The sequence below is a fragment of the Heterodontus francisci genome, chromosome 34 (assembly GCF_036365525.1).
Source record: "Heterodontus francisci isolate sHetFra1 chromosome 34, sHetFra1.hap1, whole genome shotgun sequence".
NCBI lineage: Eukaryota > Metazoa > Chordata > Chondrichthyes > Heterodontiformes > Heterodontidae > Heterodontus > Heterodontus francisci.
The window spans coordinates 5,481,642-5,553,177 of record NC_090404.1 but is presented as its reverse complement, the minus strand read 5'-3'; the positions used below and the strand labels follow the sequence as shown (position 1 = coordinate 5,553,177).

General features: G+C 45.8%; 1 protein-coding gene and 4 gene segments (V, D, J or C); 4 read left to right on the top strand and 1 right to left on the bottom strand.

Annotated features, from left to right (window-relative positions):
• Positions 1 to 25,551: 25,551 nt before the first annotated feature.
• Positions 25,552 to 25,989, bottom strand: LOC137348543 (T cell receptor alpha variable 9-2-like). The segment is given in 1 exon segment: positions 25,552 to 25,989. A coding segment is annotated over 1 exon segment (438 nt).
• Positions 25,990 to 27,435: 1,446 nt separating this feature from the next.
• On the top strand, positions 27,436 to 28,011 carry LOC137348959 (T cell receptor alpha variable 1-1-like). The segment is given in 2 exon segments: positions 27,436 to 27,502; positions 27,682 to 28,011. Coding segments are annotated over 2 exon segments (354 nt in total).
• A 762-nt stretch (positions 28,012 to 28,773) lies between these two features.
• Positions 28,774 to 31,969, top strand: LOC137348542 (T cell receptor alpha variable 14/delta variable 4-like). The segment is given in 3 exon segments: positions 28,774 to 28,833; positions 31,525 to 31,537; positions 31,638 to 31,969. Coding segments are annotated over 3 exon segments (405 nt in total).
• A 17,980-nt stretch (positions 31,970 to 49,949) lies between these two features.
• On the top strand, positions 49,950 to 51,056 carry LOC137348541 (T cell receptor alpha variable 38-2/delta variable 8-like). The segment is given in 2 exon segments: positions 49,950 to 50,031; positions 50,716 to 51,056. Coding segments are annotated over 2 exon segments (387 nt in total).
• Positions 51,057 to 52,658: 1,602 nt separating this feature from the next.
• LOC137348540 (uncharacterized) lies at positions 52,659 to 60,438 on the top strand. Its single transcript, XM_068013845.1, has 6 exons — positions 52,659 to 52,685; positions 53,296 to 53,396; positions 53,796 to 53,939; positions 54,518 to 54,584; positions 54,744 to 54,789; positions 60,125 to 60,438. Exons 1-6 carry the CDS (start codon positions 52,659 to 52,661, stop codon positions 60,436 to 60,438), a joined length of 699 nt encoding a protein of 232 aa, XP_067869946.1.
• The last annotated feature ends 11,098 nt before the right edge of the window (positions 60,439 to 71,536 follow it).

Genomic DNA, 71,536 nt, shown 5'->3' with positions numbered 1-71,536 from the left:
GTGTTGGAGACTGGGTGAGTGGTTCAGATCTGGAATGTACTGTCTGAGAGTGTGTTGGAGACTGGGTGAGTGGTTCAGATCTAGAATGTACTGTCTGAGAGTGTGTTGGAGACTGGGTGAGTGGTTCAGATCTGGAATGCACTGCCTGAGAGTGTGTTGGAGACTGGGTGAGTGGTTCAGATCTGGAATGTACTGCCTGAGAGTGTGTTGGAGACTCTGTGAGTGGTTCAGATCTGGAATGTACTGCCTGAGAGTGTGTTGAAGACTGGGTGAGTGGTTCAGATCAAGAATGCACTGTCTGAGAGTGTGTTGGAGACTCTGTGAGTGGTTCAGATCTGGAATGTACTGCCTGAGAGTGTGTTGAAGACTGGGTGAGTGGTTCAGATCTGGAATGCACTGTCTGAGAGTGTGTTGGAGATTCTGTGAGTGGTTCAGATCTGGAATGTACTGCCTGAGAGTGTGTTGAAGACTGGGTGAGTGGTTCAGATCTGGAATGTACTGTCTGAGAGTGTGTTGGAGACTGGGTGAGTGGTTCAGATCTGGAATGTACTGTCTGAGAGTGTGTTGGAGACTGGGTGAGTGGTTCAGATCTGAAATGTACTGTCTGAGAGTGTGTTGGAGACTGGGTGAGTGGTTCAGATCTGGAATGTACTGTCTGAGAGTGTGTTGGAGACTGGGTGAGTGGTTCAGATCTGGAATGTACTGTCTGAGAGTGTGTTGGAGACTGGGTGAGTGGTTCAGATCTGGAATGTACTGTCTGAGAGTGTGTTGGAGACTGGGTGAGTGGTTCAGATCTGGAATGTACTGTCTGAGAGTGTGTTGGAGACTGGGTGAGTGGTTCAGATCTGGAATGTACTGTCTGAGAGTGTGTTGGAGACTGGGTGAGTGGTTCAGATCTGGAATGTACTGTCTGAGAGTGTGTTGGAGACTGGGTGAGTGGTTCAGATCTGGAATGTACTGTCTGAGAGTGTGTTGGAGACTGGGTGAGTGGTTCAGATCTGGAATGTACTGTCTGAGAGTGTGTTGGAGACTGGGTGGGTGGTTCAGATCTGGAATGTACTGTCTGAGAGTGTGTTGGAGACTGGGTGAGTGGTTCAGATCTGGAATGTACTGTCTGAGAGTGTGTTGGAGACTGGGTGAGTGGTTCAGATCTGGAATGTACTGTCTGAGAGTGTGTTGGAGACTGGGTGAGTGGTTCAGATCTGGAATGTACTGTCTGAGAGTGTGTTGGAGACTGGGTGAGTGGTTCAGATCTGGAATGTACTGTCTGAGATTGTATTGGAGACTGGGTGAGTGGTTCAGATCTGGAATGTACTGCCTGAGAGTGTGTTGGAGACTGGGTGAGTGGTTCAGATTTGGAATATACTGCCTGACAGTGTGTTGAAGACTGGGTGAGTGGTTCAGATTTGGAATATACTGCCTGAGAGTGTGTTGAAGACTGGGTGAATGGTTCAGATCTGGAATGTACTGCCTGAGAGTGTGTTGAAGACTGGGTAAGTGGTTCAGATCTGGAATATACTGCCTGAGAGTGTGTTGAAGACTGGGTGAGTGGTTCAGATTTGGAATATACTGCCTGAGAGTGTGTTGAAGACTGGGTGAGTGGTTCAGATTTGGAATATACTGCCTGAGAGTGTGTTGAAGACTGGGTGAATGGTTCAGATCTGGAATGTACTGTCTGAGAGTGTGTTGAAGACTGGGTAAGTGGTTCAGATCTGGAATATACTGCCTGAGAGTGTGTTGAAGACTGGGTGAGTGGTTCAGATTTGGAATATACTGCCTGAGAGTGTGTTGAAGACTGGGTGAATGGTTCAGATCTGGAATGTACTGTCTGAGAGTGTGTTGAAGACTGGGTAAGTGGTTCAGATCTGGAATGCCCTGCCTGAGAGTGTGTTGAAGACTGGGTGAGTGGTTCCGATTTGGAATATACTGCCTGAGAGTGTGTTGAAGACTGGGTGAGTGGTTCAGATTTGGAATATACTGCCTGAGAGTGTGTTGAAGACTGGGTGAGCGGTTCAGATTTGGAATATACTGCCTGAGAGTGTGTTGAAGACTGGGTAAGTGGTTCAGATCTGGAATGCCCTGCCTGAGAGTGTGTTGAAGACTGGGTGAGTGGTTCAGATTTGGAATATACTGCCTGAGAGTGTGTTGAAGACTGGGTGAGTGGTTCAGATTTGGAATATACTGCCTGAGAGTGTGTTGAAGACTGGGTAAGTGGTTCAGATCTGGAATATACTGCCTGAGAGTGTGTTGAAGACTGGGTGAGTGGTTCAGATTTGGAATATACTGCCTGAGAGTGTGTTGAAGACTGGGTAAGTGGTTCAGATCTGGAATGCCCTGCCTGAGAGTGTGTTGAAGACTGGGTGAGTGGTTCAGATTTGGAATATACTGCCTGAGAGTGTGTTGAAGACTGGGTAAGTGGTTCAGATCTGGAATATACTGCCTGAGAGTGTGTTGAAGACTGGGTGAGTGGTTCAGATTTGGAATATACTGCCTGAGAGTGTGTTGAAGACTGGGTAAGTGGTTCAGATCTGGAATGACCTGCCTGAGAGTATGTTGGAGACTGGGTGAGTGGTTCAGATCTGGAATGCACTGCCTGAGAGTGTGTTGGAGACTGGGCGAGTGGTTCAGATCTGGAATGCACTGCCTGAGAGTGTGTTGAAGACTGGGTGAGTGGTTCAGATTTGGAATATACTGTCTGAGAGTGTGTTGAAGACTGGGTGAGTGGTTCAGATCTGGAATGTACTGCCTGAGAGTATGTTGGAGACTGGGTGAGTGGTTCAGATCTGGAATGCACTGCCTGAGAGTGTGTTGGAGACTGGGCGAGTGGTTCAGATCTGGAATGTACTGTCTGAGAGTGTGTTGAAGACTGGGTGAGTGGTTCAGATCTGGAATGTACTGCCTGAGAGTATGTTGGAGACTGGGTGAGTGGTTCAGATCTGGAATGCACTGCCTGAGAGTGTGTTGAAGACTGGGTGAGTGGTTCAGATTTGGAATATACTGTCTGAGAGTGTGTTGAAGACTGGGTGAGTGGTTCAGATCTGGAATATACTGCCTGAGAGTGTGTTGGAGACTGGGCGAGTGGTTCAGATCTGGAATATACTGCCTGAGAGTGTGTTGAAGACTGGGTGAGTGGTTCAGATCTGGAATATACTGCCTGAGAGTGTGTTGAAGACTGGGTGAGTGGTTCAGATCTGGAATATACTGCCTGAGAGTGTGTTGAAGACTGGGTGAGTGGTTCAGATCTGGAATGCACTGCCTGAGAGTGTGTTGAAGACTGGGTGAGTGGTTCAGATCTGGAATGTACTGTCTGAGAGTGTGTTGAAGACTGGGTGTGTGGTTCAGATCTGGAATATACTGCCTGAGAGTGTGTTGGAGAGTGGGTGAGTGGTTCAGATCTGGAATGTACTGCCGGGAGTGTGTTGAAGACTGGGTGAGTGGTTCAGATCTGGAATGTACTGTCTGAGAGTGTGTTGGAGACTGGGTGAATGGTTCGGATCTGGAATGCACTGCCTGAGAGTGTGTTGGAGACTGGGTGAGTGGTTCAGATCTGGAATGTACTGTCTGAGAGTGTGTTGGAGACTGGGTGAGTGGTTCAGATCTGGACTGTACTATCTGAGAGTGTGTTGGAGACTGGGTGAATGGTTCAGATCTGGAATGCACTGCCGCAGAGTGTGTTGGAGACTGGGTGAGTGGTTCAGATCTGGAATGTACTGTCTGAGAGTGTATTGGAGACTGGGTGAGTGGTTCAGATCTGGAATGTACTGTCTGAGAGTGTGTTGGAGACTGGGTGAGTGGTTCAGATCTGGAATGCACTGTCTGAGAATGTGTTGGAGACTGGCTGAGTGGTTCAGATCTGGAATGTACTGTCTGAGAGTGTGTTGGAGACTGGGTGAGTGGTTCAGATCTGGAATGCACTGTCTGAGAATGTGTTGGAGACTGGCTGAGTGGTTCAGATCTGGAATGTACTGTCTGAGAATGTGTTGGAGACTGGCTGAGTGGTTCAGATCTGGAATGTACTGGCTGAGAGTGTGTTGGAGACTGGGTGAGTGGTTCAGATCTGGAATGTACTGCCTGAGAGTGTGTTGGAGACTGGGTGAGTGGTTCAGATCTGGAATGCACTGTCTGAGAATGTGTTGGAGACTGGGTGAGTGGTTCAGATCTGGAATGTACTGTCTGAGAGTGTGTTGGAGACTGGGTGAGTGGTTCAGATCTGGAATGTACTGTCTGAGATTGTATTGGAGACTGGGTGAGTGGTTCAGATCTGGAATGTACTGCCTGAGAGTGTGTTGGAGACTGGGTGAGTGGTTCAGATTTGGAATATACTGCCTGACAGTGTGTTGAAGACTGGGTGAGTGGTTCAGATTTGGAATATACTGCCTGAGAGTGTGTTGAAGACTGGGTGAATGGTTCAGATCTGGAATGTACTGCCTGAGAGTGTGTTGAAGACTGGGTAAGTGGTTCAGATCTGGAATATACTGCCTGAGAGTGTGTTGAAGACTGGGTGAGTGGTTCAGATTTGGAATATACTGCCTGAGAGTGTGTTGAAGACTGGGTGAGTGGTTCAGATTTGGAATATACTGCCTGAGAGTGTGTTGAAGACTGGGTGAATGGTTCAGATCTGGAATGTACTGTCTGAGAGTGTGTTGAAGACTGGGTAAGTGGTTCAGATCTGGAATATACTGCCTGAGAGTGTGTTGAAGACTGGGTGAGTGGTTCAGATTTGGAATATACTGCCTGAGAGTGTGTTGAAGACTGGGTGAATGGTTCAGATCTGGAATGTACTGTCTGAGAGTGTGTTGAAGACTGGGTAAGTGGTTCAGATCTGGAATGCCCTGCCTGAGAGTGTGTTGAAGACTGGGTGAGTGGTTCCGATTTGGAATATACTGCCTGAGAGTGTGTTGAAGACTGGGTGAGTGGTTCAGATTTGGAATATACTGCCTGAGAGTGTGTTGAAGACTGGGTGAGTGGTTCAGATTTGGAATATACTGCCTGAGAGTGTGTTGAAGACTGGGTAAGTGGTTCAGATCTGGAATATACTGCCTGAGAGTGTGTTGAAGACTGGGTGAGTGGTTCAGATTTGGAATATACTGCCTGAGAGTGTGTTGAAGACTGGGTAAGTGGTTCAGATCTGGAATGCCCTGCCTGAGAGTGTGTTGAAGACTGGGTGAGTGGTTCAGATTTGGAATATACTGCCTGAGAGTGTGTTGAAGACTGGGTAAGTGGTTCAGATCTGGAATATACTGCCTGAGAGTGTGTTGAAGACTGGGTGAGTGGTTCAGATTTGGAATATACTGCCTGAGAGTGTGTTGAAGACTGGGTAAATGGTTCAGATCTGGAATGACCTGCCTGAGAGTATGTTGGAGACTGGGTGAGTGGTTCAGATCTGGAATGCACTGCCTGAGAGTGTGTTGGAGACTGGGCGAGTGGTTCAGATCTGGAATGCACTGCCTGAGAGTGTGTTGAAGACTGGGTGAGTGGTTCAGATTTGGAATATACTGTCTGAGAGTGTGTTGAAGACTGGGTGAGTGGTTCAGATCTGGAATGTACTGCCTGAGAGTATGTTGGAGACTGGGTGAGTGGTTCAGATCTGGAATGCACTGCCTGAGAGTGTGTTGGAGACTGGGCGAGTGGTTCAGATCTGGAATGTACTGTCTGAGAGTGTGTTGAAGACTGGGTGAGTGGTTCAGATCTGGAATGTACTGCCTGAGAGTATGTTGGAGACTGGGTGAGTGGTTCAGATCTGGAATGCACTGCCTGAGAGTGTGTTGAAGACTGGGTGAGTGGTTCAGATTTGGAATATACTGTCTGAGAGTGTGTTGAAGACTGGGTGAGTGGTTCAGATCTGGAATATACTGCCTGAGAGTGTGTTGGAGACTGGGCGAGTGGTTCAGATCTGGAATATACTGCCTGAGAGTGTGTTGAAGACTGGGTGAGTGGTTCAGATCTGGAATATACTGCCTGAGAGTGTGTTGAAGACTGGGTGAGTGGTTCAGATCTGGAATATACTGCCTGAGAGTGTGTTGAAGACTGGGTGAGTGGTTCAGATCTGGAATGCACTGCCTGAGAGTGTGTTGAAGACTGGGTGAGTGGTTCAGATCTGGAATGTACTGTCTGAGAGTGTGTTGAAGACTGGGTGTGTGGTTCAGATCTGGAATATACTGCCTGAGAGTGTGTTGGAGAGTGGGTGAATGGTTCAGATCTGGAATGTACTGCCTGGAGTGTGTTGAAGACTGGGTGAGTGGTTCAGATCTGGAATGTACTGTCTGAGAGTGTGTTGGAGACTGGGTGAATGGTTCGGATCTGGAATGCACTGCCTGAGAGTGTGTTGGAGACTGGGTGAGTGGTTCAGATCTGGAATGTACTGTCTGAGAGTGTGTTGGAGACTGGGTGAGTGGTTCAGATCTGGACTGTACTATCTGAGAGTGTGTTGGAGACTGGGTGAATGGTTCAGATCTGGAATGCACTGCCGCAGAGTGTGTTGGAGACTGGGTGAGTGGTTCAGATCTGGAATGTACTGTCTGAGAGTGTATTGGAGACTGGGTGAGTGGTTCAGATCTGGAATGTACTGTCTGAGAGTGTGTTGGAGACTGGGTGAGTGGTTCAGATCTGGAATGCACTGTCTGAGAATGTGTTGGAGACTGGCTGAGTGGTTCAGATCTGGAATGTACTGTCTGAGAGTGTGTTGGAGACTGGGTGAGTGGTTCAGATCTGGAATGCACTGTCTGAGAATGTGTTGGAGACTGGCTGAGTGGTTCAGATCTGGAATGTACTGTCTGAGAATGTGTTGGAGACTGGCTGAGTGGTTCAGATCTGGAATGTACTGTCTGAGAGTGTGTTGGAGACTGGGTGAGTGGTTCAGATCTGGAATGTACTGCCTGAGAGTGTGTTGGAGACTGGGTGAGTGGTTCAGATCTGGAATGCACTGTCTGAGAATGTGTTGGAGACTGGGTGAGTGGTTCAGATCTGGAATGTACTGCCTGAGAGTGTGTTGGAGACTGGGTGAATGGTTCAGATCGGGAATGCACTGACTGAGTGTGTGTTGGAGACTGGGTGAGTGGTTCAAATCTGGAATGTACTGCCGGAGAGTGTGTTGAAGACTGGGTGAGTGGTTCAGATCTGGAATATACTGCCTGAGAGTGTGTTGAAGACTGGGTGAGTGGTTCAGATCTGGAATGCACTGCCTGAGAGTGTGTTGAAGACTGGGTGAGTGGTTCAGATCTGGAATGTACTGTCTGAGAGTGTATTGAAGACTGGGTGTGTGGTTCAGATCTGGAATATACTGCCTGAGAGTGTGTTGGAGAGTGGGTGAGTGGTTCAGATCTGGAATGTACTGCCGGGAGTGTGTTGAAGACTGGGTGAGTGGTTCAGATCTGGAATGTACTGTCTGAGAGTGTGTTGGAGACTGGGTGAATGGTTCGGATCTGGAATGCACTGCCTGAGAGTGTGTTGGAGACTGGGTGAGTGGTTCAGATCTGGAATGTACTGTCTGAGAGTGTGTTGGAGACTGGGTGAGTGGTTCAGATCTGGACTGTACTATCTGAGAGTGTGTTGGAGACTGGGTGAATGGTTCAGATCTGGAATGCACTGCCGCAGAGTGTGTTGGAGACTGGGTGAGTGGTTCAGATCTGGAATGTACTGTCTGAGAGTGTATTGGAGACTGGGTGAGTGGTTCAGATCTGGAATGTACTGTCTGAGAGTGTGTTGGAGACTGGGTGAGTGGTTCAGATCTGGAATGCACTGTCTGAGAATGTGTTGGAGACTGGCTGAGTGGTTCAGATCTGGAATGTACTGTCTGAGAGTGTGTTGGAGACTGGGTGAGTGGTTCAGATCTGGAATGCACTGTCTGAGAATGTGTTGGAGACTGGCTGAGTGGTTCAGATCTGGAATGTACTGTCTGAGAATGTGTTGGAGACTGGCTGAGTGGTTCAGATCTGGAATGTACTGGCTGAGAGTGTGTTGGAGACTGGGTGAGTGGTTCAGATCTGGAATGTACTGCCTGAGAGTGTGTTGGAGACTGGGTGAGTGGTTCAGATCTGGAATGCACTGTCTGAGAATGTGTTGGAGACTGGGTGAGTGGTTCAGATCTGGAATGTACTGTCTGAGAGTGTGTTGGAGACTGGGTGAGTGGTTCAGATCTGGAATGTACTGTCTGAGATTGTATTGGAGACTGGGTGAGTGGTTCAGATCTGGAATGTACTGCCTGAGAGTGTGTTGGAGACTGGGTGAGTGGTTCAGATTTGGAATATACTGCCTGACAGTGTGTTGAAGACTGGGTGAGTGGTTCAGATTTGGAATATACTGCCTGAGAGTGTGTTGAAGACTGGGTGAATGGTTCAGATCTGGAATGTACTGCCTGAGAGTGTGTTGAAGACTGGGTAAGTGGTTCAGATCTGGAATATACTGCCTGAGAGTGTGTTGAAGACTGGGTGAGTGGTTCAGATTTGGAATATACTGCCTGAGAGTGTGTTGAAGACTGGGTGAGTGGTTCAGATTTGGAATATACTGCCTGAGAGTGTGTTGAAGACTGGGTGAATGGTTCAGATCTGGAATGTACTGTCTGAGAGTGTGTTGAAGACTGGGTAAGTGGTTCAGATCTGGAATATACTGCCTGAGAGTGTGTTGAAGACTGGGTGAGTGGTTCAGATTTGGAATATACTGCCTGAGAGTGTGTTGAAGACTGGGTGAATGGTTCAGATCTGGAATGTACTGTCTGAGAGTGTGTTGAAGACTGGGTAAGTGGTTCAGATCTGGAATGCCCTGCCTGAGAGTGTGTTGAAGACTGGGTGAGTGGTTCCGATTTGGAATATACTGCCTGAGAGTGTGTTGAAGACTGGGTGAGTGGTTCAGATTTGGAATATACTGCCTGAGAGTGTGTTGAAGACTGGGTGAGTGGTTCAGATTTGGAATATACTGCCTGAGAGTGTGTTGAAGACTGGGTAAGTGGTTCAGATCTGGAATATACTGCCTGAGAGTGTGTTGAAGACTGGGTGAGTGGTTCAGATTTGGAATATACTGCCTGAGAGTGTGTTGAAGACTGGGTAAGTGGTTCAGATCTGGAATGCCCTGCCTGAGAGTGTGTTGAAGACTGGGTGAGTGGTTCAGATTTGGAATATACTGCCTGAGAGTGTGTTGAAGACTGGGTAAGTGGTTCAGATCTGGAATATACTGCCTGAGAGTGTGTTGAAGACTGGGTGAGTGGTTCAGATTTGGAATATACTGCCTGAGAGTGTGTTGAAGACTGGGTAAATGGTTCAGATCTGGAATGACCTGCCTGAGAGTATGTTGGAGACTGGGTGAGTGGTTCAGATCTGGAATGCACTGCCTGAGAGTGTGTTGGAGACTGGGCGAGTGGTTCAGATCTGGAATGCACTGCCTGAGAGTGTGTTGAAGACTGGGTGAGTGGTTCAGATTTGGAATATACTGTCTGAGAGTGTGTTGAAGACTGGGTGAGTGGTTCAGATCTGGAATGTACTGCCTGAGAGTATGTTGGAGACTGGGTGAGTGGTTCAGATCTGGAATGCACTGCCTGAGAGTGTGTTGGAGACTGGGCGAGTGGTTCAGATCTGGAATGTACTGTCTGAGAGTGTGTTGAAGACTGGGTGAGTGGTTCAGATCTGGAATGTACTGCCTGAGAGTATGTTGGAGACTGGGTGAGTGGTTCAGATCTGGAATGCACTGCCTGAGAGTGTGTTGAAGACTGGGTGAGTGGTTCAGATTTGGAATATACTGTCTGAGAGTGTGTTGAAGACTGGGTGAGTGGTTCAGATCTGGAATATACTGCCTGAGAGTGTGTTGGAGACTGGGCGAGTGGTTCAGATCTGGAATATACTGCCTGAGAGTGTGTTGAAGACTGGGTGAGTGGTTCAGATCTGGAATATACTGCCTGAGAGTGTGTTGAAGACTGGGTGAGTGGTTCAGATCTGGAATATACTGCCTGAGAGTGTGTTGAAGACTGGGTGAGTGGTTCAGATCTGGAATGCACTGCCTGAGAGTGTGTTGAAGACTGGGTGAGTGGTTCAGATCTGGAATGTACTGTCTGAGAGTGTGTTGAAGACTGGGTGTGTGGTTCAGATCTGGAATATACTGCCTGAGAGTGTGTTGGAGAGTGGGTGAATGGTTCAGATCTGGAATGTACTGCCTGGAGTGTGTTGAAGACTGGGTGAGTGGTTCAGATCTGGAATGTACTGTCTGAGAGTGTGTTGGAGACTGGGTGAATGGTTCGGATCTGGAATGCACTGCCTGAGAGTGTGTTGGAGACTGGGTGAGTGGTTCAGATCTGGAATGTACTGTCTGAGAGTGTGTTGGAGACTGGGTGAGTGGTTCAGATCTGGACTGTACTATCTGAGAGTGTGTTGGAGACTGGGTGAATGGTTCAGATCTGGAATGCACTGCCGCAGAGTGTGTTGGAGACTGGGTGAGTGGTTCAGATCTGGAATGTACTGTCTGAGAGTGTATTGGAGACTGGGTGAGTGGTTCAGATCTGGAATGTACTGTCTGAGAGTGTGTTGGAGACTGGGTGAGTGGTTCAGATCTGGAATGCACTGTCTGAGAATGTGTTGGAGACTGGCTGAGTGGTTCAGATCTGGAATGTACTGTCTGAGAGTGTGTTGGAGACTGGGTGAGTGGTTCAGATCTGGAATGCACTGTCTGAGAATGTGTTGGAGACTGGCTGAGTGGTTCAGATCTGGAATGTACTGTCTGAGAATGTGTTGGAGACTGGCTGAGTGGTTCAGATCTGGAATGTACTGTCTGAGAGTGTGTTGGAGACTGGGTGAGTGGTTCAGATCTGGAATGTACTGCCTGAGAGTGTGTTGGAGACTGGGTGAGTGGTTCAGATCTGGAATGCACTGTCTGAGAATGTGTTGGAGACTGGGTGAGTGGTTCAGATCTGGAATGTACTGCCTGAGAGTGTGTTGGAGACTGGGTGAATGGTTCAGATCGGGAATGCACTGACTGAGTGTGTGTTGGAGACTGGGTGAGTGGTTCAAATCTGGAATGTACTGCCGGAGAGTGTATTGGAGACTGGGTGAGTGGTTCAGATCTGGAATGTACTGTCTGAGAGTGTGTTGGAGACTGGGTGAGTGGTTCAGATCTGGAATGTACTGTCTGAGAGTGTGTTGGAGACTGAGTGAATGGTTCAGATCTGGAATGTACTGTCTGAGAGTGTGTTGGAGACTGGGTGAGTGGTTCAGATCTGGAATGTACTGTCTGAGAGTGTATTGGAGACTGAGTGAATGGTTCAGATCTGGAATGTACTGTCTGAGAGTGTGTTGGAGACTGGGTGAGTGGTTCAGATCTGGAATGTACTGTCTGAGAGTGTATTGGAGACTGGGTGAGTGGTTCAGATCTGGAATGCACTGTCTGAGAGTGTGTTGGAGACTGGGTGAGTGGTTCAGATCTGGAATGCACTGTCTGAGAGTGTGTTGAAGACTGGGTGAGTGGTTCAGATCTGGAATGTACTGTCTGAGAGTGTGTTGGAGACTGGGTGAGTGGTTCAGATCTGGAATGCACTGCCTGAGAGTGTATTGGAGACTGGGTGAGTGGTTCAGATCTGGAATGTACTGCCTGAGAGTGTGTTGGAGACTCTGTGAGTGGTTCAGATCTGGAATGTACTGTCTGAGAGTGTGTTGAAGACTGGGTGAGTGGTTCAGATTTGGAATATACTGCCTGAGAGTGTGTTGGAGACTGGGTGAGTGGTTCAGATTTGGAATGTACTGTCTGAGAGTGTGTTGGAGACTGGGTGAGTGGTTCAGATCTGGAATGCACTGCCTGAGAGTGTGTTGGAGACTGGGTGAGTGGTTCAGATCTGGAATGTACTGCCTGAGAGTGTGTTGGAGACTGGGTGAGTGGTTCAGATTTGGAATGTACTGCCTGAGAGTGTGTTGAAGACTGGGTAAGTGGTTCAGATCTGGAATGCCCTGCCTGAGAGTGTGTTGAAGACTGGGTGAGTGGTTCAGATTTGGAATATACTGCCTGAGAGTGTGTTGGAGACTGGGTGAGTGGTTCAGATTTGGAATATACTGCCTGAGATTGTATTGGAGACTGGGTGAGTGGTTCAGATTTGGAATGTACTGTCTGAGAGTGTGTTGAAGACTGGGTGAGTGGTTCAGATCTGGAATGTACTGTCTGAGAGTGTATTGGAGACTGGGTGAGTGGTTCAGATCTGGAATGTACTGTCTGAGAGTGTGTTGGAGACTGGGTGAGTGGTTCAGATCTGGAATGCACTGCCTGAGAGTGTGTTGGAGACTGGGTGAGTGGTTCAGATTTGGAATATACTGCCTGAGAGTGTGTTGGAGACTGGGTGAGTGGTTCAGATCTGGAATGCACTGCCTGAGAGTGTGTTGGAGACTGGGTGAGTGGTTCAGATTTGGAATATACTGCCTGAGAGTATGTTGGAGACTGGGTGAGTGGTTCAGATTTGGAATGTACTGTCTGAGAGTGTGTTGAAGACTGGGTGAGTGGTTCAGATCTGGAATGTACTGTCTGAGAGTGTGTTGGAGACTGGGTGAGTGGTTCAGATCTGGAATGCACTGCCTGAGAGTGTGTTGGAGACTGGGTGAGTGGTTCAGATTTGGAATATACTGCCTGAGAGTGTGTTGGAGACTGGGTGAGTGGTTCAGATCTGGAATGCACTGCCTGAGAGTGTGTTGGAGACTGGGTGAGTGGTTCAGATTTGGAATATACTGCCTGAGAGTGTGTTGGAGACTGGGTGAGTGGTTCAGATTTGGAATGTACTGTGTGAGAGTGTGTTGGAGACTGGGTGAGTGGTTCAGATCTGGAATGCACTGCCTGAGAGTGTGTTGGAGACTGGGTGAGTGGTTCAGATCTGGAATGTACTGTCTGAGAGTGTGTTGGAGACTGGGTGAGTGGTTCAGATCTGGAATGTACTGCCTGAGAGTGTGTTGGAGTCTGGGTGAGTGGTTCAGATCTGGAATGTACTGCCTGAGAGTGTGTTGGAGACTGGGTGAGTGGTTCAGATTTGGAATGTACTGTCTGAGAGTGTGTTGGAGACTGGGTGAGTGGTTCAGATCTGGAATGTACTGCCTGAGAGTGTGTTGAAGACTGGGTGAGTGGTTCAGATTTGGAATATACTGCCTGAGAGTGTGTTGGAGACTGGGTGAGTGGTTCAGATTTGGAATATACTGCCTGAGAGTGTGTTGGAGACTGGGTGAGTGGTTCAGATTTGGAATGTACTGTCTGAGAGTGTGTTGAAGACTGGGTGAGTGGTTCAGATTTGGAATATACTGCCTGAGAGTGTGTTGAAGACTGGGTGAGTGGTTCAGATTTGGAATATACTGCCTGAGAGTGTGTTGAAGACTGGGTAAGTGGTTCAGATCTGGAATGCCCTGCCTGAGAGTGTGTTGAAGACTGGGTGAGTGGTTCAGATTTGGAATATACTGCCTGAGAGTGTGTTGAAGACTGGGTGAGTGGTTCAGATTTGGAATATACTGCCTGAGAGTGTGTTGAAGACTGGGTAAGTGGTTCAGATCTGGAATGCCCTGCCTGAGAGTGTGTTGAAGACTGGGTGAGTGGTTCAGATTTGGAATATACTGCCTGAGAGTGTGTTGGAGACTGGGTGAGTGGTTCAGATTTGGAATATACTGCCTGAGAGTATGTTGGAGACTGGGTGAGTGGTTCAGATTTGGAATATACTGCCTGAGAGTGTGTTGGAGACTGGGTGAGTGGTTCAGATTTGGAATATACTGTCTGAGAGTGTGTTGAAGACTGGGTGAGTGGTTCAGATTTGGAATATACTGCCTGAGAGTGTGTTGGAGACTGGGTGAGTGGTTCAGATTTGGAATATACTGCCTGAGAGTGTGTTGGAGACTGGGTGAGTGGTTCAGATTTGGAATATACTGCCTGAGAGTGTGTTGGAGACTGGGTGAGTGGTTCAGATCTGGAATGCACTGCCTGAGAGTGTGTTGGAGACTGGGTGAGTGGTTCAGATTTGGAATATACTGCCTGAGAGTGTGTTGGAGACTGGGTGAGTGGTTCAGATCTGGAATGTACTGTCTGAGAGTGTGCTGGAGACTGGGTGAGTGGTTCAGATCTGGAATGTACTGTCTGAGAGTGTGTTGGAGACTGGGTGAATGGTTCAGATCTGGAATGTACTGTCTGAGAGTGTGTTGGAGACTGGGTGAGTGGTTCAGATTTGGAATATACTGCCTGAGAGTGTGTTGGAGACTGGGTGAGTGGTTCAGATTTGGAATGTACTGTCTGAGAGTGTGTTGGAGACTGGGTGAGTGGTTCAGATCTGGAATGTACTGTCTGAGAGTGTGTTGGAGACTGGGCGAGTGGTTCAGATCTGGAATGCACTGCCTGAGAGTGTGTTGGAGACTGGGTGAGTGGTTCAGATCTGGAATGTACTGTCTGAGAGTGTGTTGGAGACTGGGCGAGTGGTTCAGATCTGGAATGCACTGCCTGAGAGTGTGTTGGAGACTGGGTGAGTGGTTCAGATCTGGAATGTACTGTCTGAGAGTGTGTTGGAGACTGGGTGAGTGGTTCAGATCTGGAATGTACTGCCTGAGAGTGTGTTGGAGACTGGGTGAGTGGTTCAGATCTGGAATGTACTGCCTGAGAGTGTGTTGGAGACTGGGTGAGTGGTTCAGATTTGGAATGTACTGTCTGAGAGTGTGTTGGAGACTGGGTGAGTGGTTCAGATCTGGAATGCACTGCCTGAGAGTGTGTTGGAGACTGGGTGAGTGGTTCAGATCTGGAATGTACTGCCTGAGAGTGTGTTGAAGACTGGGTGAGTGGTTCAGATTTGGAATATACTGCCTGAGAGTGTGTTGGAGACTGGGTGAGTGGTTCAGATTTGGAATATACTGCCTGAGAGTGTGTTGGAGACTGGGTGAGTGGTTCAGATTTGGAATGTACTGTCTGAGAGTGTGTTGAAGACTGGGTGAGTGGTTCAGATTTGGAATATACTGCCTGAGAGTGTGTTGGAGACTGGGCGAGTGGTTCAGGTTTGGAATATACTGCCTGAGAGTGTGTTGAAGACTGGGTGAGTGGTTCAGATTTGGAATATACTGCCTGAGAGTGTGTTGAAGACTGGGTAAGTGGTTCAGATCTGGAATGCCCTGCCTGAGAGTGTGTTGAAGACTGGGTGAGTGGTTCAGATTTGGAATGCACTGCCTGAGAGTGTGTTGGAGACTGGGTGAGTGGTTCAGATCTGGAATATACTGCCTGAGAGTGTGTTGGAGACTGGGTGAGTGGTTCAGATTTGGAATATACTGCCTGAGAGTGTGTTGGAGACTGGGTGAGTGGTTCAGATTTGGAATATACTGCCTGAGAGTGTGTTGGAGACTGGGTGAGTGGTTCAGATTTGGAATATGCTGCCTGAGAGTGTGTTGAAGACTGGGTGAGTGGTTCAGATTTGGAATATACTGCCTGAGAGTGTGTTGAAGACTGGGTAAGTGGTTCAGATCTGGAATGCCCTGCCTGAGAGTGTGTTGAAGACTGGGTGAGTGGTTCAGATTTGGAATATACTGCCTGAGAGTGTGTTGAAGACTGGGTGAATGGTTCAGATCTGGAATGTACTGTCTGAGAGTGTGTTGAAGACTGGGTGAGTGGTTCAGATTTGGGATATACTGCCTGAGAGTGTGTTGAAGACTGGGTGAGTGGTTCAGATTTGGAATATACTGTCTGAGAGTGTGTTGAAGACTGGGTGAGTGGTTCAGATCTGGAATATACTGCCTGAGAGTGTGTTGAAGACTGGGTGAGTGGTTCAGATTTGGAATATACTGCCTGAGAGTGTGTTGAAGGCTGGGTGAGTGGTTCAGATTTGGAATATACTGTCTGAGAGTGTGTTGAAGACTGGGTGAGTGGTTCAGATCTGGAATATACTGCCTGAGAGTGTGTTGAAGACTGGGTGAGTGGTTCAGATTTGGAATATACTGTCTGAGAGTGTGTTGAAGACTGGGTGAGTGGTTCAGATCTGGAATATACTGCCTGAGAGTGTGTTGAAGACTGGGTGAGTGGTTCAGATTTGGAATGTACTGCCTGAGAGTGTGTTGGAGACTGGGCGAGTGGTTCAGATTTGGAATATACTGTCTGAGAGTGTGTTGAAGACTGGGTGAGTGGTTCAGATTTGGAATATACTGCCTGAGAGTGTGTTGAAGACTGGGTGAGTGGTTCAGATTTGGAATGTACTGTCTGAGAGTGTGTTGAAGACTGGGTGAGTGGTTCAGATTTGGAATATACTGCCTGAGAGTGTGTTGAAGACTGGGTGAGTGGTTCAGATCTGGAATGTACTGTCTGAGAGTGTGTTGAAGACTGGGTGAGTGGTTCAGATTTGGAATATACTGCCTGAGAGTGTGTTGAAGACTGGGTGAGTGGTTCGGATTTGGAATATACTGCCTGAGAGTGTGTTGAAGACTGGGTGAGTGGTTCAGATTTGGAATGTACTTCTGAGAGTGTGTTGAAGACTGGGTAAGTGGTTCAGATCTGGAATGCCCTGCCTGAGAGTGTGTTGAAGACTGGGTAAGTGGTTCAGATCTGGAATGCCCTGCCTGAGAGTGTGTTGAAGACGGGGTAAGTGGTTCAGATCTGGAATGCACTGTCTGAGAGTGTGTTGAAGACTGGGTGAGTGGTTCAGATCTGGAATATACTGCCTGAGAGTGTGTTGAAGACTGGGTAAGTGGTTCAGATCTGGAATGCCCTGCCTGAGAGTGTGTTGAAGACTGGGTGAGTGGTTCAGATTTGGAATATGCTGCCTGAGAGTGTGTTGAAGACTGGGTAAGTGGTTCAGATCTGGAATGCCCTGCCTGAGAGTGTGTTGAAGACTGGGTGAGTGGTTCAGATTTGGAATATACTGCCTGAGAGTGTGTTGAAGACTGGGTGAGTGGTTCAGATTTGGAATATACTGCCTGAGAGTGTGTTGAAGACTGGGTAAGTGGTTCAGATCTGGAATGCCCTGCCTGAGAGTATGTTGGAGACTGGGTGAGTGGTTCAGATCTGGAATGCACTGCCTGAGAGTGTGTTGGAGACTGGGCGAGTGGTTCAGATCTGGAATGCACTGCCTGAGAGTGTGTTGAAGACTGGGTGAGTGGTTCAGATTTGGAATATACTGTCTGAGAGTGTGTTGAAGACTGGGTGAGTGGTTCAGATCTGGAATATACTGCCTGAGAGTGTGTTGGAGACTGGGCGAGTGGTTCAGATCTGGAATATACTGCCTGAGAGTGTGTTGAAGACTGGGTGAGTGGTTCAGATCGGGAATATACTGCCTGAGAGTGTGTTGAAGACTGGGTGAGTGGTTCAGATCTGGAATATACTGCCTGAGAGTGTGTTGAAGACTGGGTGAGTGGTTCAGATCTGGAATGCACTGCCTGAGAGTGTGTTGAAGACTGGGTGAGTGGTTCAGATCTGGAATGTACTGTCTGAGAGTGTGTTGAAGACTGGGTGTGTGGTTCAGATCTGGAATATACTGCCTGAGAGTGTGTTGGAGACTGGGTGAGTGGTTCAGATCTGGAATGTACTGCCTGGAGTGTGTTGAAGACTGGGTGAGTGGTTCAGATCTGGAATGTACTGTCTGAGAGTGTGTTGGAGACTGGGTGAATGGTTCGGATCTGGAATGCACTGCCTGAGAGTGTGTTGGAGACTGGGTGAGTGGTTCAGATCTGGAATGTACTGTCTGAGAGTGTGTTGGAGACTGGGTGAGTGGTTCAGATCTGGACTGTACTATCTGAGAATGTGTTGGAGACTGGGTGAACGGTTCAGATCTGGAATGCACTGCCGCAGAGTGTGTTGGAGACTGGGTGAGTGGTTCAGATCTGGAATGTACTGTCTGAGAGTGTATTGGAGACTGGGTGAGTGGTTCAGATCTGGAATGTACTGTCTGAGAGTGTGTTGGAGACTGGGTGAGTGGTTCAGATCTGGAATGCACTGTCTGAGAATGTGTTGGAGACTGGCTGAGTGGTTCAGATCTGGAATGTACTGTCTGAGAGTGTGTTGGAGACTGGGTGAGTGGTTCAGATCTGGAATGCACTGTCTGAGAATGTGTTGGAGACTGGCTGAGTGGTTCAGATCTGGAATGTACTGTCTGAGAATGTGTTGGAGACTGGCTGAGTGGTTCAGATCTGGAATGTACTGTCTGAGAGTGTGTTGGAGACTGGGTGAGTGGTTCAGATCTGGAATGTACTGCCTGAGCGTGTGTTGGAGACTGGGTGAGTGGTTCAGATCTGGAATGCACTGTCTGAGAATGTGTTGGAGACTGGCTGAGTGGTTCAGATCTGGAATGTACTGCCTGAGAGTGTGTTGGAGACTGGGTGAATGGTTCAGATCGGGAATGCACTGTCTGAGTGTGTGTTGGAGACTGGGTGAATGGTTCAAATCTGGAATGTACTGCCGGAGAGTGTATTGGAGACTGGGTGAGTGGTTCAGATCTGGAATGTACTGTCTGAGAGTGTGTTGGAGACTGGGTGAGTGGTTCAGATCTGGAATGTACTGTCTGAGAGTGTGTTGGAGACTGAGTGAATGGTTCAGATCTGGAATGTACTGTCTGAGAGTGTGTTGGAGACTGGGTGAGTGGTTCAGATCTGGAATGTACTGTCTGAGAGTGTATTGGAGACTGGGTGAGTGGTTCAGATCTGGAATGCACTGTCTGAGAGTGTGTTGGAGACTGGGTGAGTGTTTCAGATCTGGAATGCACTGTCTGAGAATGTGTTGGAGACTGGGTGAGTGGTTCAGATATGGAATGCACAGTCTGAGAGTGTGTTGGAGACTGGGTGAGTGGTTCAGATCTGGAATGCACTGTCTGAGAATGTGTTGGAGACTGGCTGAGTGGTTCAGATCTGGAATGTACTGTCTGAGAATGTGTTGGAGACTGGGTGAGTGGTTCAGATCTGGAATGTACTGTCTGAGAGTGTGTTGGAGACTGGGTGAGTGGTTCAGATCTGGAATGTACTGCCTGACAGTGTGTTGGAGACTCTGTGAGTGGTTCAGATCTGTAATACACTGCCTGAGAGTGTGTTGGAGACTGGGTGAGTGGTTCAGATCTGGAATGCACTGTCTGAGAGTGTGTTGGAGACTCTGTGAGTGGTTCAGATCTGGAATACACTGCCTGAGAGTGTGTTGGAGACTGGGTGAGTGGTTCAGATCTGGAATGCCCTGCCTGAGAGTGTGTTGGAGACTGGGTGAGTGGTTCAGATCTGGAATGCACTGTCTGAGAGTGTGTTGGAGACTCTGTGAGTGGTTCAGATCTGGAATACACTGCCTGAGAGTGTGTTGGAGACTGGGTGAGTGGTTCAGATCTGGAATGCACTGCCTGAGAGTGTGTTGGAGACTGGGTGAGTGGTTCAGATCTGGAATGCACTGTCTGAGAGTGTGTTGGAGACTGGGTGAGTGGTTCAGATCTGGAATGTACTGTCTGAGAGTGTGTTGGAGACTGGGTGAGTGGTTCAGATCTGGAATGCACTGTCTGAGAGTGTGTTGGAGACTGGGTGAATGGTTCAGATCTGGAATGTACTGTCTGAGAGTGTGATGGAGACTGGGTGAGTGGTTCAGATCTGGAATGTACTGTCTGAGAGTGTGTTGGAGACTGGGTGAGTGGTTCAGAACTGGAATGCACTGTCTGAGAATGTGTTGGAGACTGGCTGAGTGGTTCAGATCTGGAATGTACTGTCTGAGAATGTGTTGGAGACTGGCTGAGTGGTTCAGATCTGGAATGTACTGTCTGAGAGTGTGTTGGAGACTGGGTGAGTGGTTCAGATCTGGAATGTACTGCCTGAGCGTGTGTTGGAGACTGGGTGAGTGGTTCAGATCTGGAATGCACTGTCTGAGAATGTGTTGGAGACTGGCTGAGTGGTTCAGATCTGGAATGTACTGCCTGAGAGTGTGTTGGAGACTGGGTGAATGGTTCAGATCGGGAATTCACTGTCTGAGTGTGTGTTGGAGACTGGGTGAATGGTTCAAATCTGGAATGTACTGCCGGAGAGTGTATTGGAGACTGGGTGAGTGGTTCAGATCTGGAATGTACTGTCTGAGAGTGTGTTGGAGACTGGGTGAGTGGTTCAGATCTGGAATGTACTGTCTGAGAGTGTGTTGGAGACTGAGTGAATGGTTCAGATCTGGAATGTACTGTCTGAGAGTGTGTTGGAGACTGGGTGAGTGGTTCAGATCTGGAATGTACTGTCTGAGAGTGTATTGGAGACTGGGTGAGTGGTTCAGATCTGGAATGCACTGTCTGAGAGTGTGTTGGAGACTGGGTGAGTGGTTCAGATCTGGAATGCACTGTCTGAGAATGTGTTGGAGACTGGGTGAGTGGTTCAGATCTGGAATGCACAGTCTGAGAGTGTGTTGGAGACTGGGTGAGTGGTTCAGATCTGGAATGCACTGTCTGAGAATGTGTTGGAGACTGGCTGAGTGGTTCAGATCTGGAATGTACTGTCTGAGAATGTGTTGGAGACTGGGTGAGTGGTTCAGATCTGGAATGTACTGTCTGAGAGTGTGTTGGAGACTGGGTGAGTGGTTCAGATCTGGAATGTACTGCCTGACAGTGTGTTGGAGACTCTGTGAGTGGTTCAGATCTGGAATACACTGCCTGAGAGTGTGTTGGAAACTGGGTGAGTGGTTCAGATCTGGAATGCACTGTCTGAGAGTGTGTTGGAGACTCTGTGAGTGGTTCAGATCTGGAATACACTGCCTGAGAGTGTGTTGGAGACTGGGTGAGTGGTTCAGATCTGGAATGCCCTGCCTGAGAGTGTGTTGGAGACTGGGTGAGTGGTTCAGATCTGGAATGCACTGTCTGAGAGTGTGTTGGAGACTCTGTGAGTGGTTCAGATCTGGAATACACTGCCTGAGAGTGTGTTGGAGACTGGGTGAGTGGTTCAGATCTGGAATGCACTGCCTGAGAGTGTGTTGGAGACTGGGTGAGTGGTTCAGATCTGGAATGTACTGTCTGAGAGTGTGTTGGAGACTGGGTGAGTGGTTCAGATCTGGAATGTACTGTCTGAGAGTATGTTGGAGACTGGGTGAGTGGTTCAGATCTGGAATGCACTGCCTGAGAGTGTGTTGGAGACTGGGTGAGTGGTTCAGATCTGGAATGCACTGTCTGAGAGTGTGTTGGAGACTGGGTGAATGGTTCAGATCTGGAATGTACTGTCTGAGAGTGTGATGGAGACTGGGTGAGTGGTTCAGATCTGGAATGTACTGTCTGAGAGTGTGATGGAGACTGGGTGAGTGGTTCAGATCTGGAATGTACTGTCTGAGAGTGTGATGGAGACTGGGTGAGTGGTTCAGATCTGGAATGTACTGTCTGAGAGTGTGATGGAGACTGGGTGAGTGGTTCAGATCTGGAATGTACTGTCTGAGAGTGTGATGGAGACTGGGTGAGTGGTTCAGATCTGGAATGTACTGCCTGAGAGTGTGTTGGAGACTGGGTGAGTGGTTCAGATCTGGAATGTACTGTCTGAGATTGTATTGGAGACTGGGTGAGTGGTTCAGATCTGGAATGCACTGCCTGAGAGTGTGTTGGAGACTGGGTGAGTGGTTCAGATCTGGAATGCACTGCCTGAGAGTGTGTTGGAGACTGGGTGAGTGGTTCAGATCTGGAATGTACGGTCTGAGAGTGTGTTGGAGACTGGGTGAGTGGTTCAGATCTGGAATGTACTGTCTGAGAGTGTGTTGGAGACTGGGTGAGTGGTTCAGATCTGGAATGCACTGTCTGAGAGTGTATTGGAGACTGGGTGAGTGGTTCAGATCTGGAATGCACTGCATGAGAGTGTGTTGGAGACTGGGTGAGTGGTTCAGATCTGGAATGCACTGTCTGAGAGTGTGTTGGAGACTGGGTGAGTGGTTCAGATCTGGAATGTACTGTCTGAGAGTGTATTGGAGACTGGGTGAGTGGTTCAGATCTGGAATGCACTGCCTGAGAGTGTGTTGGAGGCTTATTTAATCGATTCAGAAGAAAACTGTATATTTTTCCGCTGAGAAAAATAATTGCTGAAAGATGGGGAAACGGTGGACAAGTGGGATTCACTTAATAGCTTTAGCAGAGAGCAAGCAGGGATACGGTGGGCCGAATGGCTTCATTTTATGCTGTCACCATTCTATTAAATCAGTGAGAATAGGACTGAACCCAGGTAGATTCAGCACATTGAGGGGAGGAGAGGGTGGTTGGTTGGAGGTGGGGGGTGGTGGGGGGGGCTCGGTGTCGGGTGGTGTGGGGGCCGGGGGGAGAGTGTGAGTGGTGGGATGCGAGGGGAAGCAGTTACTGCAGATCTGAAACTAGAGTTCTTGCCATCAGAAAACTGGGACATGTGGAAACAAGTTTCATGTGGTGGATTTGAATTTCAGCACAATGAGCAGGGAGAGTGTGTGGGATGGTGATTTATAGCTTTGTGGGAAGTAAAATTCCATAGAAAGTAGAATTGTCTGTTCTGAATTTCGATCCTGTAGTTAGAGTGCAGAATTTTGTAAACTCCTTTCATTGGCTATTAGAAGGGAATGATTTACAGACAGGAAACTCAAACCAAACATCAAGATCTGACCGAGTCACTCAATTAATCAGAACCTGAATATCATCAGCATTTGAATGTGGAAGGAGAAATGTTTGTCTGTTCTGTCTGTGGGAAAAGATTTCAAACATCAGTGTGACTGGAAAAGCACTGAGACACACCTAAGTGAGAGTGTTCCAGTGCACTGACTGTGGAAAGAGCTTTAACCAGTTACACAGCCTGAAAAAACAACACATCATTCACAGCGGGGAGAAACTGTACACGTGTTCTGTGTGTGGACGAGGCTTCAAGTGATCATCCAACCTGGAGACTCACAAGGACACCCGCACCACGGAGATACCGTGGAAATGTGGGGACTGTGGGAAGGGATTCAATTACCCGTCCCTGCTGGAAACTCATTGGCACAGTCACACCAGGGAGAGGCCGTTCACCTTCCCTGTCTGCTGGAAGGGATTCACTCAGTTATCCCACCTTCTGACACACCAGCTTACTTACACTGATAAGAGGCCTTTTAAATGTTCTGACTGTGAGAAGTGATATAAAAGCAGAAAGGATCTGCTGACACACCGGCAAATTCACACCAGTGAGAGGCCATTCACCTGCCCTGTGTGTGAGAAGAGATTCACTCAGTTATCCCATCTCTGACACATCAGCTTGTTCACTCTGATAAGAGGTCATTTAAATGTTATGACTGTGAGAAGCCCTTTAAAAACAATAAAGATCTGCTGAATCACCAATGCACTCACTCTGAGGAAAGACGGTTCACCTGTTACATGTGTTGTGAAAAGATTCACTCAGTCATCCACCCTGCTGACACAGCAGCGAGTTCATACTGGGGAGACAACATAAGAACTAGGAGGAGTAGGCCATTCGGCCCCTCAAGCCTGCTCCACCATTCAATAATATCATGGCTGATCTGATTGTGACCTCAACTCCATTTTCCTGTCTTCCCCACATAACCCTTGACTCCCTTGTAGATCACAAATCTGTCTAACTCAGTCTTGAATATATTTAATGACCCAGCCTCTACTCCTCTCTGGAGTAGAGAATTCCAAAGATTAACAATCCTCCTCGCCTAATGGGAGACCCCTTATTCTGAAACTGTGCCACCTCGTTCTAGATTCCTGCATCAGGGGAAACATCCTCTCAGTATCTACCCTGTCAAGCTGCCTCGGAATCTTACATGTTTCAATAAGATCACCTCTCATTCGTCTAAACTCCAATGAGTACAGGCCCAACCTGTTCAACCTTTCCTCGTAATACAACCACTTCCTCCCAGGAATCAGTCTAGTGAACCTCCTCTGAACTGCCTCCAATGCAAGAATATCCTCCTCTAAATGTTTTAAAAATTCATTCATGGGATGTGAGTATCGCTGGCTAAGCCATCATTTATTGCCCATCCCTAACTGCCCTTGAGAAGGTGGTGGTGAGCTGCCTTCTTGAACCGCTCATGTGGGGTAGGTACACCCACAGTGCTGTTAGGAAGGGAGTTCCAGGATTTTGACCCAGCGACAGTGGAGGAACGGCGATATTGTTCCAAGTCAGAATGGTGTGTGACTTGGAGGGGAACTTGCAGGTGGTGGTGTTCCCATGTATTTGCTGCCCTTGTCCTTCTAGTTGGTAGAGGTCGCGCGTTTGGAAGGTGCTGTCTGAGGGGCCTTGGTGCGTGGCTGCAGTGCATCTTGTAGATGGTACACACTGCTGCCGCTGTGCGTCGGTGGTGGAGGGAGTGAATGTTTGTAGATGGGGTGCCAATCAAGCGGCCTGCTTTGTCCTGGACTCTGAGTTAGTAATTTATGGATTCAAGCGCTACTTTAGTTCACCACATAATCTAGGCTGACACTTCAGGGCCGTGTTGAGGGAGTGCTGCCATCTTTCAGATGAGACGTTAAACTAAAGTGCTATTTACCCATTGAGGTCGATCTCAAAGATCATATGGCACTATTTGATGAAGAGCTGGGAGTTCTCCTCTTGACCAGTCAAACAACACCACCAACACAGCTTAACTGGTTCTTCATCTCATTTACTGCTTATGAGATCTTGCTGACACCTTTTCCAATAAAACAATTACACTTCAAAGGTAATTCATTGGCTGTGAAATGCTTTGGGTATTCCTGAGGATGTGAAAGTTGCTATATAAAGTCTAATTCTTCTCTCCCCGGGGGGGTGGATCCACAAAAGGAACACGGTGATCTGATGCCCTCTGCTGGATATTCTAAGAAGTATTCAGATGTCGGTGGACAGGGTGTGAGAAATTCTATGTTTATTCAGTGACCATATCTGGCAGTTCATGCTCATAGGAAGGTGGGTTGCAGCGGTTCTCAAGTAAAACACCGAGCAAAAACAAAGATTTTATGCTGTTAAACTGAAGACCGAAAAGGGAAATTTAAACGACTGTGGGGAAAATGTGGAGACCGGGAATGAGAAGGCAAAGAGAGCGAACAATCTCTTCAACTACACAGGGTATGGACGGCGGCGGGTCAGAGAGACAGAGAGAAACGGAAGCTGGGGGCGGGAGTTCCGCAAGCAGTCTGATCACATGGAGTCTCCACTTGTAAGGAACGGAATTAAATAATAATGTCCCTTCCGAAAGTTCTACAACTCTGCCTTTCTATAAGAGCTGCGGCACTTTCACATTCATTACATAGTGTGTGGGGGTGGGGGGGGGGGGGTTGGTGGCGGGGGAAGCAGTCTCGGGACAGGAGAATCAATAATAAGCGAAATCTTTATTAGTGAATTCGGGTTAAACCAGGACTGAATCGATGGGCAGCTGAGTTGGAATGGTTCTGAATTAAAGTTTATATCTGTAAACTAAAGACTAGAAGAAGTAAATGTATACAATTATGGATAAAGTGTGGAGACAGGGTAAGGAACAAGTAGGCAGGAAAAGACAAAAGGTGAGTAAAGGCAGCAGGCGTCGATTTGTAAAGCTGATTTGTATGGTAACTGCAAGTTGCGGTCACAGACTAAGATGTGGACCTCGCCTGTTGTTGAGGTTTGTGCTCTGTCGCAGTTTTAAGAATCTCTCTGTGTCTCTCACTGTGGAGTCTGAATTATTGTTTCTGTTTAACGGTGCAAGCGCGCCCTCTGGTGAGCGCTAACTGGAACTCTCAGTGTGGGTTTTTGCCCGGGATCTGCTATATCTCTGCAACAGTGTGGGGCTCATGGCACAGAAATACACGGCGCTGTCGGAGATCAGGGTGTTGCCGACCGTTAGCTCGGTGATCTTGGCAGTTTTATTAAACGTAGCCGAGAACTGAACAGCGATGCCGGTGTTCCTGTATAGATTCCCTCCAATAAGACGAAGCAAGTACTGTGGAGGCTGCCCGGGTTGCTGACTGTACCAGTACACATCAGGGTTAGAAGCGCTTGTTTTCAAGGTGCAGGTTAGAGTGACGTTAATTTCCTCTTCAACAGTCATTTCAGCAACCGGCTGTTCCACTGTGTCTTGGTGGCTCCATTCTAACATTAAAAAAGTAATGTCACCAATCAGCATCAACCTCATATTGATCAACGTAACCGGTATTACCACCATCACTATTATTTTACCAACAATCCCATCTGGGTGACAGCAGTCAGAGGGAGAATGGATTTTTACTGGGAATGAAATACTTACTGAGAAGTGATATAATGATGAGAAGCGGTGAGAGACGGTTCCCCACGATACTTCCTGAATCTGTAACTCTGCAGTGCAGGAAAGTCTCTGTCGGAGCAGAAATACAGATCCCCGTCCCACTGCACCGCTGATTCAACCAATTACAAGAATAGACCAGCGGCACCAATCGCTCCAATAACACAATCGGGTCAGAGCGAGAGCAGCAAACGGAAGCTGTGGGCGGAGATACCGCAGACTCAACATTGAGCGAAGTGTGCGGCGACACTCAGCTGCACTCGGAACCGATGGAGCGGAAATAGTGACGATTGAAGCTTCGGAAGTCTGTGGCCATCCTGCACCTGCTCACTGTTCAATTAACTGGCAACAAACAGAGTGGGAGGGACATGGAGGGAATAGACAAATAGAAGGTTAGAGCACGGAATGAGGCCATTCGGCCTATCGTGCCTGTGCTTTTTGAAATAGCTCCCCAATTCATCTTTCACTTCCCGTATTTTCCACAGCTTTTCCAAATTATATACAATACCCTTTTGAAAATTACTGCTGAATCTGCTTCCGCCACCCTTTTAGGAAGTGCATTCCAAATTTTAAGAAAACAGTGTAAGAAATAAATATAATCTCTCCTTGTATTTTTCCAACAATTCTTTTATATTGGAGTGCGCGGGTTATTGAATTTTCTGCTAGTGGAAACAGTTACGTGTAATCTACTCGATCAAAATCAGGTATAGGTTTGGGCATCTCAATTAAGACCCTCCTTAAACTTCTTTATTATAAGGAGAAAAATCCCAGTTTCTCTATTTTTTTTCAAAAATATATTTATTCACAAAACTTTGTATGCAATGTACATTTGCATTGCAGAGCAAAAGCAGTGTCTCTAATCTGTTCACATAAAAGTCCCTCACCCCTGCTACCATTCTGGTGTATCTCTCCGCGCTTTCTCCAACGTCTTTACGTTCTTTCTAATTCACGTTGCCCAGAATTGGACAGAGAACACCAGCCGATGTTCAAAACAGTGATTTAAAAAGGGTTGGTTTCACTTTCTGCCAGAAACATCCAACAAAAATAAAGGTTAGGTCTAATCGGTTTCAATTTAGCTTTCTGGGAGACGATGTCTGACAGTCCTGTTTGAATATGCCTGAACGGACTCACTGGCCCCATTGTAAATCGGATTGAACAGAATCCGCCAGCAGTGGGCGCCAAGTTCAAACACGGCAATTACAAAGTCACGCGATGCCAGCGCCAAGGCCAATAGGGGGCCGCAGTCCGAGTGAGGTCACGATGGGGCCGCCCCCTGCAGTATGCGGGTGGAACGATGCCCCGGGTTACCTCTCCCCCCCACCACCCCGCTTCTCAATCTCTGGCTCATTCCATTCCCATTCACTGCGAGGGATGCAGTCAGACATGTTTCTGATAATACTGGCGGCTGTGTTGGACAGTAAGTATTGGATTAGTTTAATCAAGGCAGGTTAATGCAAAGAGTTTGTTCTCCATCAGAAATATCCATATTGGAGGAGAGCTGTGGAGATGGGAAGTCACACATTCTTATACAGAGAGACACAAGTTTAGATCAACCCTGCTTAACCTGCCGATCTTTTTTTCCCTCTACCTTCACAGCTGGACTAGGTGCAGATCCAGTAACTCAGTCTCCGCTGATGATAACCGTGTCAGAAGGGAGTTTGGTGCAGTTAGATTGCGAATATACAAACCCGGATATTTACAGCATGCAATGGTATCGGCAGAAACCTGCACAGCCTCCAACCTGGATTATCACCAAAGTAGTAGCACTTCAGGGAAACGAAATCTCAGGACGATATCTGGCGACTGCTGACAAGTCTAAAAAGTACGGTTACCTCAACATAAGCGGCCTGAGTGTGGAGGACGGGGCGCTCTATTACTGTGCAGTGAGGCACAGCGTCAGATAAAAGCCAAGACCCCGTACAAAAACCTCAGCGAGTAATTACAGGTCCGTTAAGTTTACTTTGTTGCTTTTATCTGCGGCGTTAGTTTGATCCCCGACCCACGGAGGGTGAAGACAGTCAGGTTTCTGTATTAAACAGTTGTATTGTTGTCTTTGTCCTTGCAACAGAGAACCGGTCTGGGAAATTTTGAGACTTATCTCCATGCCCCGAGTTTTATCGCTTCAGGAAAGATCTCGAAGCTTACCCTGAATAATGGCGCACCAACAGTGGTAAAGAAAGGATGTGGAGTAACTATAGTTGAACATTACTGGCTATTCTTCAGGAACCGTTAACTCAGACGCATCCTGGGGCACTGATTTTGCGCCACTCGTTCCTGTAACAAACACAAGATGCTCTCACCTCACCTCCTTGTGTCTGCAGTGGTGCTGGGAGTCCGATAGGTGGCGAGCTGGCTGCCAGTGAATGGAAACACTCCGAGCTGGGCTACAGACCCTATCCTTATAGGGGGAATGGTTACAGATTTAGAGAGCGGGTGGGATTGAAACCCTGGTCTGGTTATTGTAAGGCGAAACGGTAGCAGAAAATATGAAAGCATTAAAAAGATACTGGAAAGGACAATGAACATGAATGAAACTCTGTGCCCTGTCCTTATTCTGAAGAGTACAATCACTACCTTGTAAGATGTCTCAATTTTTGTGCAAACTGTCTCTGAACCAGCAAAATACTCTGATAAAATAGACTCTGCGGCCCGGCTGTGATCAAAGGGGCCGATAAACTGATAGCGGAAATGGGGAAAGGGCTGCACGAATATTCAGACAGTCACCGAAAGAATATCAAAAGACAAAAGGTAAGTTAACACATTACAAATAAATTGGTGGAGTTCATTTTTAGTATAGATGAAATCAACTATTATAACTTCGCAAGTGCTCCTCGCCTGTTTTTGAGTGCTGTGTGTTTCATTATCTTTGAGGAAGTTCCCTGTGATTCTCACTGAGGACGTTGAATTATTGTTTCTGCTAATCGGCGTGAGAGCGCCCTCTGCTGAGCACTGGCGGGAACTCTCAGTGTGGGTTTTTCTGTGGGATCTGCTCTATCTCTGCAGCAGCGTGGGCTCCATGGCACAGAAATACACGGCGCTGTCGGAGGGAAGAACCCCGGCGATATTTAAAGGAACCACTTTGTTTTATTTGTTTAAAATAGCACAGAACCTGTCTGGGAAATCAGGAGACTTATCTTCAAGTCCCGAGCTATATATCCTCATGAAATATCTCGGAGTTTTCCCGGAATACTGGATGTACCAAAACAGAGTTGGAACACCAGCTGTCGAGTAACTGCACTTCAGTATTATGGTCTGTCCTTCCAGCACCGTTAACTCAGACGGATTCTGAGGCACTAAACCTCGAAAAATATGAGATATATCAAATAGATGTGAATATAACACATGAAACAGACACTGATCTTAAAGAAGAAATTCAGATCAGGGAGAGATTTCACTCATTGAGAATCTCAGGGGCGTTTCCCAGGGACAGGATTGGCTGGTCTCTCAGAACGGATAACAGTTGGGCTCCAATCAGCGTAAGTTGCAGACTAATTACTTCCTCTGACTATTGCTCTTTCTGCTTGTGTCTTTCTCCGTGTCTCTGCCTCTCTCTTTGCTTCTCGATGTCTATCTGTCTCGCTCTGTCGTTCGGAGTCTCTTTATCTCTATCACCCCTATCTTTGTCTCTGTGCCTCTCTCTCACTTTGTCTTCACTCCTTTTACCGTGTTTCTTGACAGTGCAGCGTGTAGAAAATCCAATTTCCATAGTTCCCGTTTTAACGAGTTCCCCAATGTGTTTCAATAATAGCAGCAGCTGTAATAGAAGATAATAACAAAAACTGGGAGAGGACGTAGAGAGGCTGCAAGGAGATATAGACAGATTAAGTGAGTGGACAACAAGATGGAAAATGGAGTATAATGTAGGGAAGAGTGAGGTTGTTCACTTTGGTCGTAAAAATAGAAAAGCAAAATATTTTTTAAAAGGTGTAAACCTGGTAAGTGTTGATGTTCAGAGAGACTTGGGGGAACTCGTACAAGGAATACACAAAGTTAACATGCGGGCGCAGCAGGCTATTAGGAAGGTAAATGGCGTGTTGGCCTTTATTGCGAGGGGATTGGAGTACAGGAGTAAAGAAGTCTTAGTAAAATTATACAGGGCTTTGGTGAGACCGCACCTGGAATACTGTCTGCAGTTTTGGTCTCCATATTTAAGAAAGGATATACTTGCACTGGAGGCAGTGCAGTGAAGATTTACTAAATTGGTCCCTGGGATGAAGGGGTTGTCCTATGATGAGAGGCTGAGTAAATTGGGCCTATATTCTCTGGAGTTTAGAAGAATGAGAGGTGATTTAATTGAGATATACGAGATTCTGAAGGGGGTTCGATCAGGTAGAAGCTGAGAGATTGTTTCCGCTGCTCAGGGAAGCTTGAACCCAGGGTCACAGTCTCCGGAGAAGGAGTCCTTTATTCTGGACTGAAATGAGGCGAAATTACTGCACTCAAAGGGTTGTGAATGTTTGGAATTCTCTGCCCCAGAGGGTTGTGGGTTGTGGATCATTGAATACATTTAAGGTTGGGGTAGATAGAGATTTGGTCTCGCAGAGAATCAAAGGCTATCGGGAGCGGGCAGGAAAGTGAAATTGAAGCCCAAGATCAGCCATGATCGTATTGAATGGCGGAGCAGGCTCGATGGGCCGAATGGACTACTTCTGCTCCTATTTTTCGTGGTCTAGTGGGAAACTGGGGCGCGTTTCCCAGGGACAGGATTGGCTCGTCTGTCAGAACCGATGATACTTGGGCACCAATCAAATGACAGTTTAAATTGGCAGCAGTTACGTTTAAAATATCCCATCGTTTATTAGATGGAGGGTAACAGGGTATCCCTCTGTATGTGCCGCGGTACCTGTGAGATGGAATCTGCAATGTTTGATTTGAACACGCTTCATTCATCATTTATGTCTTAGATAGTATGAATTATCTGATATTGCACTCGATGTCATTGCAGTCCGGCACTGCGATAGGATACTGGTTGAATCACTTGCACATCCCCCAGCAGCGGGTCACAAGTGTTGAGTTCTGTCTCCTTGGGGTGGATTCTTTCAAAGAAAGGAGGAAGGGATCGCTGTGATAGAATGTGAGGACAGTGAGACAATTCCTCACAGGCGGATCCAACATGTGATAACACTGATAGGCTGACATACAGCTTCCGTTTGCAGCTCTCACTCTGACCCGCCTTTGCTTACACTGTATTATTGGACAGATTTCTGCCGCTGTTCCCTGATAGCACTGGTTGCTTCAGCAGAGCAGTGGGACGGGGATCTGTAATTCAGTTCCGGCACAGGATTTCCCCGACTGCAGAGTTACAGACAAGGGGAGCATCATGCGGAACTGTATCTATCTATTCCTCATAACTATATCACTTCTGAGTATCTGTTTTGCTCCGGTAAAAATCCATTCTCCCGCTGACTGCTGTAACCCACATATTATTATTTGTTAAAGGATGGTGATGAAGGTGAAATTGGATCAAACTCATTTCGGATCTTTTACGTCAAGTTTTGAACCGGAATATTAAACATCCGTTTGATTCTTTCCTGTTTGAATATGTTTTTCAGATCTGAATCATGGAGATTCAGTCACTCAGCCGCTGTCCTCAAGTGTTAAGACAGAAGGACAAGCGGTGACTTTAATCTGTACCTATAATACTACACGGGGCGGCAGCTATAATTTGTACTGGTATCGGCAACACCCAGACACACAACCTGAGTTTATTCTGATTAAATACACAAGTGGTTCTGAAGATAAAGCAGAGTTTGCCAAAATCCGCTTCTCTGCACAACTCGGCAACTTGGCAAAATTCACCAACTTAACCATTTCGGGGCTGCAGCTGACCGACACTGCAGTTTATTACTGCGCCCTGAGGCTCACACTGATGGAAACCAGGTAAATGCTCGCACAGAAACTCCCGCCGCTGTGTAGATCAGAAAATCCGCCAGCTAAAATCAGTTATTATGGTGGTCAGGTGCAACAATCTGTCATTTTCTAATGCTCAATTGCAGTATCAGCTAAATCTGTCTTTTAGAAGCGCAGATCTGAACTCAGTTTGAAACATTTGCAAGTGTTTGCCACCAGAGGGCAGTAGGAGGATGGACTACAGAGACAGAAAATGCTGGAAACACTCAACCGGTCTGGAAGCATCTGTGGAGAAGAAAAGACAGTTAACGTTTCACTCAGTGTCCTTTCATCGGAACTCTATCACGAATCAGACTGAGGTGATTGACGCCGGTCGAATTTGATTAACTTTATGTTACAATATACAAGGGGGAAGACAGTGACGTAGTGGTAATGTCCCTAAACTAGTAATGCAGAGGCCCGGGCTAATTTTAAATCCCACCACGGCAGCTGGTAGAATTTAGCTTCAAAATAATTAAGTTGTTTAATTTACTAATTAAGAAAACTGAAGTTGACAGCTCCTCTCAGTAATTGTGCCATGAAACGATCATCGATTGATGTAAAATACCATTTGGCTCACTAATGTCCTTTAAGGAAATAAATCTGCCATGCTTACCTGGTCTGGCTGACATGTGTTTCCAGACCCACAGCAATGTGGCTGACTCTGAGCTGTCCTATTAAATGGCCTCGCAAGTTGTCGAGGGCAATTAGGGATGGGCAGCAAATGCTGGCCTGTCAGTGACTCCCACATTCCAGGAAAGGACATAGAAAGATTTTCTCTGATCTCTCCGTGGAAAACTCTTCGGAAAGTTGCTTTACCATAATTTTATTAGTTTTTTTTATTCATTCACGGGATGTGGGCGTCACTGGTTAGGCCAGCATTTATTGCCCATGCCTAATTGCCCTTGAGAAGGTGGTGGTGAGCTGCCTTCTTGAACCGCTGCAGTCCATGTGGGGTAGGTACACCCACAGTGCTGTCACGAAGGGAGTTCCAGGATTTTGATCCAGCGAGAGTAAAGAAACAGCGATATAGTTCCAAGTCAGGATGGTGTGTGACTTGGAGGGGAACTTGCAGGTGGTGGTGTTCCCCTGCATTTGCTGCCCTTGTCCTTCTAGTTGGTAGAGGTCGCGGATTTGGAAGGTGCTGTCGAAGGAGCCTTTCAGATTTGCTGCAGTGCATCTTGTAGATGGTAAACACTGCTGCTACTGTGCGTCGGTGGCAGAGGGAGTGAATGTTTGTGGATGGGGTGTCAATCAAGCGGGCTGCTTTGTCCTGGATGGTGTCGAGCTTCTTGAGTGTTGTTGGAGCTGCACCCATCCAGGCAAGTATTCCATCACACTCCTGACTTGTGCCTTGTAGATGGTGGGCAGGCTTTGGGGAGTCAGGAGGTGAGTTACTCGCCTCAGGATTCCTAGCCTCTGACCTGCTCTTGTAGCCACAGTATTTATGTGCTTGTCCAGTTCAGTTCCTGGTCAATGGTAACCCCCAGAATGTTGATAGTGGGGGATTCAGCGATGGTAATGCCATTGAATATCAAGGGGAGATGATTAGATTCTCTCTTGTTGGAGATGGTCATTGCCTGGCACTTGTGTGGCGTAAATGTTTCTTGCCACTTGTCAGCCCAAGCCTGGATATTGTCCAGGTCTTGCTGCATTTCTACACGGACTGCTTCAGTTTTAGAAAACATTCACTATTTCATTAGAATTCGGTCCCAGAGGAAATCTATCTTACAGTGTGAACGCCTCAATTTAAACACGAATTGTACAGGAGATTGATGTTAATGTTGTCGGTGAGACGTCGCACAGCGGCATAAAATAAACAAACTCTCAGGAAAATGTCCGATTCGGTACCGTTTAATATAAACTCACAATTAAGAAATGTTGAACCTATTCTCACACCATAGACTGCACTCACTGAGTGACTGACTCCTCAGTCCGATACTTTATGCTGTGACCGTCAGTATCTCTGATCAAACCCGCTATCCAATGGGAATTATAGAGACAGACTCTGCAATAATCCTGCCCGCGGCAGCCCCACTCACACCCTCCGTTTGCTGCTCTCACTCTGACCTTCCTTGCCTGGCCTGTGTTATTGGAGAGATTGCTGCCGCTGTTTCGGAACTGTAAACAGGAGGGAGGTTTTTGTACAGTGACTGCCGCGTTTCCTCTCAGTGTGCGGCTCTATCGCACAGTAATACACCGCCGTATCCGCGCTCTCCGTGTTTTCAATAACCAATTGTCCGCGTTTGTCCGCAGTGGAAAGATCCAGTTCAAATCGCCCGCTTCTCTCTTTGCCAGTCGATACTCGCGTTATTACCCACTCCAGTCTCTGACCGGATTTCTGTTTGTACCAATGCATGGTGTAAATGCTGGACATGTCATAGCTGCAGATTAGCTTCACCGGTTCCCCACTCTGGACCGTTTTCGTAGCGGGAGACTGGAACACTCGGTCAGAGAGACATCGACCTGTAAAAACATTCAGATCATGAAACACTGAAGCAACGTGAATAACAAATAAACACAGCGGGTTATTGAGTACAGTTCCTGTACCTACATGTTAGCAGTGCCAGAATGACGGCCAATAGATTCACTTTTACCGAGTAATACATCCTTGTAATGAGTGAACACATTAAAATGTTGGCATCTTAAAGGCAGCACCGCCCAGTTAAAGTCTCAGTCACGTGGGGTTCCTTCTCTTCGATTGGCTGGAACTGGATATTGTTCAGCCGATGTAAGGATGTTTGTTGATCCGTTCCTACCTTCACCAGCAGTTCACATCTGGACATGTCAGTTGTCTAATGATCAGCTTATTCCTCTCCTCCTTGTGGAGGAAATTGAGGGGAATCCCATCGCTTTGTGAAAGTGACTCTGTAAAGGGACAGACCTGACGCTGGGTGTTGGAATCCAGTAAAATCCTTTCCTTACCAAATGAATAGAGCCTGTGGAACTGTACCTCGCAATGTAAACAACACATTCAGGGTAGTCTGAATATCCCTTTCCTTATGGAGCCTGTGGAACTGCAGCCTCTCTAGGAGTCAACGCTAGTTATTGATCTGTCGCAGTGAGCCTGTAAACACGAAGAGGGAGCTCCCTCTGGTGGCGAAGTGAGGGAAATGGTCCTTTGCCTGGGAAATTAATGAATTCTCACATTGCTTAAATAGACCGTTGCATGATTATTCGCGTTACTTATATTCTTCTTCTTATTAAAATTGCAGCTTCAGAGGAAGGGATGGCAGCGAGAGAAAGAGGACTACTGGTTTCTTTGTCACTTTCCCTTGCCCTTCAACAGCCCGGCTGAGCTTCCGTTTGCTGCTCTCGCTCGATCTGCCTTGCCTACCCTGTGTTATTGGAGAGATTGCTGCCGCTGTTCCCTGTGTGGCATTGGTTGGTTCAGCAGTGCAGTGCCTCTGCTCCGACAGATAATTTCCCGGACTACAATGTTACAGACACACTGAGCATCATGTGAACCATCTCATACCGTTCCTCATCATTATATCACTTCTCAATTCGTATTTCCTTCTCAGTAAAATCCCCTTCTCCCCCTGATTACTGTATGCCGGATGTTATTGGTTAAATGATATTAATGACGGTGATGATGCTGCACCGACCACATGTCATCTTTTCTCTCATTTCCAAAAGGGTTTGAATCTGAATTTTAAAAACCACAGGTTTGATCTGTTTTATTATGTTTTTCACTTCTGTGTCATGGAGATTCCGTCACCCAACCGCTGTCCTCAGGCGTTAATACACCTGGTTCACTAATGTCCTTAAGGGAAGGAATCGGCTGTCCTTACCTGGTCTGCCTACATGTGACCCCAGACCCACAGCGATGTGGTTGACTTTAAAATACCCTCTGAAATGGCCTAGCATTAGCAAGCCACTCAGTTGTATCCGCTACAAAGTCAATAAAGAATGAAACCGGATGAGCCACCCGGCATTGACCTAGGCACCTGAAACAACACTGGCAAACCCAGCCCTGTCGACCCTGCAAAGTCCTCCTTACTAACATCTGGGGGCTTGTGCCAAAGTTGGGAGAGCTGAACCACAGACTGGTCAAGCAACAGTCTGACATAGTCATACTCGCGGACTCATACCTTACAATGTCCCAGACACCATCATCTTCATCTCCGAGTATGTCCTGTCCCACTGGCAGGCCAGACTCACCAGACGTGGCGACACAGTAGTATACAGTCAGGAGGGAGTTGCCCTGGGAGTCCTCAACATCGATTCCAGACCCCATGAAGTCTCATGGCATCAGGTCAAACATGGGAAAGGACACCTCCTGCTGATTATCACCTACCACCCTCCCTCAGCTGATGAGTCAGTACTCCTCCATGTTGAACAGCATTTGGAGGAAACACTGAGGGCGGCAAGGCGCAAAATGTTCTCTGGGTGGGGTACTTCAATGTCCATCACCAAGCGTGGCTCGGGAGCACCATTACCAACTGAGCTGGCCGAGTCCTAAAGGACAGAGCTGTGGTGAGGGAATGAACAAGAGGGAAAAACATACTTGACCTCTCCCTCAACAACCAACCTGCCGCAGATGCATCTGTCCATGGCAGAACTAGTAAGAGTGACCATCGCAAAGTCCTTGCAGAGACTAAGTTCCACCTTCACATTGAGGGCACTCTCCATCGTGTTGTGTGGCACTACCACTGTGCTAAATGGGACAGATTTCGAACAGATATAGCAATGCAAAACTGGGTATCCATGAGGCACTGTGGGCCATCAACAGCAGCAGAATTGTATTCAGCCACAATCTGTAACATCATGGCTCGGCATATACCCCACTCCACCATTACCATCAAGCCGGGGGACCAATCCTGCGTCAATGAAGAGTGCAGGAAGGCATGCCTGGAGCAGCACCAGGCAGACCTCAAAATGAGGTGTTAACCTGGTGAAGCTACAACACAGGACTACTTGCATGCCAAACTGCAGAAGCAGCATGCAATAGACAGAGCTAAGCGATCCCATAACCAATGGATCAGATCTAAGCTCTTCAGTCCTGAATAGTGGTGCACAATTAAACAACTAACTGGAGGAGGTGGCTCCACAAATGTCCCCATCCTCAATGATGGGGGAGCCCAGCACATCCGTGCAAAAGATAAGGGTGAAGCATTTGCAGCAATCTTCAGCCAGAAGTGCCAAGTTGATGATACATCTCGGCCTCCTCCTGAAGTCCACAGCAATACAGATGCCAGTCTTCTGTTAATGCGATTCACTCCACGTGATATCAAGAAACAACTGAAGGCACTGGATACTGCAAAGGCTATGGGCCCTGACAATATTCTGGCAATAGTACTGAAGACCTGTGCTCCAGAACTTGCCGTGCCCCTAGCCAAGCTGTTCCAGTACAACTACAACACTGACATCTACCGGCAATGTGGAAAATTGCCCAGGTATGTCCTGTACACAAATACAGGACAAGTCCAACCCGGCCAATTACCGCCCCATTAGTCTACTCTCAATCATCAGTAAAGTGATGGAAGGTGTCATCAACAGTGCCATCAAGAGGCACTTGCTTAGCAATAACCTGCTCAGTGACGCTCAGTTTGGGTTCCGCCAGGGCCACGCAGCTCCTGACCTCATTACAGCCTTGATTCAAACATGGACAAGAGAGCTGAACTCAAGAGGTGAGGTGAGAGTGACTGCCCTTGACATCAAGGCAGCATTTGACCGAGTATAGCATCAAGGAGCTCTAACAAAACAGGAGTCAATGGGAATCAGGGGGAAAGCTCACCGCTGGTGAGAGTTATACCTAGCGCAAAGGAAGATGGTTGTGGTTGTTGGAGGTCAATCATCTGAGCTCCAGGACATCACAGTAGGAGTTCCTCAGGGTAGTGTCCTAGGTCCAACCATCTTCAGCTGCTTCATCAATGACCTTCCTTCAATCATAAGGTCAGAAGTGGGGATGTTCGCTGATGATTGCACAATGTTCAGCACCATTCGTGACTCCTCAGGTACTGAAGAGGTCCGTGTAGAAATGCAGCAAGACTTGGACAATATCCAGGCTTGGGCTGATGAGTGGCAAGTAACATTTTCACCACACAAGTGCCAGGCAATGACTATCTCGAATAAGTGAGAATCTAACCATCTCCATTGACATACGATGGCATTACCATCGCTGAATCCCCCACTATCAACATCCTGGGAATTGCCATTCACTAGAAACTGAACTGGACCAGCTATATAAATACTGTGGCTACAAGAGCAGGTCAGAAGCTGGAAATACTGCGGTGAGTAACTCACCTCCTGACTCCCCAAAGCTTGTCCACCATCTACAAAGCACAAGTCAGGAGAGTGATAGAATACTCTCCACTTGCCTGGATGGGTGCAGCTCCAACAACACTCAAGAAGCTTGACAACATCCAGGACAAAGCAGCTCGCTTGATTGGCACCCCATCCACAAACATTCACTCCCTCCACCACCGACGCACAGTGGCAGCAGTGTGTGCCATCTACAAGATGCACTGCAGCAATGCACCAAGGCTCCTCCTTAGACAGCACCTTCCAAACCCGCGACTTCTACCATCTAGAAGAACAAGGGCAGCAAATCCATGGGAACACCATCATCTGTAAGTTCCCCTCCAAGTCACACACCATCCTGACTTGGAACTATATCGTCATTCCTTCACTGTCGCTGGGTCAAAATCCTGGAACTCCCTTCCTAACAGCACTGTGGGTATACCTACCCCAAATGGACTTCAGCAGGTCAAGAATTCAGCTCACCACCACCTTCTCAAGGGCAATTAGGGATGGGCAATAAATGCTGGCCTGGCCAGTGACGCCCACATCCCGTGAGTGTATAAACAAAAGCGGGAGGCAGTGACTTTTTGGATGCTGTATTTTGTTCTACTTTAAACCATCGGCCTGTGGAGGGTCCTTTAGCTCAGTTAGCGAGCCGGTGAGCATGCGATGCAGAATGATGCCAACAGCGTGAAATCAATTCCTGCACTGCCTCTCGTAGTTCATGGAGACCTTCGTATTTGCCTTGCCCCACGTGTGCAGCGTTTGCTGTCTCAACCTATGTATAACCAACTCTCTGTAATGAGGAGCAATGCCTTTGTGACTTCGGCTGAAGCGAGAACATATGCCGGTGACTCTCGCTGTGGAGGTTGAATTATTGCTTGTTTATCGGTGTGAGAGCGCCCTCTGGTGAGCATTAACTGGAACTCTTATTATTGTTTTTGCCTGGGATCCGCTATATCTCAACAGCAGTATGGGGCTCTTAACACCGATATACAGGGCGGTGTCGGAGATCTGAGCATTGCTGATCGATAGCTTGGTAAACTTGTTAATTTTATTGAATGTCGTAAATCAATCGGCCAGTGAGGCCGATTGGATTCAATAATAATGCGCTCATCGGAAATTATATCATTGCCTCTCTGTAAGAATTGTGTTACTTTCACATTCATTCCTTATTGAGGGCGGGCAAACACTGGACGTGAAATCAGGATCAGTATATTATTCAATAGATACTGAAATCTTATCAGTGATGAAGAGAAAAAAAAACAAGGCTGGATTCATCTGTAGCGGGGTTGGAGCGGCTCTGAATTAATGTAAGGAGAAGTAGCAACGGGTTATATCTTTAAAATACGGTCTGGAAGAAGGAAAGTGGGTGAAGAGTGGGGACAGGGATGATAAAGAACAAATTGGCACGGAAAGAGCAGCAAAGGTCAAACGCTGAATAAAGGCATCAGATGTCGATTTGTAAAGTTCAGCTCATTATAAATGCAAGCTGGAAGCAAATTAACAAAAAATGCACGATTGGACCTCACCTGCTCCTGTGCAGTGCTGTGCATTATTGCAAATTTAAGGAGGCCCCTTGCGCGCCTCACTGTGCAGGGTGAATTCTTGCTTCTGTTTATTGGTGCGAGAGCGCCCTCTGGAACTGTCAGCGTGAGTTTTTGTCTGAGGTCCGCGGTACCTCTGCAGCATTGTGAGGCTCATGGCACAGCAATACACGGAGCTGTCGGAGATCAGCGCATGGCTGATCGTTAACTCGCTAATCTTGGTGATTTTATCAAATGTAGAAGAGAATCGGCCAGTGAAGCCTGGGTTCCAGTTTATTCTCCCTGCATGGAGATAAAGCACGTACTGTGGTGGCTGCCCGGGTTGCTGACTGACCCATAACACATAACGGTTCAGCCGTTATTTCGGGAACCGGCTGTTCCGCTGTATCTTGGTGGCTCCATTCTAACATAAAATAATATAAACAATTGCAATCAGGATCGTCAGCCAATTGAACAAACATATTCGTCATCACCATCAAGATTATTTCACCAATAATGACACCTAGGTTACAGCAGTCGGGGGGGGGGGGGGGGGGGGGGAGAATCGATTGTTATGGGGAACAAAGTACTTACTGAGAAGTGATATAACGATGGGGAACTGCGTGATACGGTTCCGCATGATGTTCCCAGAATCTGCAACTCTGCAGTCGAGGAAAACGCCTATCGGAGTGGACATACATACAGATTCCCGTCCCACTGCACTGTTGGTTAAATCGATGCCAAACCGGGAGCGAGGAACGGGGGCAGCAATCTCTCCAATAACATGGCAGAAGCAAAGCGGGTCGGAGCGAGAGCAGTAAATGATAACGGTGGGTGGGGTTGTCAGAACTGCCAAATTGAGAGAACTCAGTTCTATGTGCCGCCACATGTTCTTTTAAAATTCATTCACGGGATGTGGGCGTCGCTGGCCAGGCCAGCATTTATTGCCCATCCCTAATTGCCCTTGAGAAGGTGGTGGTGAGCTGCCTTCTTGAACCGCTGCAGTCCATGTGAGGTAGGTAGACCCACAGTGCTGTTAGGAAGGGAGTTCCGGGATTTTGACCCAGCGACAGTGAAGGAACGGCGATATAGTTCCAAGTCGGGATGGTGTGTGACTTGGAGGGGAACTTGCAGGTGGTGGTGTTCCCATGTATTTGCCGCCCTTGTCCTTCTAGTTGGTACAGGTTGCAGGTTTGGAAGGTGCTGTCGAAGGAGCCTTGGTGCATTGCTGCAGCGCATCTTGTAGATGGTACACACTGCTGCCACTGTGCACACTGGACTTCTCTCTGCAGCAGCACCGCCTCAGATTATCTCAAAGCTGTTCTACTCCGCAGTTTCATTTCATCCTTCCTCTTATCCGACGCAATAAGAAAAACTTCTTTTCTTTCTTTCAGGTGTTAGGGTAGGCAAACTCCAGCAGCTGATAGGGCCTAATGCCCCGCAGGATCCTTCTTCCCCTTCACCTCCCTCTGACCCCACCCCTTCTGATCTGACCCCTTGCCGTGTATTCATTACAACCCCCCCTGACAAACTCTGCTTCTCTCCACAGGTACTGCCAGACCTGCTGAGTATTTCCAGCATTTCTTGTTTTTATTTCAGATTTCCAGCATCCGCAGTAATTTTCTTTTATCATATGAGAGAATTCAAGACTTGGTTAAGTAAGAGAAGGTGCCCGGCCGCGCTCAGCTCGACCCGGCGTTGATGGAGTGGAACGGAGACATTGGGCCTTCGAAAATTCTGTGGCCAGAATGTTTCTGTTCAAGTGACTGGGAACGAATAGTGTGGGATGGCAATGAGCAGACAAGAATCATAAAATCTTAGTCACCGAAGGATGTCATTCAGCCTACAGGGCATGCGCTGGCTCTGAAAAGTCATAACCTTTTATTACTACTCGCCACTCGCTTTTCACATAGCCTTGTATTTTTATTCTGTTCAAGTACAAATGCAATAATCTTTGGAAGTTACCACTGAATATGCTTCTGCCATTCTTTCAGTCAACACAACTACAGATCATAACAAATCGTTATGTAAAAATTACATTTCCTCTCCTCCTTTCTTTTTTCCCAATTCTCTTCAATCTTAGCATTTGGGTTATCAAGCTTCCTGCCAAGGGGAAGCAGTGATTTGCAATACAGTCTAAGAAACCCCTTAAAAAACTTTGCACCCCTCAATTAAATCTCATTGAACCTTCCTTCATATAAGGAGAACACTCTTAGCTTCTCTAGTCTCGCCATGTACCCAAAGTAGCTCATCCCTGGTACCATCCTAATAAATCTCCTCGGCATCCTCCCCATGGCCTTGAATTCATTTCTAAATAGTGGTGCCCAGAATTGGAAATAATACACTAGCAAACTGTAACCAGTGATTCATAAAGGTTTACCATAAACTTCCTGCTTAAACACCATCAAAACTGATGACTGGGCTCAATCGGCTCCAATTTCGATTTCTGGTAGACGACATCAAACGTCCGTGTTTTGATCCTTGAGCCCGAAAACCCCTCAACGTGCTCACTCTAAATCGGATTAACTAGACTCCACCAGAAGAGGGCGCCAAGTCATGGGATGCCAAAGCCACAGCCAATACCGATCATCGCCTGAGTGAGATCACAATGGGGTCGCTCCCTTCAGTGTGTGGGTGGAACAATGAGCTGGACAGGCCCCGGGTTACCTCTCTCCGCTTCTCAATTGTTAGCTCTTTCATTTATTGTGAGGGAGTTAGTCTGGCATGTTTCTGTATTGGACAGTATTGGATTAGATTACACAACAAAGACTGAGACAAAGAGTTTGTGCAGGGACATAGTGCAACTATCATTCAGAAGCATCCAGTTGGTGGAGAACTGGGGTGATGGGAGGTTGCACACGCTCACACAGGCAGACACAAGTTTAGATTGATCCTGTTCAACCACCCTGTTCTCTTGTTCCTCTATATTCACAGGCAGACAGTGTGCAGATATACTAACCGCACCTCCAGTGGCAGTAACCCGGTCAGAAGAGGGTTTGGTGCAGTTAACTTGCAAATATACAGCACCGGTTATAAACAACATACAATGGTATCAACGGCAGGGCCTTCAAGTTAGGTAATTAGCAAAATAGCAGGACTGAAGGGAGACGACATCTCAGGACAATAGCTGGCGACTGTTGACACGTATAAGAAGTACGGTTACCTCAATATAAGCGCTCTAAATGTGGACGACGGGGCAGTCTATTACTGTGCAGTGTGCAGTGAGGCACAGCGTCAGATCAAAACAAACATACAAAATCTTCAACGATTATTTCCCACGGTATTGGATCGGGATGGAAACAGTTAAGCAGTCTTTGGTGAGGAGTGGTGAGGCTCTTGTGCCCATCTTTTCACCAGTAATAAGCTGATCATCACCAGCACAAGCACTTCACAACATAACTGAGCCAGGAATGTTGGTAGCTAGCTTAAACTGGTTTCTGAGCTTTAGCAGAGCTCTAGCAGAGCTGCCACAACATTGTTTTCAGTGTATAAATTCAGGGGACTCTCAGTGCTTCTTGTCTGCATTGAGTGCTGCTGGACGACACAGAGTGTTAAGAAGGGGGTTTGGTAGTTGAGGGAGATTGGTAAGGAGGTGGACCTACAAATTAGGAAGAAAATAAATATGAGTGCACATAATGTAAAATGGGAGTTTGGTGCATGAGGGAGCAACTCCTTTCTTTCTCTCTTGTACCGTTTTCAGCCTCCAGTAGTTGCCTCTTTCTTCGGAGCGGGGAAGAAGTCGATTGGCGAGTAACTGATAAGTTATTTTACTTCTCATAGTAATGAAAAGTTTTTACAATTACATTATGGCGGGGCAGCTTGACAAAGTGGAATGTACATCCTGCGGTACCTGGGAAGTCATGGATGCAGCACGTGTCCGAGACGAATATATCTGCATGAAGTGTTACTGGCTGCAGAAGCTTGAGCTCCGGTTTTTGGAACTCGAGCGGTGACTGGAATCACTGTTGTGCATCCGTGAGGCAGTGGAAAACGTGGATAGCACGTTTAACGAGGTGGTCACACCGCAGGTTAGGAGCATGCAGGCAGAGAGGGAATGGATCACCGCCAGGCAGTTTAAGAGAACCAGACAGGCAGTGCAGGAATCCCTTGAGCTTATCTTGCTTGCTAATCGGTGAGAGCGATGGTTCCTGGAGGAGTGCAGCCACAACAAATTTCGTGGTACCACGGGTGGCTCAGCTGCACAGGAAGGGAGGAAGAAGAGTGGAAGAGCAGTAATGATAGGAGATTCGATGGTCTGGAGGACAGAAAGGGGTTTCTGCGGCAGTAACCATGACTCCAGGATGATGTGCTGCCTCCCTGGTGCCAGGGTCAAGAATGTCATGGAGCGGCTGCAGGGCATCCTTCTGGGGGAGGGTGAACTGTCAGAGGTCATGGTCCACATTGGTACCACCAAAAGAATTCAAAGTCTGGAAAACGAATGCTGTGCCCCCACCAGAGTCATACGCAGTGGAGGAGAAAAAGCCACCATTGGGTGTGGATATGGCGGTGAAGTGGTCCAGCATGTACCAGGATAATGGTGACGACGCTCCACAACGCAAGGCTGCCTTGCTTCCAGAAGAGCCGGAAGTCCCTGAATCAGATGAAGAGGATGAGGAGGACTCCGCAGCGAAAAAACGCAAGATTGAAACATTCCAACAGAAGGAGAAAAGGAAGCGAAATCAGGGGCAAGCCAACAGAGAGAACAACCCCGCTGCCAAGATCAAAGGTTTCAGCAGTAGGCCGATAAAGTTGTTGTATCAAGGTGGGAAGAGGGATAAGGTCCTGAAAGCAGATTTTAGGGAGTTAGGAAGGAAATTAAAAAGCAGGACCTCCAAAGCAGTAATCTCAGGATTATTCCCAGTGTCACGTCCTCGTGAACATAGAAAGAGGAGGATTGATCGATTGAACAGGTGGCTGGACAATTGATGTAGGAGGCAGGGCATCCGATGTCTGGGGCATTGGGACCGTTTTGGGGCAGGTGAGACCTATACAAAATGGACAGGCTACACATTATCAGGACCAGAACTAATATCTTCGTAGGGAGATTTGCTCGTATTGTTGGGGAGAGTTTAAACTAGCTTGTCAGGGGGATGGGAACCTGAGGGATAGCTCACATTGGAAGGAGGTAAAGCTGGTAACAGGAGGTAGAAAAGTAGCAAGCGACATAAGAAGGCAGGTGAAACAAAGGCGAGCGTCAACTAGGTTTAGAATGCAGAATAATGTCAAGAAGACAAGGTTAAGGGCACTCTACCTGAATACACACAGCATTTGCAGCAAGTTAGATGATTTAAAGACTTAAATAGAGGTAACTGGGTATGATCTAATTGCCATAACGGAAACGTGGCTACAGGGTGACCAAGCCAGGGAGCTGAAAATTCAAAGATATTCGACATTTAGGAAGGAGAGGCAAAAAGGAAAAGGAGTGGTGTTGCGCTGATAATAAGGGATGAGATCAGTACAATAGTAAGGGAGGATCTCAGATCGAAAGAGCAAAATGTGGAATCTATTTGGGTGGAGCGAAGAAACAGCAAGGGGCAGCAAACATTGGTAGGAGTTGTTTATAGGCCACCAAACAGTAGTAGTAGTGTGGGGCATGGTATTGCTCAGGAGATTAGTGAAGCATGTGGCATGGGTAATACAGTAATCATGGGTGACTTCAATCTGCATATAGACTGGGTAAACCGAATGAGCACTAATGCTATGGAGGACGTGTTTCTGGAGTGTGTTAGGGATGGTTTTCCAGTGCAGTATGTTGAGGAACGGAATGAAGAACAGGCTATTTTAGATCTAGTTTTATGTAATGAAAAAGGGCTAATTAATAATCTTGCTGTAAAAGAACCTTGAGGGATGGGTGACCATAATATGATAGAATTTTGTGTTATGTTTGAAAGTGAGGTAGTTCAATCTGAAGCCAGGGTGTTAAATTTGAACAAAGGAAATTATGAAGGTATGAGGGGAAAATTGGCTGAGGTGGATTGGGAAAATACATTAAAAGGTTTGACAGCACATAGGCAATGGATAGTCTTTAAAGAAATATTCCATAGTTTACAGCAACTACACATTCCTTCAAGGCAAAAGTCCCAAAAGTAAATGCAGTCAACAGTGGATAACAAAGGAAGTTAAGGATTGTATAAGATTTAAAAAAGGCCTATAAATTTGCCAGAAATAGCCGTAAACCTGAGAATTGGGAGGAGTATAGAATACGGCAAAGGTGGACAAAGAAACTGATAAAGAAATGGAGAATGGAATATGAATGTAAGCTAGCACAAATATAGAAACGGACTGTAAAAGCTTCTACAGGTACGTAAAAAGGAAACGTTTGGCTAAGACAAATGTGGGTCCATTACAGGCAGAGTCAGGAGAATTTATAATGGGAAGTAGAGAAATGGCAGAGAAGCTAAATAATTACTTTGTGTTTGTCTTCACAGATGAAGATACAAGAAATCTCCCAAAATTAGAGATCCAAGGGATTAGGGGGAATGAGGAATTGAAGGGAATTAGTATTAGTAAGAAGGTTGTATTGGAGAAATTAATGGGGCTGAAGGTTGATAAGTCCCCAGGACCTGATATTCTACGTCCCAGAGTGTTGAAAGAGATAGCTATGGAGATAGTGGATGCATTGGTGATCATCTTCCAAAATTCTATAGATGCTGGAGCGTTTCCTGCAAATGGGAAGGTAGCGAATGTCACTCCACTATTTAAGAAGGGAGGGAGAGAGAAAACAGGGAATTACAGACCTGTTAGCCTTACATTATTCGTTGGGAAAATGCTAGAACCTATTCTAAAGAATGAGATAAACGGACACTTGGATAATAATGATCTGATTGGGCATAGTCAACATGGATTTATGAATGGGAAATCATGTTTGACGAAGTTGTTGGAGTTTTTTGAGGATGTTACGAACAGAATTGATAAGGGAAGTCGGTGGACGTGGTCTACTTGGATTTTCAGCAGGCTTTTGATAAAGTCCCCCACAGGAGGTTGGTTAGCAAAATTGGATCGGAGGTATTATACTGTCATCGATTAAGGATTGGTTAACAGGCAGAAAGCAGAGAGTAGAAATAAATGGGTCATTCTCGCGTTGGCGGGCTGTGACTAGTGGGGTACCGCAGGGATCAGTGCTTGGACCTCAGTTGTTCACAATATATATCAATGCTTTGAATGTGGGGACCAAACGTAGTTTTTCCAAGTTCGCAGATGACGCAAAACTAGGTGGGAATGTGTGTTGTGAGGAAGATGCAAAGCGGCTTCAAGGGGATTGAGCCAGACTTAGTGAATGCGCAAGAACGTGGCAGATGGAATATAATGTGGAAAATGTGAGGTTATCTAGTTTGGTAGGAGGAATACATGTGCAGAGTATTTCTTAAATTGTAAGAGATTAGAAAGTGTTGATGTACAAAGGGACCTAGGTGGCCTTGTCAATACGTCACTGAAAGCTAACATGCAGGTGCAGCAAGCAATTAGGAAAGCTAATGGTATGTTAGCTTTTATCACAAGAGGATTTGAGTGCAGGAGTAGTGAAGTCTTGTTTCAATTGTATAGAACCTTGGTTAGACCGCACTCAGAGTACTATGTGCAGTTTTGTTCCTTTTACCTTAGGAAGGATATTATTGCCAAAGAGGGAGTGCAACGAAGATTCACCAGACTTGTTTCCGGGATGGCGGCACTGTCCTATGAAGAGAGATTGGGGAAACTGGGCCTTTATTCTCTCGCGTTTTGAAGCATGAGAGGTAGTCTCATTGAAACCTATGAAATGCTTAAAGGGATAGAGAGGGTAAATACAGGTAAGATGTTTTCCCTGGTTGAGGAGTCTAGCACCAGGGGACACAATTTCAAAATAAGGGGGAAGCCACTTAGGACAGAGATGAGGAAAAGTTCTTTATGTGGAGGGTTGTGAATCCTTGGAATTCTCTACTCCAGAGGGCTGTGGAAGCTCAGTCATTGAGTATGTTTAAAGCAGAGATTGACAGATTTCTAAATACAAATGACATAAGGGGATATGAGGATAGTGTGGGGAAAAGGCATTGAAGTGGATGATCATATTGAATGGTGGGGAAGGCTCGATGGGCTGAATGGCCTACTGCTGCTCCTCTGTTGCTATATTCCTCTGTTCCTATATACTACCACAGAAAGTGGCACACACATTCAGAACACCGAGCAATTTCCGAGGACTAAACTGCTGCATTATCTCTCTCTCTCTTATCACAATTCTTCTGTAGAATACGCCCTTCAGTCGAAATAGGAATTCTCAGAAGCGAATGAGATATGTACTTGGAAAGAACAAATTTACAGGCCTGTGGGGAACGAGCAGTGCAGTGTCACGAATCAAGTGTCGGCACAGGCACGATGAACCGAATGGCCTCCTCTATTGCAGTAGGATGCTATGAAATGAGCTCAGAAGGGAAGTTAAAGAGAGACTAGGGGCGCCATCAACCCAGGAAAACTGGCTTCATTCAGCCTCTGGCCAATTGTGGCTCTGGCGCGATTTCCCATAGACTCTCTGTCGTTTTCAGTGATTAAAAAATAATTTACTGTCCCCGGGTAACGCTAAGGGCTACTCAGTACTGTCAATGTGAAATGCCTCTGCTATGTGCAATGAACTGAATAACTAAGTGAGGGGGATTATTTCCATGCTCATTGAATACAGTGAATCGCAAATCTTTCCACGATGGTTTCCTTTGACCCCTCTCTAAACTAACCTTAAATACACCGTTTGAGACTAAATTGTTGGAAAACTAAAGAGTTTACAATTTCACTCGAAATACTGTCCAGAGAACTCTTCCTTGAAACATTTCTGATGTTGTTACACACACAGCAACCACAACAATTCTTCCTGTTCCCTGATGATGTGACGTTGTGACAAACGGATATGACATGACTGCAGAGTCAGTTCCCTTTCTGCCCCTGTCACAGGGTTAAATAGCTCAGCGGCTGCTCCGGTGCTGGAGGCGGTTTTCGCCACAGTACAGAAAGTGTCGCAGTGACCCGCGGACAGTGATGTCTTTCCCTATTTATTTCAGCGTGGCTTTAACCCTCTCTGTGCTGTGTAAGTACAGTTGGAATCTGTTTACAAATAAACACTAACAGGCCTGGTTACTGAGGTGGCTATTTGTAAATGTTCAATTTCTCTTCCAGCCGACAGCGTTAGCGGCGATTCTGTGCATCAAGACCATTCGACCAGGACGGTGCGGGAAGGAGGAGTGGTGACGTTGAATTGTAGTTTTACAACACATTCAGAGCCTCGCCTTTTCTGGTACCAGCAGCTTCCCGGAAGGGCTCCGGTAAACGTGTTGCTTATCACCAAATTCGGCACCTTCCCAGCCGAATTCGCCAAGGACAGTTTCACAGCAGAGATGAGCGCAGAGGGGAGCGCGGTTGAGCTGAGAGTTTCTGGAGCGGAGCTGTCAGACAGCGCCGTGTATTACTGTGCTCTGTAACCCACAGCTGCACAGCTCTGTGTGCGTCCTGCACAAAAACTTCAGCACACTGCGATAAACTAGAACCGTGTGTGACCACACCATCCGCTCTGCGATGCTTTGAATTGGGCAGTTTTTCTCCGGGAAGCATGGTCCCGCAGGACAGCTCCCCATTAACTCCGAATTGAGGAGTCAGCTTTCAGATTTCATTCACTCTGTAATGAAGATTCGACAGGCGAAAACCTGCCAAGGTTTAATAGGCCAACTTACCGGGTGATAGGTGTAAATTGTAAGTTTGCCCCAATTCACTTCCCATGCATTTTCCCGTTCTGTTTGATATGTCACTATCATAGAGACACCAGACGAAATCTACCTCTTGTGTATCTGCAGCTGAAAATTAATCAAATCCGAACCCTGTCAACCAGCTCACTGACGTTAAAACAAACTGAACATCTTCATCTACATTCAACTCCTCTCTTTGTTTCTTTGAGAGGACTTCCTTCAGGTCAAGCAAAGATAAAACTTTCTCTCAGATCAATTGGAGATCAAACTGTCTCTCTGGTCAATTCGAGATCCATCTGTCCACGTTTATTAGTCTGTTGCTCTGATGAGCAGAATGCGACTTCAATGTCTCAATTCTCTGAAATAAACAGGGACTTGTGGTTAAGGAAGTGACATCAGACCACTCAGAGCCAATCCTCTCAGCTTTTTTTCTATTTGACGCTCTGCAGGAAGTGACGTCTGACCAGCCTCAGCACTTTCCGTTCGATGTTCTGCAGGTTTCTGAGACACAGAAAGTCACTGAAATTCCGGAGCAGCAGCAATGCGGCTCCCCGTTCTCGGCGTGCTCTGGGTCACAGTCATTGTCGGTAAGAAGTTTAAACTTTACTAAGAGATTAATTTCTGGAGGAATAAATTTGAAAAACAGAGTGTTCATGTGAAACTTGCATCAAACTTGGTTCGACCACAATTGGGATATTGTGAGCAGCTCTGGTCGCCATATGACAACAAGGATATTGGGGCAAAGGAGATAATGCCAAAACGATTTACAAGGATGATGGCAAATAGAGAAATAAAAGCTGACAGAAAACATTGTACAGGCTGGGGCTCTTTTCTCTCGAAAATCTGATAGATGTCTTTAAAATTATGAAGGTGTTCGATAGGTAGAACTGGAGAAGATGTTTCCACTTGTGGAGTATACCAAAACAACAGATCATAAATATAGGAGTCACCAAAAGATCCACCAGGCAATTCAGGAGAAACTTCTTCACCCAGACAATGGTGAATAGCATTGATGTATTTAAGGGGAAGCGAGATAAACAGATGGGGAAGGAAGGCATGAAAGGATATGTTGATAGAGTAAGATGAAGAGGGGTGGAGGATGCTCGTGAGGAGTGTGAACCCTAGCATGGACTAGTTGGGCCGAATGACCTTTCCTGTGCTGCAAATTCTATTCAGTTTTATGAATCTCTGACTGCGAATCTTCACCGTCAGTTCAGTTCGTTTTGAACTTTTAGTCGCTGATATTCGCTTTCTTTAACCGTGTGTTCCAGATCTGAGCGATGGAGATTCTGTTATTCAGCGGGAATCCTCACTCACTCAGACAGAGGGAGAAGATGTCACTTTAACCTGCACCTATCCCGGCGATGGTTATTACTTATTCTGGTACCGCCAATACCCAGGCAGACAGCCCGAGTTTGCAGTCCGGAGGTACACGAGCGGCGGTGATGAATTGAAGGCGGATTTCGCTCAGAACCGGTTTTCTGATACAGTCCAGCAGTCAGACAAGTTGTACCGATTGACCATCTCGGAGCTGCGGCTGTCTGACACCGCGGTCTATTACTGTGCACCGAGTCTCACAGTGATGGGAACGAGTTACAGCCTCGTACAATAAGTGCCGCAGGTTTCTGGGTCACAGCTGCTGTCTGCTGAGGGCTGTTTATAACAGCGGATCACACACTGACACGTGAATACATTCCTGTGCGGGCAGAACCCGAGCACAATCCACATAAACACCATCTAAAATCATTCACATCGAACACTGATTCAGTCTGATTATCACATTAACTGTGTGAGGGCAGAATTGGCTGCTGTTTATTTGTGTATCTCTGGGAATTCGCCATTCACATTGAGAATACAAACTCCAGCAGGTGACCTGGAACTAGTTATATCCGTGTACCACTACTTCCGATATTTAGTTTAGTTTAGAGATATAGCACTGAAACAGGCCCTTCGGCCCACCGAGTCTGTGCCGACCATCTTCTTTTCTTTTGGGCCTCCTTATCTCGAGAGACAATGGATACGCGCCTGGAGGTGGTCAGTGGTTTGTGAAGCAGCGCCTGGAGTGGCTATAAAGGCCAATTCTGGAGTGACAGGCTCTTCCACAGGTGCTGCAGAGAAATTTGTTTGTTGGGGCTGTTGCACAGTTGGCTCTCCCCTTGCGCCTCTGTCTTTTTTCTTGCCAACTACTAAGTCTCTTCGACTCGCCACAATTTAGCCCTGTCTTTATGGCTGCCCGCCAGCTCTGGCGAATGCTGGCAACTGACTCCCACGACTTGTGATCAATGTCACACGATTTCATGTCGCGTTTGCAGACGTCTTTATAACGGAGACCATCAACCACCATCAACCACCCATTTATACTAATCCTACACTAATTCCATATTCCTACCACATCCCCACCTGTCCCTATATTTCCCTACCACCTACCTAAACTAGGGACAATTTATAATGGCCAATTTACCTATCAACCTGCAAGTCTTTGGCATGTGGGAGGAAACCGGAGCACCCGGAGGAAACCCACACAGACACAGGGAGAACTTGCAAACTCCACACAGGCAGTACCCAGAATTGAACCCAGGTCCCTGGGGCTGTGAGGCTGCACTGCTAACCACTGTAAATGAACAAATAATGTTTGGTTTAAAATGTCAGTCTACAGTGTAAACAGAGGTAAGCCAGGTGAGGAAGATCCTAATAATTCTAATATGATTAAATATTTCCTAATGCTAAAGATCCTTACACATATTAAAAGTAAGAATCCACAATATAAACAGGTTCTAAGCGGTTATATTCAGGACAGGATTAGAAGCTGACGGATAATGATTCGTGAACTAATGATTTGTAAGGGCATACGTGGTGTGTGCTAGGCATCGGACCTGAAGGTCAGAAGACCGACTGAATCCAAAAAGGCCATTCAAAAAGTATCCAAAGGTTGTGATAGTGAGATACAAACCGTGAAAAGGACATTGTGCAAAGACTAGAACACGGCGCGCAGACTCACAAAAGAGGATGTTATAATTTACACGATGGTTCAATGGTTTAATATGTTCATTATTACTTTTAAAAAATAACCTGAAGACATTGAAATGTTATCAACTTGGCAAGATGTAACTAAAATATGAAATGTGCAACACATAAAAGCTCAAAAAACGTAAAAGATGCGACCTTGAGTCAGTGCAGAGCAAGAGATCGACACTGTTACCACAGGGAACGGGTAATGTCTCTTCTGCTGTACCTATTGCCGGTAAGATGCTTTGCAATATGACGTGTTAACTGTGCTTTGTCTTGTACTAACTACAACTATTTAATTATCACAAACGTTAGGGTGTCGTGTTCTTCAGAATGTCTTGCAGAAGAAACTGGTAAACCGTAATTCTCCGGATTGAAGGAAAAATGCTGGAGGAAATTCTTATTTATTCCATTAGATGGCAGCAAACACACAGAAATCATCCTGCAGCATCTGTTTGGAAAAGCTGATCTCTGCCAGTATTATACTGGTCGCACACAGAGTCGCCCATTAACTGCTGAGCCAAGGTTCCTGGAGACCATTTGTAGATATTAAAGAATCCCCAGCACTATTGGAATAAGAGCGGGAAGGGAGGATTCTCCCGGTGTCCTGGGCCCACATTCCACCCTCAACAAACACCACCCAACAGAAACACATGCACCGACCTCCCAGCTCATTACTGTGGGTGAAAGGAGGACGGCAGCCTCTGCTGACAGAACAACTCCCCCAGCCCCACCCCCTGTACATCAGACTAATGTGGGAGGGAATTTCACATCGAGTTCATAGACCCAATGAAGCGAGAGAAAACTGCAAGTAACCTTTTTAAACCTGTCTCTCATTCACACAGCACACAGCCAGCCACCCGGGAACCGTGCGGCCCATCAAAGATCTCCGGAACACTGCCCTCTGCAACTCGATCCCCCTGAAGTATTTCAGTCCAGCTCTGAGGTCCAGTCTCCCAGAGCAGTCCAGGGCTGCAGTCTCCAGCTCCCCGTCATAGCAACCATCAGCTCCAGGCAGCAGAACGATGGGAATCCTCCTTGTTTTCACCCTGTGTGTCTGTTTACCCCGTGAGTACCGATCAAACAAACCGACATTGTGTGGATTTAATATGAAGCTGCCCGAGTCCATCCGAATTACAGACACTGTCTCGGGTTTTAACCCGTTGTGTGGTTCGGCTCTGATGGCCCATTAAACTCTCTCTGTTTAATTTCCAGGCTCTTTCAGTCAGTCAGTGACACAGACCCCGGCAGCGGTGACCAGGAAGGAGTGTCAGTCTCTCACCATCACCTGTGTGTTTTCCTCTGCTATTTCACGGCATTATTTCCAAAATGGACATTTCTTCAGACAAACCCAGACCAGGACAGAGCAGGAACCGATCTCGGACGGAGGACGATTTGATGTGTCTGTGAATAAGGCAAAAAAGACATTTTCGCTAGAAATTCTGGATATGAGAGTTGAAGACACCGCCACCTATTACTGTAAAGCTGAGTACAAAGACACACAGTGATGGGCCTTGGCTTCCCGCGGTACAAAATCTCTCACTGCAGATTATCACAGAAACAAATTATTAAAAAGCGGATTGAATCTGCCGTCAAGCCCCACAGTTCCGTGTCGCACCGTCAGACCACAATCTAGTTTATAATGAGATTGGCATTTTCCAGGTAACATCTGGAGTTATATTAATGCAGAATGTGTGCAGATGATGCCGCCATTGCCGGGATTGGTGTCAGTGAATGGTAATTGGGAATGACTGATCACAGTTACAAATCCCTAACACCAGATGGGATCCTGTTCTAACAGCTGGAACCGGGAACCCTTTAACAATTGTCCCCACATCTCGCCAAGTACAGGGGGATTTGATGCTGACTTGAAGCACAGTGTTTATTGGGCTGGCCACAGTGGGAGAGACCTGAGCAAATACCTCTATACAATTGAAATAGAAATTCCCAGGGCTCGGATGCTAAATTGTAGGTTTGATGTTATTATCGCTGTAATATGGTTTCATTTTATTGTAATTTTCTCCTTTCTATTATCTTTCTCTGACATTTTTCTCCATTTCTATGAAGCGTCCATCTCTGGCCCGTGTTCCTGCGCCATTTTACCAAGAGCTCAGAGTCTCACAAAGAACAGTTGGTATCGACAGGGAATATGAAACATGGAATATTGTTTATTAGTCTCAAATCCCTCGAATAATTGGGCAGCACCGACTGTCTGGTGATGTGTAACCAGCAGATTGAGGTGTCGATGGTTCTTGCACTAGGATGACTGAGAGCGGTATCACTGTGTTTCAAGATTAAATACGTGGATGGATCCGGGACAGTGGTGACTGTCACAGCGGGTAAGTGACTGCAAACCCTGCCATGCTGCTAACTGTCAGACTGAATGTTCACCCTCAGTTTATTATTGCGAACAATATCACCTCAATCTCTTGAAAATAAAACAGAGCAGTTTCCTAATGGACATTTTCCACTGCAGTTTTAGATTCAGGGCAGACTATGAACCGTGAGTCGGGTGCAGGTTTGGGTCTGGAGACATGAGGAGAAATTCCCACAGAGAAGGCAGTCTGTGGGGTGCGGACCTCATCTGGACCATCGCTGGTTTAGCGTGGACTTCGGAGGATCCCCAAAACATCCCAAACTCTTTCTCACTCTGATCCACAGTTGATTTCAATGAGTGCAGATTGTCGAGACTCCGGCCTCCGCTCACCCTCTTCACTGTGACTGAGTAAACTCTGCCTGTCCCTGTGAGCATGGGAGAGGGTGACAGAATATTCCATTCCGGGATGGGCAGTGTGAATGTGGTATCGGGAAACTGAGCCCACCACTGCAGCGGCTCCTTTGACACTTGCAGCCACATGTCTGATACCGACAGTTAAATAGGGGACATAGTATATTCCCAATGCTAATTTAGCAAGTTTGAAAAGCTAAGTCAAGGCTGTAGAGCTGAGTACCGATTTGGGTGAAATCCAGCAGTTTGAGTCAGGAAGTGATGGATGGATTTATGAGAGTAATAGGCCCTGGACGACTAAGGCCAGATCAGGGAAAAATAGGAAAACACTAAAATGAAAGACGTTACATCTGAATGCACGAAGCATTTGTAAGACGACAGATGGATTAATGTCACAAATACAGATCAATGTAATTGATCTAGTAGGATTACTAAGACATGGATACAGAATGACAAAAGTTCGGAACTAAATATACAAGAGTACTTGACTTTTGGGAAAAAACTAGGCAAAATGAAAAAGACAGCGGGTAGGCCGGATAATAAAGGATGAGATAAAGGCAGTATTGAGAAAGGATCTAACACCAAAAGGTCAGGATCTAAAATCTGTATGGTGCAGCTAGGAAATAACAAAGCGCAGAAAATATCAGCACATTTAAAGTAATCATGTTGTTAGAGAGAGTATAAATCAGGAAGTTAGAAGAGCATGTACCATGATGAATACAATAATCATGGGGGCCTGTAATCTCTATGTAGAATGAGCAAAGTAAACTGACAAAAGTAGATGGGAGAATAAGTTTCAAGACTGCATTCGAGACACCTTTCTCGAACAATATGTTGCGGAAAGTAATTTTGAAATTGAATATCTTAGATCTAGTACTTTGACACGAGACTGTATTAATTCATTATCTGAAAGTAAAGGATATTCTGGGGAAGAGTGATCATAAGATGATAGCTGTCATCTTCAATTTGAGCGTAATGTGGTCAACACCGACACTGGGGTCTTTTTTTTAAAGGCCAATTACGGAGTTATGAAGGGAGTGCAGGGTGAGCTAGATTGGAAGTCCAGATTAAAATCTATAATGTTCAATGAACAATTGTAAACAATTAAATAAATAATTTACAATTCTCAACGAACATACATTCCATTACGGAATAGACAACTCCATTGGAAAAATGGTATAGCCATGTATAGTTAGAGAAGTTAAAGATCGTGTAACATTCAAATGAGAACCTTACAATGTTGTCAGAGTAGCAAACCTGAAAATTAGGAGGCTTTTAAAAATCAGCAAAAAATGACCACAAAATGATGAAGAGGGAGTAAATGAAATATGACAGTAAACTAGCATGAAAAATGAAAACAGATTGTAAGAACCTTTGCAATTTTGTTAAAAGGAAGAGAGTAGTGAAAGTAAACGTGGCCTCTTAGAAGCAGAGACAGAAAAAATCTCTTCCGATATTTTGTGTCTGCATTTCCAGTCGAGGACACAACGAACATAATGGAAATTGTGGAGAACCAAGTGAAGAAGTTAAAGCATTTAATATTAATAACAAAGACGCTGAATAAATTAATGGGGCTAGAAGCTACACATCTCCTAGAACTGATTGCCTGGTCCTAGGGTCTCAAAAGGGCGAATGAAATTATTGGTTTGATCTCAGAATTCTCTAGATTCTGGAACGGTGGATCGGAACTTAGAAAATGTTATCCCGTTGCTCCAGAAAAGAGAGACAGAGACAACAGAGAAATATAGGCCAGCTACCATCAGTAATATCCCAAATAATAACAAAAATGGGAGATGGTAATAGGACAACCGGAAAATCATAATAAAATTATGCAGAATCAACATGGCTTTATGAACAAGAAATGATACTTGAGAAATCTATTCGTCTTTTTTGAGGTTTCACTAGAAGGGTAGTTAAAAACGAACCAGTGGATGAAGTATATTTGGATTTTCAGAAGGCATTCGATAAGGTGCCACACAGCAGGTTGTTACACAGGAGTAGAGCTCATGGGATTAGGAGTATTATAATAGCATAGATTTAGGATTTGTTCAGTGACAGGAAACAGAGAGTAGGAATAAATAGACCATTTTGGGGATAACAGGGTGTAACTAGTAACGTTATGTACGATCGGAGTTTGAGCCTTAGTCATTTCCAATCTATACCAATGACTTCGATGAGGGACCCAATATAGTATATCCAAGTTTGCTGATCATATAAAGCTAGGTGGGAAAATAAGTTGTGAGGAGGGTGCAAGCGCGCTGCAAAGAGACAAAGATAGGTTAAGTGACTGGGAAAGAAAGTGGCAGAAGGAGGATATTGCGGGAAAGTGTGACATTATTACATACATAGGCTTACATAGTTTATGCGTGGGTTTCCTCCTGGTGCTCCGGTTTCCTCCCACACGCCAAAAGACTTGCAGGTTGGTAGGTAAATTGGCCATTATAAATTGTCCCTAGTATAGGTAGGTGGTAGGGGAATATAGGGACAGGTGGGGATGTGGTAGGAATATGGGATTAGTGTAGGATTAGTATAAATGGGTGGTTGATGGTCGGCACAGACTCGGTGGGCCGAAGGGCCTGTTTCAGTGCTGTATCTCTAAACTAAACAAGAAGCAGGCCTTTCGGCCCAAATAGTTCATGTTGGTGTTCATGCTTCACTCAAGCCTCCTCCCATCTTTCACCATCTAATCTATCATCGTAACTGGCAAATCCCGTCTTCCCCATATGCTTATCTAGCTTCCTGTAAATGCATCTATACTATTCACTTCAACCACGCCCCATGGTAGCAATTTCCACATTCTCCCCATTATCTGAGTAAAGAAGCATCTTCTGAATTGCCTATTGGATTTATTGGTGACTATCTTTTACCGATGGCCTCGAGTTGTACTTCTGCCCACAAGTGGAAACATTCTCTACTTTATCAAAACTTCCATAATTTTGAAGATCTCCATTAGTTTATCCCACAACCTTCTTTATTGAAGAGCAATAAGACACAGCCTCTTCATCCTTTTCTGATATGTAGACCCACGCATTTCTGTTATCATCTTGTAAATCTTCTCCGCACCCTTTCCAAGTTCCTCCGAATCCTTTTTATAATAAGACGACCTGAACTGCACACAATACTCTTAAGTGTGGTCTAACCAAGGTTCGATACAAGTTCATCAAAGCTTCCCTACTTTTCAATTATATTTCTCTAAAAATAAAGCCTATTGCCTTGTTTGCTTTTTTACGGCCTTGCTAAACTATCGCTTAACTTTTAGCAATTGGTGCATCTGTACTCCGAGATCCCTTTGTTCCTCTGCCCCACCGGGACTCGCACCTTCCAAGTGATTAGTGACCTCCTACCAAAAAGTATCATCTCACATTTATCTGTGTTGAATATTATTTGCCAATTATTTGCCCATTCTGCAAGGTCATTAATGTCTTCCTGTAATTTGTTGCAGTCCTCCTCAGTATTGACTACCACCCATCCTCCCAGCACAGCAACAACACCCCCCCCCTCCCCCCACCACCGTCAGCCCCACCTCCACCACCCCAGCACCCAAAATTTTCTGTGATCCACACATTTAAAAATTGATGTTTTGATTCCGAAGTTCAAATCGTTAATATAAATTGTGAACAGCAGTGGTCCCAGCTCTAATCCTTGGAGAAAAACAATTCCCAGTGTCTGACATTCTGATTAACTATCCTTTTACTCCTGCTAAAGTTGTTTGCCAGGGTACAGGTGGAGAAAATGTTTTCAGTTATCAGCTGGCCGATAACAAAGAGCCATAAATGTAAGATATTAATTTACTGAACAAATAAAGACATTAGGGAGAATTTATTTACACAAATAGAAGACAGAACGTGGAACTCGCTGTCACAGTGAGTGGTTGGAGAATATGGCATTGGTGTACTTTAGGGGAGGCTTGAAAAATATATCAGGGAGAAAGGAATAAAGGGACAAAGAGGTCAGGATGGGAAAAGGTTATTAAAGTGGGAGGTGGCTCCTGTGGAGTATAAAATCAGACATAGGCCAGTTGAGCCGAATGGCCTGTTCCTATTCTGCAGAGTCTGTACAATATTAAAATGAGAGAAACTCTGCTTTGTGAACAGGATAGCTACTCAGCCAATGGGTTGTACGAATTGAAAATATCAGAGAGCCGGAAGAGCCAGTTCCCAGTGAGTAACAGTTAAACCACTGCGGAAACTGCACAAACTGAACCCAACCGACAACTGAGAGACTTTGGGACAAGTTCTCACGATGACAAAAACCGCAAACAATTGAGTGACCCAGATTTAGAAGTAAAATGAAAATACCAGTATAAACTAGCAAGTAAAGGGAAACGGGACAAAACAGTACCCTTATTGTGAAAAACGCAAACAAATAGAGCTTCAGGGAGACAAAAACTCTGTTGAAGAGTGAAACTACAATTAAATTCTGATCTCCTTAAATACAGATGTTAAGCATCACTTGGCTCCACCATGTTCATGAATCTCACTGCTTTCTGGTGATTGTCTCCGTGAGGCCGAGAATATTCTATTGAATGTTTCGACTGTCTGTCTTTCACAAAGAAATTAGAAACAGAAATGTCATAGAAACTTGAGTCTGATAGAGCACAGAATGAAGTCATTCGGTCCATCTTTCCCGTGCCGGCTCTGTGAAAGAGATAGTCAAATAGTTCCATTGCCCTGCTCGTTCCCCATAGCCCTGATAATTCTTCCATCTCCATTAACAATCCAATTCCCTATTATTGAATCCGCTTCCACTGCCTTTCCAGGCAGCGCATTGCGGGTCATAACAGCACTCTGTATGAATAATCTTCCCAGTAAAAATTAAGAAAGTTCGAACGGACTTCAAATGAAGAACAGCATTACCGCGGAAGGCAGAGCTCTGTCTGTGATTGACAAGTGTCTCCGGGTAAACAGCAACTAACGACATAATGATATCATATTTTCATTCTGCAGATTCCAGTTCCCTGGTCTCCCAGAGTCCGCTTCGACAAACCGCTGCTGCCGGGGACACTGCTACTTTCAGCTGCAAATATTCCGGGATCTGTCAGTACACAGTAAACTGGTACAGTCAGTCCACAGGGCAGACTCCGAAATACCTGCTTCAAGTACTCAACTCAGGAGCGCAGAATAAAAAGACTGCAGCCGGGGGACGAATTTCTGCTTCTATCGATCCTGCCGAGAAAATCAGCCGGTTAGAAATCTCCAAATTACAACTGAGCGACTCCGCTGTGTATTACTGTGCACTGAGTCGGCGCATAGCACAGTGATACAGAGCACGGAGAGAGCTGTACAAAAACCTGAACATGGTGTGGATTACAGTCACAGTGATACAGAGCACGGAGAGAGCTGTACAAAAACCTGAACATGGTGGGGTTCACGGACATGGCACAATGATACAGAGCACGGAAAGAGATGTACAAAAACCTGAACATGTTGGCAATTACAGACAAACAGCGACACCGAGCAGGGAGGGAGCTGTACAAAAACCTGAACGTACCAACAATAAATTCATGGCTGAACTGTTTGCTCCACATTCCCTCCTACCCGCGATAACTTTCCACCCCCTTCCTTATCAAGAATCGATCTACCTCTGCCTTAAAAATATTCAAAGACTCTGTTTCCACCGCCTTTTGAGAAAGAGAATTCCAAAGACTCACACCCTCTGAGAGAGAAAAAATTCCTCATCTCTGTCTGAAATGGGTGTTCCTTTATTTTTAAACAGTGAACCCTAGTTCCAGATTCTCTCACAAGAGGACACATCCTTTCCACATCCACCCTGTCAAGACCCTTCAGGATCTTATATGTTTCAATCAAGTCGCCTCTTACTCTTCTAAATTCCTGCGGATACAAACCTAGCCTGTCCAATCTTTCCTTGTAATACACACATTCCAGGTGTTATTCTCTGTACTGCCTCCAACGCATTTACACCCTTCCTTAAATAAGGAACAATACTCCAGATGTGGTCTCACCAATGCCCTCTATAGATGAAAAATAACCTCACTACTTTTGTATTCAATTCTCCTCGCAATAAACAACAACAATCTATTAGCTTTCCGAATTACTTGCTGTACCTGCATACTAACCTTTTCTGATTCATGCACTAGGACACCCACATCCCTCTGCATCTCAGAGCTCTGCAATCACTCACCATTTAGATAATACGCTTCTTTTTTATTCTTCCAGCCAAAGTGGACATTTCCACACTTGCTCACTTTATACTCCATTTGCCAGGACTTTGCCCACTCACTTAACCTATCTATATCCCTTTGTAGCCCCCCCCGTGTCCTCTTCACAAGATAATCCAGAGATTATTGCCTTTGAGGTTCTATTTTTTTAATTTAGCCCGAGCTGCTCATGATCCCTAAACAGAAACTCTTTCCTGATCCGACCTATGTTATGGGAACTGTCAAGACCGAGGTGGGAGTAATGCACTGTCAATTCAGTGCCACCACTCCACAGGTCGCACCATAGTATTAAAGTTGTCCCACCCACCAGAAAACAGACACATTAAACATTTTATTAATCTCCAGAGTAAAATACACTAAAACCTGGAAACCTTAGACGACAACAAATTAGCTATTTATTAATAAACTAAATCTTAAACACTATTGAGATAACTTTATGGCTAAAGACCTTATAACTTCTTTATTGTCATAACCACCCTCCCCCCATGCACACACACATCGGGCTGAATTTTACCAGCACCTCGATGTCATGGGTCATGGAGCGGGGACCGGTAAAATTCTGCAAAGAGAGGCCCGCCTCGACCCGTGACCCGTGACATCGGTGAGGACCCGGAGCCTATTACCGGCAGCGTGGGAACCTTAGTTCAACCACTCACGCACGACCACCGCCACCACCACCCCCCCATCCCCTCCCACCGCCACCCCCGCCGCCTGGGTCATCTACATATGCATATTGTACCAAATGTGATGCAAATAAATTTAACTGCAGGAAACGGCCATCCCACACCGATTTTACGGCCACCGTTCATCTTTCGCGCACCTTCGGAACTGCGCACCGAGTTCTGAGTTGAGAACCTGGTGGGGAGGGTGGATGAATACAATTTTCAGGGCGGGAGGGGTAGAGAAGCGGGGGGAACAATTTTTATTAGATGTGGGGATGGTTAGAAAGGGTTATAGGCCAAATGTTAGAAGTTGTGGGTAAAGTTCAGGTAGGGAAAAAAAGGCATGTTTTGATTATTCTGGGGAATTGAAATGACCATTGATGGGTTGGGGAAGGGCCTCATATCTTTATTACCTGTTTAATAAAAAATGTCGTATACTTTGCCTTTAAAAAATAAAACTTCATCTGTGGGCTTAAAGCCCTTTAAAAATGGCGCCGGCGCCTGCGCTGTGGCGCCTGACGCCGTTGCCGGTGGTCCACCCCGCATGTAATATCATGGGAGTTCCTCCGCGGCACCTCTGTGTCGGCGGCCGCCGAGTTGAAAGCGCGTCGCCGCGGAACACGGGCACGTGATTAACATTCAGTCCAGATATTCAAAAATCAATGTTTAACCAGTTTTAAACATAGTATTTCTTGGGAATAAAATAAGTGGCTGCTTTTTAAGTCCTGCTGGGTTACGTTCCCGGTTGATGAGGTGTCCCAGAGTACAATAAGCAGATGCCACTCGAAGTCTCCAGGCGACAAAACAGTCTTTAATAGATAGGTATTCAAAACATTTCAACTGCAGCAGGTGTCACACAATTCTGTCAACGAGGAATATAGCAACAGGTCTATTTGGATTTTGAAATTGGTAGTCTTTTAGTAGAAACTTTACGGAGAATTCCAGCACACACAAACAGACGAAAGAGAGTGGGACTGAGGGAATTGCTGTTTCAGAGAGCCGGTGCGAACAGGATGGGCCGAATGGCCTCCTTCTGCGCTGTAACAATTCTATAATTCTGTGATCACTGTGTGTCTGTAATTCCCACCTTGTTCAGGTTTTTGTACAACTCTCTCCGTGCTCTCTATCACTGTGTGTCTGTAATCCCCACCATGTTGAGGTTTTTGTCCAGCTCTCGTCGTGCTCTGTCTCACTGTGATATGTTTAACTGAGCACGGAAAGTTCCAACAGGAAGCAGTGAGATTCATGAGCACGACTGAGCCAAGTGACGCTTAACATCTGTGTGTTGAAGATCAGAGCTTAACTGCAGTTACACGCTTCAAGGGAACTCCTGCCTGCCTCAAGCTCGATGTGTTTAATTTTTTCCCAAGAAGGGGCCTGTTTTGCCCCATTTCACTTTAATCTCAGATTTATATGGGTACTTCATTTTATTTCTGCGTCTGGGTCGTTCATTTTGTGACTATTTTGGGATTTTGCCATCCTGGGAACTTGTCCCAAAGTCTCTCAGTTGTCGGTTGGTTTCAGTCTGTGCAGTTTCCGCGGTTGTTTTTACTGTTACTCACTGGGAACCTGCTCTTTCATCTCTCTGACAAATTCAATTCCTACAGCCCATTGGCTGACATCTACCCTGTGCGTTAATATTGTACAGAATCTGCAGAGCAGGAAAGAGACATTTGGCCCACTTGGTCTGTGCCTGATTTTATATTCCACAGGAGGCTCCTCCCACTTTCATTACCTCTTCCCATCCTGACCTCTTTGTCCCTTTATTCTTTTCTCTCTATTGTATTTTTCAAGCCTCCCCTGAAGTGCATCAATCCTATATTCTGCAACTACTCCTTGTGGCAGACAGTTCCACTCTGTGTCAATAAATTCTTCCTAATGTTTTTATTTATTCTGTCGGTGAATTTCTTATATTTATGGCTCTTTGTTCTGGATTCGCCGACAAGTGAAAACATTTTCTCCACCTGCACCCGAGCGAACAACTTTAGCATTTTAATTATGTCCACCAGGTCTCCTCGAGGTCTTCTCTTTACCAGAGATAAAAAAAAACCTCAGGCTATTGAATCTTTCCAGATAGGTGTGGATTGCTGTTGATGTATTTTCTCAGGAGTATTAGAAATCCAAAATTGAGGAAAAGTCCAGAGTCCAGTCGCAGTCCGTCCCTCCAGCAAAGCTCACTTCCCGGCTTTGTATTGTATTTGAACAGCCCTGAGATCGGTATCTCCAGACTCCCGTCTGGCCGGCGAAGTCCGGTATTCTTCTCCCTTTCGGTGAATTATTTCTTGCTGGTTCTAAATTTACTTTCTTCCAATCTGCACTCGTTCTCTCGGCTGTTCCTGTGCTCCTTTTGTCACAACATTAGTAGCTCGACCTGACTCGCTCACTGCCAATTGTTATTTTCATTAACAGCAACCAAGGATACAGATGGATTCCTGCAAACCTATCTCTCATACACGAGAAACATGTATTACATAGACCAACCCAGATGCACAGCATAACCAGGCCATTCGGCCTAACCTGTCCATGCGGTGCTTATGCTCCACACGAGCCAACTTACAACTCTATATTACCTCACATTATGAAGGTATCACTCCATTCTTTCTCTCTCATGTGTTATGGTAGTTTCCCCTTGAATGCATTGATTTTGTTCCTATCAACTACTCGACGTGATAGCGAGTTGCACATTCCAACCACTCCCTGAGTGAAGACGTTCCTCCTGAATTGTCCTGTGGTATTATTAAGAACACAAGGTAACAATATAAGAGCGATGAGAAACAGTAGACCATATGGCCAATGTGGAGAACCTGGAACTAGGGATCAAAGGCCAAGGTCAATGAATGATATAGATTCAATATGTGGTTACAGGTCAGAAGGAGCTCATTCGGCCCGTCGTGTCCGTGTTGGTTCTCTGAAGCAGCCAAGGGCTGTGATCAAAAGTAATTCCTTCATTCAGCGAACTGTAAATATTTGGACTCCTGTCAACTGAAGTGCTGCGAATATTCAGTCAATGACAACAACAGATTTAGTCTCAGCAAAGCGCTAGATAATTGTAGCAAGACGTCCTTACTCTTGCACTCCAACGCCCTTGCAATAAAGGCGAACATATCAATTCCCTTCCCAATTGCTTTCTGTACCGGCACGTTAACGCTCTGTGATTGTGATTCCTGTCAAAACGGATAGTATTATTGATTTTTTGGAGGTAACAGAGAGAGTAGGCGATGGTAACGCACTGAATGCACTGTATCTGGGTTTTTTTTTTTGCAAAACGCCTTGCAAGAGGTATCCCATAACAGATAATGAATAAGGCTGGAGAATGTGGTTTCTTTATTAACTACCTTTTAGTGAAATCTCAAAAACGCAAATAGATTTGTCAAGTAGGATTTCTCGTTCATAAAGCCATTTTGATTCTGCCTAATTGTATTATGAATTTCCGATTTCCCTATCACTATGTTCCCAATAATAGATTCTAGTATTTTGTATATCGTAATGATGCTAGCTGGCCTATAGTTCCATGTTTTCTCTGTATCTCTTTTCTGGAACAACAGGTTGCATTTTCTACCTTCTAATCCACGGGTATTGTTCCAGAATCTAGAGAATTCTGAGATCAAAGCAATAATTCCACTATCTCTGTAGATACCTCTTTAAAAACCCTAGGCTTTGGAAATCGCTTCTAGGGGATTTGTGAGATTTTAATATCATTATTTTTTCCTGTATCTTTTCTTTATTGATATTAATTATTTTAACTCCTTCTCTCTAATTAGACACTTGATTCTCCACAGTTTCCATTATGTTATTTGCCTCCTCTACTACAAACGCAGACACATAAATATCTGTTTAAGGTGTCGGCCATTTCCTTCTTCCCAATTATAAATTCTCTTGTCTCTGCTTCTAAGAGGCCACGTTTACTTTCACTACTCCCTTCGTTTGAACATACATGTAGAATTTCTTACAATCTGTTTTCAAACTTCTTGCTAATTTGCTGTCATATTCTATTTGTCCCCTCTTTATCATTTTGTGATCATCCTTTGCAGTCTTACTATTCTGACAACATTGTATTCTTCTTATTCCAATTGTATATTGTCCTTAACTTCCCGGGCTATCCATCGCCACACCAGTTTGCCAGTGGAGTTTTCTATTCCTCAAGGGAATGTATGTTCGTTGAGAATTGGGAATTATTTATTTAAATGTTTGCCATTGCTTGTTGAACATTATATATTTTAATCTAAACTCCCAATCTAGCTCAGCTTGTGTACCCCTCATCCCTCTGTAATTGGCCTTTTTTAATTTTAACACCCTAGTTTCGGGCTTAACCACGTTACTCTCAAATTAAGTATGACATCTATCATGTTATGATCACTCTTTCCCAGAGGATCCGTTACTTTAAGATTATGAATTAATACAGTCTCGTTACAAAACATTAGATAGTCAATTCCGTAGTTAGTTTCCTCGACATATTGTTCGAGATATGTGTCTCGAATGCATTCCAGAATCTCGTCCTCCAATCGACTTTTGTCAATTTGGTTTGCTTACCCTATATAGAGATTACAGTTCCCCCAGGATTATTGCATTCGCCATATTACATGCTCCTCTAACTTGCTGATTTATACTCCATCTAACATGATTGCTTTAAATCCACTCGTGCTTTCTGCGCTTTCTTATTTCGTAGCTCCGTACTAATTTTTGATCCTAACATTTGGTCTAAGATCCTTTCTCACGACTGCCTTTATCTCATCATTTATTATCTGGCCTATCCCGTTTCCTTTTTCATTTTGTCTAGTTTTTCCAAAAGTCAAGTCAAGTATATTTAGTTCCTAACTTTAGTCACCCTGTAAGCATGTCATAGCAATGGCGTCAAGATCAAATATATTAATCCCCAATTGTGTCGTTAGTTCATCTGTCTTCTTACAAATGCTGCGTAAATTCAGATATAGAGCCTTTCATTTTATTTTTTCCTATTTTTCCCTGCTGTGGCCTTCGTCGGCTCAGACGCTATTACCGGAGACTGGACCTCAGAGATGGACTGAAATACTTTAGCGGATTTGCAGAGGACAGTGTCCCAGAGATCATTGATGGGCCGCACGGTTCCCGGGTCTCTGACTGTGTGTTATGTGAATAAGTGACAGGTTTAAAGAGGGAACCTGCAGTTTTTTGTCGCTTCATTAGGTCTGTGAGTCCGATGTGAAATCCCCTCCCACATTAGTCTGATGTACAGGGGGTGGGGCTGGGGGAGTTGTTCTGTCAGTAGAGGCGGCCGCCCTCCTTTCCCCCACAGTAATGATCTGGGAGGTCGCTCCCTGTGTTTTTATTGGGTGGTGTTTGTTGAGGGTGGAATGTGGGCCCAGGACACCGGGGGAATCCTGCCTCCCCGCTCTTATTCCAATAGTGCCGGGGGTTTCTTTAACATCTCCCTGAACGGGCTGGCGGGGCCTAGGTTAAATGTCTGATCTGAAGGACGGCGCCTCAGACCCGGCAGCTTCTCTCAGTCCAGCAACTGAGGGTTAGGTTACAAAATGAGACAGTCCAGTGACATTGTCAATATCCAGGTTGATATACACAATGTACACAAGGAATAAACTCCCCCTGTCATTTAAACAAATGCTTCAGCACCCACCACCAGCCCCACCCCACCTCCCCACCCCCCACCCCACCTCCCCACCTCCCCACCCCACCTCCCCACCCCCACCCCACCTCCCCACCTCCCCACCCCGCCCTTCTGTGGTTTGTATTTGAAATGATGTTTCAATTCAGTAATGATTAATTTCCTGGTCTGTAATATTCAGAGTTTCCAGTTGCATTTACAGAGAATGAAGAGACACTTGGAAGGATAATGTACATTGGGGGAACTCTGTTCTTGGGGCTTGTTTTAAAGGTCACAGTCACTATCTTCTGAAATCAGTTCATTGCATATAAACTGCCTCTGAGCCAGCAACACTGATCAAATAAACCCTGTGAACAAGCCGCGGTCAAAAGCTCCAGTAATCTGACAGGGGAGATGGGGAAACGATAGTCAGGGCAAGAGGGCACCTCTGGAGCACAGCTCAGCACACAAACATGGCGGACGGTTGAATCGACCTCACGTTACCGCCGGATGGACTGCCGCAGGGTCCTAATGTCCATGCAGACACCAACTCTCATCTGCTTGATGGGAGCAACTTTAAAGAGCACACGCAACCTGTCTGTTTGATACATAAGTTTTACACGTCAAGTATTTATCCAATTGTCTTTTACATTTGAATGTTATATTACAACAGAGGCTGGAGGAGTGCACTGTTAATTCAGTCCCACTTTCCCACAGGTCACAACATTCTTTAAAGATTATAAAAGCAAAATACTGCGGATGCTGGAATCTGAAATAAAAACAAGAAATGCTGGAACCACTCAACAGGTCTGGCAGCATCTGTGGAAAGAGAAGCAGAGTTAACGTTTCGTGTCAGTGACCCTTCTTCGGAACTGACAAATATTAGAAATGTCACAGGTTGTAAGCAAGTGAGGTGGGGGTGGGGCAAGAAATAACAAAGGGGAAGGTGTAGATTGGACAAGGCCACATAGCTGACCAAAAGGTCATGGAGCAAAGGCAAACAATATGTTAATGGTGTGTTGAAAGACAAAGCATTAGTACAGATAAGGTTTTAACGTACTGAATATTGTACAGCAGCAAGTGCAAACATGTAAAAAAAACCAGTGGGTAAACAAACTGAACAAACTAAGATGAAATGAAATAAATGCAAAAAAAAAAAATTGTAAAAAATGTAAAAAAAGAAAAAAGAAAAAATAACTAAAAATGAAAGTTAAATGGGGGCTGTCATGCTCTGAAATTATTGAACTCAATGTTCGGTAGATGAGATGCTGTTCCTCGAGCTTGCGTTGATGTTCACTGGAACACTGCAGCAATCCCAGGACAGAGATGTGAGCATGAGAGCAGGGGGGAGTGTTTAAAGTTTTCCCACTTTTGGAAACTGTCAATCAGATGCATTATTTCCCCCCAGAATAGAATACACTAACCAGGTCTCTTTACATAACAACAAATTAACAGTTTATGATAAGACACGTCTTAACTAGTAATGAAGTAAAACAATATCACGTAGATCGAAGTTTTAAAAATCCAACATTAAATTTTAAAACGTCCCCTGTACCTTAGAAGTTCACTCACACACACACACGCACACATATATATTCCAGTTAACCGAAAGAAAAGGAAAAGGGATTTTTTTTTAGGTCAGAGTTCTATTACAGACAAAGAAAAACAGATCACTTGCCCATCCCTGAAAAAAATTGCAGATGAGACACACTGCACCAATTGGCACACAGTCAAACCTCCGAGCACACGTAGACAGGATCTCTAGAATCGTCCAGAATTAGTTGTCTCCAGGCCGCGTTGAAAAGTAATTTAGCAGGCCTTCTTGAAATACGGGAAACAAGATGAATTAAGGCACTGACCTTCACAGAATCTTTTAGGGAATTGCGAGAAAACGAGCTGGGTTGTGGTCTTCTGTTCTTCCTTGGAATTCTTTGCTTTTTCAGTCCTACAGCTTCAGTTTGCTGCTCCCTCTCGGACTTGCCTGCACTGTTTTATTGAAGAGATTGCTTCCGCTGTTCCTTGTTTGATATTCGTTAGATCGGCAGTGCAGTGAAATCCCCCATCCCCTCCTACCTTATCTGCTGTAGTGGAGCAGTTATTATAGGTGAAATGCCAGTGATGGTGGTGTTGACAGTTATATTCATCCATATGATGTTGATGCTCATTATTACTGAGACTACTTTTTGTATTCTAATATGAAGCCACCAGAACAGCCGGTTCCTGAAATGATGGTTGAAGAGGAAAGTAATATCACACTAACCTGTACTTTGAAAACAGCACTTCTAACCCTTCTCCATTCTGGTACAGTCATCACGCCGGGCTGCCTCCACAATTCGTGTTTTATCTCTATCGAGGGATAGTAAACCGGAACCCCGACTTCACTGACTGATTCTCTCCTACCTGCAGAAGAACAGCGGATCCCGGAGAGAAACCCCACACTGAAAGTTCCAGTTAGAGCTCACAAGAGGACGCCCTCACACCGATAACCAGAAAGCAATATTTCAACCTCCTCTGTGAGAGTCGCAGGAACCTTCTGCAAATTGCAAGAAAACACAAACAATCAACAACAACAGCCGATGTCCATTGTGTATTCCTATTAGTGTGTGATTACCACGGAAAATTATAAGAAAAATGAACTTTTTATTCAGTCTCTGGTGCCTTGAAACTATTTGTGAATTTCTATGCCCTTTCCCTGTCTACTTGCTCCTCAGTATCGCCTGTCTCCATTCTTTACGCATAATTGAAGACATTTCCTTCTTGCAGTCTTCAGGTTTAAAGGTTTAAGACCTTTGTGTCTACTCGGCATATAAATTCAGAACGGCTGCAATCGGGCTTTCTCTAAACAGGAGCTGCCGGATCAAACCGATGTCTTAAGGCAGAATTTCTCACACCCTGTACACTGCCATCTGACCACTTCTCAGTATATCCACCAGAGGGCGTCAGATAACAATGTTTCTTTTATGGATCAGACCCCGGGCAGCGAGATGATGTTTGTTTCTCCAATAAGTTTAACAGTTGAAATCAATTTTCCTCAATGAATTAGGAAAGTACATCGGACAGCAATCCTCACAAAGATGCATCCACTTATCGAAGGATTGATAATAACCAATGGGCAGGACAAGCGAATGGAAGGTTGGAGGATGGGGTAAAGAATATTGAAATGTCAATGACAGACATACCCTGAGATCTGATTTCTGAAGACATTAACTGAACCGTTAGTGGGGATCGATGTTAAAGAAGCGAAAAACAAATTGAAACCACCTGTAGTTCGGTTCATTTTCTGCTCGACATGTTTTACTAATGTGAGTGGAAGTTTAACAACAGTTCTTCATGTCCTGCTGATGTTGAGTATTTGTTAATGAGAACCCGCCCTACACCTCATCCTGCAGATTTTGAACCCGCTCTCCGTGTCCTGCTCCCGCTCACTTTCAGCGGATGAGCTGAAATTACTAAAACAAAAGCACAGATGTGGCGTTACCTCAGTTCTCGCTAATCACAAATCCAAACTCTGAGGATTATGGGTGTTTAAATTAACAATTACGAACAATAAGAGTGTCAGAATTCAACAACAAGGATGAAAACACCATGTTAAATGTAAACAAAAGTGCTGGAAACGCTATTCAAATAACAGTGAGAGTTTATACGTTTTTTGGCTATTCAGTTGTTTGTTCAGTAACAGCAGATATCATCGTTCTCATATGACGGATCTTATAAATCACTCCGACAAAATATATAATCATTGTGAGTTCACTAGTTAACTGATCGGTGAGGGAAATCTCACTGGATTCACAGTTACCAGTGTGCTGATGGTGAAGTTACTGGAATCTGAGAGGAAGAATGGACGCCAGAATAAACCAAATCCATTAACAATCCCATGTTTCCGGTTACAATAACTAGACAAGGATTTCAGTCCCCGCCCCAGGTCTCTAACAGCGGAACC

Bases quoted from the DNA above. Each gene is read 5' to 3' on its own strand.
- LOC137348540 (XM_068013845.1), top strand. From the start codon at position 52,659: ATGTCTCTTCTGCTGTACCTATTGCCG. The intron at 53,940-54,517 runs GTACAAAGACAC...ATTTCTATGAAG, and splicing joins ACCTATTACTGTAAAGCTGA to CGTCCATCTCTGGCCCGTGT. The intron at 54,790-60,124 runs GTAAGTGACTGC...TTCATTCTGCAG, and splicing joins AGTGGTGACTGTCACAGCGG to ATTCCAGTTCCCTGGTCTCC.